Below are 68621 nucleotides of genomic sequence, written 5' to 3' on the forward strand. Positions count from 1 at the left end.
TCAGCTTCCGGAGGGACTGAAGCAGGGCTGCAGTCTCCCAGAGCCTCTGGAGTTGTAGATTGCTTCTTCTGTATGGTCAGCTTGCACAGCGTTGATGGATCAGGAATGCACTCCCAGTTTCGAGATGCCGGCCTCACTCTGCCATAGGGAATCCAAGGACCCACTTAGGCTACCTTTACTACAGTAAGGGTGGACAAAATGACAGTGAATGGGCCGTTCCAGAGGGGTTTTAGGGGTTGAACATTTCACTCCTTTATCCGTATTGCATCTCCTGATCTAAAGGGGCGAGCGTCTGTGGTCAGATTCCCTGACCCAGTGGTGTAAGGTGGTTAGCATAAAGCCCAGGGCCCTCATCTGTTGTCTTATGGTTAGATTGTCTATCTCATTTAGATCTCCCTCCCCTATGCCCTTGATGGTAGGGGGGCACCCGTGAGGGATTTTATAAAGGGAGAACCCCATCTGCTTCTTCAGCCCCCCACTTGCAGCTGCAGTCTGACTCCCTGAAGGTCCATATCTATTAACCCTTTCCCTATTTGTTTCTCCCCTGGAATAAGGAACCTAACTGCCATTAGGGAGCAGGGACGATGGCCGCTCTGGCTTCTTAAGCTGATGAGGGACGGTGCGGGGGTACAGTAGTTAGAGTCTGCCCAAGTGTCAGTCGAGCCGCCCATAGAGTGGTTCTACAGGAAAGCTCACAAGCATGAGGTGGCATAAACATTGGCAGCCACAAGGAGAAAAACACAAAGTAAAGATTATACTGACCAACAAGATGGCATTTTTTTTTTTTTATGTTTATTTTTGAGAGAGAGAGAGACAAAGCGTGAATGGTGGAGGAGCAGAGAGACGGGAAGACACAGAATCCGAAGCAGGCTCCAGGCTCTGAGCTGTCAGCACAGAGCCCGACGCGGGGCTTGAACTCACAAACTGCGAGATCATGACCTGACCTGAAGTCAGACGCTCAACCGACTGAGCCACCCAGGCGCCCCTAACAAGATGGCATTTTAAGATTGTATCTACGGTTTCCAAACCTGTCAAATAATCTAGGAGAGACCCTGACTTTGTAAACAACATACGTCAGGGAATCTCTCATAACCCAGGTGATGGAGAAGCAGGAGTAGTAAGTAATCAATGATGGCTCTATTTCCAAGAGTTTGGCCCTAGCATAATTTAAAAGAAAAAAAAAAAAGCATCTAATGCTTGTGAGGTGTTATTTACAGTTTTGCTGAGTATAAGCAAACAGCCTGTTTTACTTTGAGATGTAAAACTTTTTCAAGAGCCAAAAGTTCTACTAGAGAAAGAGTCAAGGCAACTGTTTACCATTATTAATTCATAAATGTTTAGATAAGCCTGGGTATTATTTTATAAAGCAGGAATTTTATTATTTTTTCTGCCTCTTCTGTTTTGTAGGGGAAGGCCTTTACCCAATTAGTAAAAGTATTAACCTATACCAACAGATGTTGGACTTTTTTTTTTTTTTTTTTTTTTTTTTTTGATCTTGGCATATGAGAGAAACCTAACTGTCAGTCTTTCCTGGATAGTCTCCAGTTCCTTGACCGTCTGGGAGAGCAAGTTTGTGGTTGAGAGGATTGTTTCTAAGACATACTTCACTGACTGATACTACCTGCAGAACTGGCCTTGACAATTTTTTTTCAGTAAAGATCCTTTGGTCCACTTGATAAGTTTTGTCCCTCCCTAAACGAAAGGCCTGATGCTGTATTTTAATGATCATTTAGCTCTGTGAGCTTGGTAATAGTAATTGCCCTGCTCTGTTTGTCACCATTTTAAGGGCTTGGAGACAGTATTTAGGAGTCAAACCCCAGTTTGTTTGTTTATTTATTTATTTATTTATTTATTTAGGGGAGAGTAAGTGGGATTGAATCTCCTTTAAGACAAAAATCATATGACTTCACTCATGAGGACTTTAAGAGACAAAACAGATGAACATAAGGGAAGGGAAATAAAACCAATATAAAAACAGGGAGGGGGACAAAACAGAAGAGACTCATAAACGTGGAGAACAAACTGAGAGTTAGTGGAGGGGTTGTGGGAGGGGGGATGGGCTAAATGGGTAAGGGGCACTAAGGAATCTACTCCTGAAATCATTATTGTACTGTCTGCTAACTAATTTGGATGTAAATTTTAAAAAAATAAAAAATAAAATTGAAAAAAAATGATATAGCAGCAAACTATTTTCCTGAACCCTGGTATCTATAGCCTACAATACCCAGTAATTTTCAAAAACTCACATAATTGTTTATCTGTCCTGAAGTTAGTAGCACCATAGTCTCTAATTCACTTATAATGTCCCTTTCTAGCAAGAGAATAAGGCTCTCTGGCATTACCAGGAAAGGAGAAAAAAATAGGTTTCCCCATATACACCTCGGGGGCTGAGAGAAAAATTTAGTTAGAAGTTTTCCAAAGATGCCTCCAATCGTCATGCTGTGTTTGGATAGTTGGCCTGGGGTGGAAAGGAGGACAGAAAAGGTAGCTCCGTGTCAGGAAGGAAATCAACCAGTTTTCCTTCCATATTTAGTCACCCAAGGTTCTGGGTTTCTGATGGTTGTTTTGGGGGAGCCACCGTGAGACCCCCAGGCCCAGGTTAGTCTCTTCCAGGGAGAGTGGTTATCTGAGCCTTCACGCATAGAAACCCTTGAGGGCATTCAGGTCTCCAGTGATTGGCTCCACATAAGGGGCGTGGCTTATGGGGTTTTCATTTTGGTTGTCCACTCTGAAGATGTTCTCATTTTAGTGCTCTCAATGACCATATAAGTGGCCATATAAACTTGGGAAGTCCGGTCTGACATGGTACATGAGGCCACAACTAAGGCCGCTGATTTTTTTTTTTTTTAAGCCTCCTTTTCTGTTTTGTTTATAATATACACAATTGGCAGCTCATAAGAGCTCCTCCAGGATCCCTTCAAGGCCAACAGCCAATTTTTGCATTTTCTTTGAATATCTAGGGCTGATTGAAAGACAAATTTGTCCTTTAAAATCATCTCAGCTTTAGGGGTAGTAGGGGAGATAGCCGTATATTTAATGAGAGCCTCCCTCAACCTCTCCAGGAAGGCCATTGGGCTTTTATCGTGTGTTTGTAAAACGAAGGCTAATTTAGCATCAATTAAGGGCTAAATCTTAGATTTCCTTAATTTTCTTTTTTTCAAAACATCTGTCTCATTAACAGTCTGATTGAACAAAAGCATTATATCTTTCCAGGTCAACTCAAAAAACATATGCAATATTCTGAAAAGCCCATTTATATACTTATCCGATTAGAAGATTTACCTAGATCTCCTTTTATCTGTCTTAAACCTTGTAATGTAAAGTTTTTTGTTCTAGCATCCTAGCTTCTTGTAAGGGAAACATGCCTGTTACATTAGAGAGAGGGCCGGGATAAGGTGGTTAGCAGGGAGCAGAATTGTGTTTTAGATAGATAGATAGATGATAGATAGATAGATAGATAGATAGATAGATATGATATAGATATAGATGATATAGATGATATATATGTAGATAGATATAGATATAGATATAGATATAGATATAGATATAGATAGATATAGGCCTGAGGAGGAGGAGGTCAATTGAGGTGGCAGACTTCCCTTCCTCCTTCTCTAGGTCTGTTTTGGACACAGGTAAGGGGCCCTTAATTGTTTCCCCTCCTGATTGCTGGACTTTAGAAAGGGTTGCCATTAAATTAGGCTCCACCTTATATTGCTTAGATGTATCTCAATTTTTTCTTAAGGCCGAAAAACAATGAGCATAGGGGAATTCTCCCCATTTCCCTTCACGTTTGCAAAACACATCCAATTTCCAATTGTAGGATAGTGTTGTCATTGATAATTTCCTCTGGAGGCCAGTTTCCCTCTTCCAATTTGTTTTGGGGCCAAGCCTTTGTACAAAAGAAAATGAATCATAATGCATTCCAAAGGAGTAATGGCCTTGGTTGGGGAAATACCCATCTATAGGAAAAAGGAAGAAAGTTGTCCCTTATCTCAATTTCCTATAGTCCGCCAGGAGAAACCTCATCTCCTGGCCCCTCATTTTGGCTGGCTATGAGACTGGCAGTCAAAAGCCTTGTCAGTCTCGCGAGGTGCTGGGAGTAGTCATTCTCACCCAGGCTTGACCCTACCTCCAAGAGCTGGCCTGGTCTTTCCTGTTGTTGTTGTTGTTTTCTTACTCTTCTGTTTCCCCCCTGCAGGATCTTGGGGGTACGGACTGTGACCAAGCAGGACATTTCTGGTTGTTGTAGGATTCACTAATTTTATTTTGGCCCAACAGTAACTTACATATTGATCATTGGCTATTGAGGGAGGGGTTAAAGGGCCAAGTCAAGGTCTATTCCCCTGCCTTTTTCAACAATGCCCACAGGAATATGTTTCAGCCATGTGGATATCCATTTCTGGCATACAATCGGCTAAGTTTAGTAAAATGGCTCCCATGTACCTTAGTAAAAGCCCTTCATCTATCATCCCTCCCTCATATGGTAGAGGCATCCATTCCTCTGCTAAACAGGAACAACACAAATGTGGAGGATTTGGAGGCCAGCACCAAGGGTATTGACATCATTTTCCCAGCTTTGGATCAAAGGAGGAGGAATTTTAATTTTCACCCAGTGTGCTTTTAAAATCCAATTATTTTAACCTTAGTCCATCCTGACCACATATAAAATTTCTTTTTAAAGATTTTCCTTCACGAAACTTCTACAACTTTTCTTTGCATTTAGATTTTGCCCCAAGCCATTTCCCTCCAAAAACCAGTCTCATTTATGACAAAACTACTTTCTTTTACCTCCAAAAAAATATTTTTTTCATTTCTTATATCTTTCTCTCATATCTCCTAATTTTCTACATACAGAGTTGCTTTTTTAAAATTTTTATCAGTTTTAGCTATAGTTAGCAGAATTTTAACTCTTAGAAACCTTAGTCTCCAGTGAAAACTAAGTAGTAACCAATTGTAAACTCTATGTTACATCAGAATTTTTTTTGATGGCAAACTTATGAATCCATTAAGCACAAAGCATGTTTTTCCTTAGTTTTTTGCCACAAGTCAGAAGCAAAAACCTACATCTAGCAATTAGTTCTTTAGCCTCTTATCTCATTAGATATCCAATGAATTCAATCTCAATTTATCATGCAAGCAAAACTTTAACATTTCAGTATTAAAGTCTTTTACCAAAGACTTTGAAAGGTAATTTAACAATTACCCATGAAAACTTTGAGACAGACAAAATTAGCCATTACTTTAAAGTCATCCTTTTGTTGCAGTGCCTGGGCGGCTCAGTCAGTTCATCCTCCAACTTCGGATCAGGTCATGATCTCACAGTCAGTGAGTTCGAGCCCCCCCCCGCCCCCCACTCCCGTCAGGCTCTGTGCTGGCAGCTCAGAGCCTGGAGCCCGCTTCAGATTCTGTGTCTCCCTCTCTCTCTGCCCCTCCCCTGCTCATGCTCTGTCTCTCTCTGTCTCAAAAATAAATAAAAACATTAAAAAAAAATTTAGAGTCATCCTTTTGTTAACCAATTGGAACAGAGATAACATGAGCTTATTTGACCTTCGGCCAATCTAGGTAGAATAAATGTTTAATGTTGGTACACATTGTCTCTCTCAGACCAACTGAAATGAACTTAAAGACTGAATACGTTTTACTTGGGTCCACATTAGACAATTTGTTCCCCATGGTTATTTTTTACCTGGAACCTTGGCAGGGGACATCTGAGGTGGGCGGTCTTCACGCCTCAACATCTGGGGTGGGAGGAGCTGATGGTGCCTGAGGCATTGAGGAGTCAGTTACTGAAGGCTGCGCCCCAGGTGGTGCAGAAAAGGGGGGGGGGGTGAGGAAGGCGGAAGAGGAGAGGCGTCAGCAGAAGGCCTAGCTTTAAATCTTGTCAACTCAGAGGAGCAGACTCCAGGTTTCTTTTGTTTCGTCTTCCACAAGCGGAATCAGGCAGTCCGTGTGGGTCCAGAGAAGACAGGGAACCTTCCCCAAAACAAAGAGTTTCGGCAGCTGCTCGGGAATATTCCTTAAAGTCGCTGTTCTGAGGTAGCAGAAGCTGTCATTATCATAGTCGTGGATTCAGGAGATGAACGAGGCATGAGTCCCCATACACAGTCACACGGCGACTCCAACCTGCCGCCCAGTGCCCAGCGCCCAACGCCTTAGAGTTGCAGCTCTGTTCCTTGTCCCTTGTGGAACTCCTAGTGCACCTCCAGGAGGTGATCGGGCTCCCCTTCGGCCTCTTCCAAGCAGGTCTGTCAAAATGAACCCGGGTTCTTACCCATCTGACGGGCACTCCTTAAGCTGGTTCCCGGGCCTCCTGTTCCCAGGTTCCGCTGGAGCACACAGAGTCCTCGCCCCAGCATGCCGGGAGGGCTAGTCTCCTGGGGATCAAGCGGTCCTCTGGTGTCAGCCCAGACTGCCTCTCCGTGCGCCCCAAGGTTTGCATCCCTGGTGGCAAAGGAGGTGATAACACACCGTCTCCGAATCCTGGACAAGAGTCCCCAGGTAATGTAGCAGGATTCTTGCAGCAGTGTCTCGACACCCAGGCTGTTCTTTCCAGGAAGCAACTTTACGCTTGCTGGCACCTCTCAGTTAGGTTTGTACCCAAAGAACTGAGCCCCGAACGCCACGTGGATAGTTTTTTATATATTTTATACTCCTTTGTCTTCCATTTAAAAAATATTTTCCTGGGGCACTTGGGTGGCTCAGTCGGTTAAGTGTCTGACACTTGATTTCTGCTTAGGTCATTTCTCAGTCGGTTAAGTGTCTGACACTTGATATCTCGTGGTTCATGAGATGGGGCCCTGGATTGGGCTCTGCACTGACAGCGTGGAGCCTTCTTGGGATTTTTCTGTCTCCCTCTCTCTCGGTCCCTTCTCCACTCTCTCTTTCAAAAATAAATAAATAGGGGTGCCTGGGTGGCTCAGTCGGTTAAACGTCCGACTTCGGCTCAGGTCATGATCTCACGGTCCGTGAGTTCGAGCCCCGCGTCGGGCTCTGTGCTGACAGTTCAGAGCCTGGAGCCCGTTTCAGATTCTGTGTCTCCCTCTCTCTCTGACCGTCCCCTGTTCATGCTCTGTCTCTCTCTGTCTCAAAAATAAATAAACGTTAAAAAAACAAAAACAAAAATAAATAAATAAACATTAATTTTTTTTTTTCCCCAGACTGACTTATTTCAGCCAGAGAAAGACAGATGTCATACGTTTTCACTCATCTGTAGAACTAGAGAAACTTAACAGGAGACCATGGGGGGGAGGGAAGGGGAAAAGTAATTTCAAACAGATGCTGAGGCAAACCCCAAGAGACTCTCAAATACAGAGAACACACTGAGGGTTGATGGGGGGACAGTGGAGGGAAAATGGTGATAGGCATTGAGGAGGGCACTTGCTGGGATGAGCACCGGGTGTTGTATGTAAGCGATGAATCAGGGGAATCTACCCCCAAAAACCAAGACCATACTGTATACAATGTATGTTAGCTAACTTGACAGTGAATTATATTAAAAAAATTTTCCCAGTCTAGCTCTTACATTTAGATGTTTGACCCATTTTGAGTTAATTTTGGATATAGTGTGATCTTTATTTATTTTTAACATCCTGATTTCTCATGAGGTGACAGTTATAAGGTACATTTTCCCATTATTTCTTTTCTGTCATATTCAGTTAATCTTGCATTTCTGTGATTTATGCCTTATGAATTTTATTGATTAAATATTATGTTTATGCATTTATGACAGTTAGGCACATTCTGAACTGAATCTTTCATTACTATAGAGTGAATCTTTTTGTGACTTTTAACACTTTAAACAAATTAAAGTTTGACATTAATTTCATAACTCTGTCTGAAATCTGTTAGTATTTGCTTGGCAATTCTCTTTGCAGTATTTTCCTGTTTATTTTCTCTGCTTTATGCATATTTCTTATAGCAAAAAGATGCATTCTTGTCTTTTCTGGCTTCTTTGTGTGTGTGTGTGTGTGTGTGTGTGTGTGTGTGTGTGTATGTGTGTGAATATCTGTGATTCTCTTTTAACCAGGTGAGAACAGTTAATAGTTATTTATTGTTGAAATAGTAAATCAGAATCCTCCAGAAAAATAGGACTGATATAGATATATAGGTAGATATATAGATATACTATATGGAGATTTGTTGTAGGAATTGACTTACATGATTATGAAGCCCAAGAAGTCCCACAAATTGCTTTCTGCAAGCTCAAAAAAGTAAGAAAACTAGTGGTGTAATTCAGTCCAAGTCTGAAGGTTTGAGGACCAGGAAAGCAGAGAGTGTGAGGCCCAGATCAAATTCAAAGGTCTGAGTATCAGGAGTGTAGTTGTCTGAGCACAGAAATGGATTATCCCAATTTGAGCATAGAGTAAATTTGCCCTTCCTCTGTCTCTTGTGCTATTCCGACCCTTAATGAATTGGGTATTACCCACCTGAATTAGTGAGGACCTTCTTTACTCAGCCTACCAATTCAAATGTTAATGTCTTCTGGAAACTCAGACATGTCTAGAAATAACGTTTTACCACCTATCTGGTCATCCCTTAGCCCAGTCAAGTTGACACATAAAATTAACTCACATCAGGTATTCATTCTTTCACCATATATTATAGCCTTTAAAAATTTCCTCTTTGGGGGCACCTGGGTGGCTCAGTCAGTTAAACATCCAACTTTGGCTCAGGTCATGAGTTTGAGTCCCACATTGGGCTCTGTGCTGACAGCTCAGAGCATGGAGCCTTTTCAGATTTTGTGTCTCCTTCTCTTTCTGCCCCTCCCCTGCTCACACTCGGTTTCTCTCTCTTTCAAGAATAAATAAACATTAAAAAAAATCCTCTTTTTTTTAAGTTTTTTTTTAAATTTTGATTATACTTTTGATTTCTCTATTCATGTATTTACCTTCTGATAGTATGGATTGGTCTACTTTCATTGTAATTTAATTCAATTTCTATCTTCTGAACTTTATCAAAATTAACATTATATTTTACTTAACACAGTTGATTGCACAGTTTTCACTGATATTAACTTAAAACTTTGAAAAATGGAAATGCTAAAATACTAATATTTCCTATTACTTTCATTCCTTCCTCAACTTTCCATTTTGTTAGCATTTTCTTTCTGATTAAAACTTATTTGGTTAGTGTACGTATGACTTCAAATCATATACTTAAATCTATTTGTCAGTTTATCCATCTTTTGTCCTCTTCTCTTGAAAATGTTAGTTTCCTTCCCAGCATCAATCTGCCTTCTCCATTCCCTCGTACCTTCTGCCTTCCCAACAGGCCTGTGTTTTGTACGAATATATACCCTTGTCCCACACAACAATATGCCACAGAGGTTGCTGTGTTTGGACTCAGGTATTGAATGTTCTTAGCCCACACATGTCAATTAACAATACCTTTTCTTCCAATGGTGTTAGCCTAATAGCAAGCAGGTGAGTTATGCCACCCCAATCTTATTGAAAGAAAGGATTTATATATTGTGCTTATGGGGGAGGTTTGCTCTGACTCTCTCCTGTCAAACGCGAGGGGTGGGAGGGAGGCATGTGACTTGGGTAACTCCTCACAGCTCACTTACAAGTATAAGCATGAGCAGACTTAGAAGGAAACCAATGCTAGTGATTATAAAAGAGAGTGCCAAAAACTCCTAGGTCTTTAGTGACGTTTTTAAGGTGCTGATGTACCTGTTTGGGGGCTTCATGTAACTTTGGAATTCTGGACATGTGAAACAATATCCTCATTTTAAAAGTCAGTTGAGGCGAGACTTAGGGAACATCATTACAGGCATATTAGAATACAACTACATTGATTCACGTTCTTCTTCACCTTTACCTCTCATTTTTTCTTACATTTTAATTTTTACATTATCAAGACTTTCAACTGCAAATTGATCACTGCCTGTCTCCTTTGGCACTTGATTAGCCATAGACTGTCTGGAACATGGATTTGACACTTCCTCCCTGACTTCCAACTGAGATAATCCTTTACATTTGGCTGACAGGATGCCTTCCTTGAGTAGTGCTTTTTGTTTTGTTTTCTTTTCATTTGTTTGTTTGTTTTCTGAGTATGAAGACATGCGCATAGATGCTATAATCCTAAGAATTCATGCCACTTTTATATTTGAATAACATATTTGTTGGAAAATTTGTCCTTTTTTTGGTATTATATTGTCCTTGCCTCGTGTTGTCTGGGATACCCTTGGGCTTCAAGTGGTTCCTCCAACACGGTGATGCCTCTGCAAAGACTCCACTTAATTTGAATTCTCATTCTCTCTCCTCCGTCCCGGTGGGAACTTTCTAAAAGAAGGTCATTTCGCTGCCTTTGTTAAGAGCTGATGTAAAAAAGGGATGCTCATAAGGAACCCTCAGCACGCCTTTCTTTCTGCCTCCTGTTTGCCTCAGTTATTTGCTCATTTGTTTACTGTGTCCCTATATTTCTATCTCACGGTGGAGATAATGAGCTCTGGGTGTTAATGGTCCTTCTGTTTTTTATCGCTTGCTTTCCTCCAAGCAGGGAATTCCCAACATGTCTAAGACTAGCATTTTTTTAATTTAGTTTAACTTTATTTTATTTTATTCTGTTTACAGTGAGGCTACTTTTTCCATTGAAATTTCATTGTGTTCTCCTGGGACTGCTATTTGTATGATTCTTCAATAAAGCAATTACTGGTCAATTTTTCAGAATCCAATTATAATTTTTAGTGTTCGTGTGAAGACAAATACAGTGTTGGCTGGAGCTGTATAAAGCTGAAGCTTCCCAAGCCGCATAAAATTTCAGAAAACTATCTTATCCATTTACTTATTGATCAGTTACCTTTTATTCTTGATTTCTTTGTGTTTCTTTCTTCATCATGTCAGTTGATAGGTGTAGGCAAAGAGTGTTATTGAGGCCTGGTTCTACTTTGCCATCTCAAATAACATCGAGATTCTGTAAAAAGACCAAAATGCTTTGTTGAAATGACTATTTCTAATCATGTTGTGTAGAAAGGTAAGCACAATGTATGCAAACGTGCTAAAGGGTGTGCAATGGATTCTAGTAGAAATGTTTTGCTCATTTTCTCTAAGAAATTTGTGAGAATACTTAGCTGAAATGCCTTAGGAAATAGTAATTCCTCTTAGCTTGTCTGTATTTTATTTCTTTTTATGTTGTTCTAGAGAGGAAAAATCTCAAACACATCATGTGTCTTTGTTTCCTCATGCTGGCTTTTTAGGATATCTACTACTTTTTTTTTTTTTTTTTTTTCATCATTAATGTCACAGCAAGTCTGAAATAGAAACAAAATAGCCAAGCACCACATGTAAAGTATCTACACTGTTTAGATAATCACAGCCATAATAATTAAATTTTTAGCACTTAATATTTGTCAGGTACTGTGCTTGGTGATTTCCCAATAGTAAGTGTTTTAATCTTCACAAAAACTATCATTCACCGATATTGATGTTTCTACCTACCACACAGACCGTGGATCAACAGTTCATGACCTTGTCTAAAGTAAACAAAGATAGTTGAATGGGAGAGTCATGATTTGACTTTGGGGCCATATGATTTGACCACAAACAAAAACCAAAAGACCTAAGGAGTACTATCGGAGACAGTATGAAAAAAAAATAGCAATTGTCAAATAATTAAAATCCCTTTTCCCATTGGTGTTTCATAGGTCTGAATAATATGTTTGCCTCAGCTAGACAGCAGGTTATAAAATCTAAAACCTTCTCTGAGAAACTTGGAGTTTCATGGGCCTTTAGGAAGATGGATGGCATATGGATGAGTGAGGCTACCAGGACTTTTCTCCCTATCTTTAAGACCAAGTGCAAGTTTTTCTTGGGAGCAGTCTAGGGGAAGGAACAAGCTTCCCATTCCACTAATGGGATTTTGTGTGGGTATACGAGCAGAAAGAAACCAGATTGTGCAATGGAGTTCTGCAAAACCGTGGAGATTGTATGAAAAAAAAAAAAAAATGAATACATTCCAAAGGCTCATAAACATGCTACCGGAGGAATGAAGCATCTGTGCTTGGGTGACGCTAATGGGTTATGCAGCTCAGCCTTCTCCTTCACGATGCCTTCTATCCCCACCACATTTAATATTTGCATTAATCATTCTTTTAGGTTCATTGAATTTCTAAATATATTATATACATATTTTTCTGTAAATCAGGCAAATAAAAGAATACTAATTTGTAAGTGATGTGATGGAAATAAACCTCACATTATTCATCCACAGACCAATTACCTGGACAAATTCACGTAAATGAATACATTCAGCCAAGTGTTCTGCAACTATTAGTAAAACTACCTAAATTTTGCCTCTGTGAATGCCTCACATTTCCGCTCAAAATACAGAAATGATCAAATCATTTTAAACGAGTCTGCCTCCCTCTATTATGTTGGCGGGCACATGCTGGCTGCCTACATTATATGCTTCTGGGAAAACTTTTGTTTCTGTACTGAGATGTTACATTAACAGTGTTTCGAGCTTTTATAAATTTGATGTTTTAACATCTGCCTTACGTGTGTACGCTGGATATTTCTTGTTCCAGACACCTCGATAGTATAACTGAGCCGCTTTGCCTTGCCCTCTTGCCTCTCTCCTCACCCCGTTTCCTCAGAGGGAATCCTCCAAGAGGTGTGCTTTTCAGGTACAAACCAATCAGTCTGGAACCCATAGAGCAACCACTTCCTTTACTGGGCTTTCCCTGGGCCACTATCCACCTCTCCTAGTTACCCCAGGGCCAGGTACCAGACAACTAGGGATAGCCACTATGTCCCAGAGCCTGCTGCAATTATTCAGGCTAGCCAATCCTAAATCTGTGTAACCTGCAGTGTCCATTCCTTCCAAGGAAATTACAAAAAAAAACTCTTGTCTAAGATCCATCCCACTCTCCCTCCCTCCTGATGGACCTCAGAGCTTCTTCATGTCTCCCCATCCCATCCAAACCATGGCATTGGGTGCTTCTTCTTCTTGGGAGCCATGAATAACAAAATATCTTTTCAATGGGAATGTTTCTTGACCTGTTGTCCTTACCACACCACAAATTTACTATTAGTACGCTATATATGTTTTTTATTGAACTGTACTTGGCACATAATGTTACATTCATCTCAGATGTACAACATAATAATTCTATAAGTCTATACATTATGCTATGCTCACCACATGTGTGGCTACCATCTGCCATCATACAATGCTATTACAGTGCCATTGACTGTATTCCTTATGCTAACATTTTTTCAACCCCGAGACTTATTCTATAACTGGGATCCTGTATCTCTCACTCCACTTCACCCATTTTGTCCATCACTCTACCCTCTCCCCCCTGGCAACCATCAGTTTTTTTCCCGGTATTTATGGGTCTGTTTCTGCTTTCTGTTTGGTTGGTTGGTTGGCTTATTCATTTGTTTGTTTTTTAGATTCTACATATAAGTGAAATCATATGGTATTTGTCTTTTTTTGATTTATTTCACTTAGCATAATACCTTCTAGGTCCATCCATGTTGTCACAAATGGCAAGTTCCCATCTTTTTTTATGGCTGAGTAATATTTTATCGTATACATATATTACCACTTCTTTATCCATTCTTCTATCAGTCAACACTTGGGCTGCTTCCATATCTTGGCTGTTGTTAAAATTGCTGCTGTAAACATAGTGGTGCATATATGTTTTCATATTCGTGTTTTTGTTTTCTTTGGGTAAATATGCATTAGTGAAATTATTGGATCATGTGGTTCTTCTATTTTTAATTTTTGAGGAACTTCTGTACTCTTTTCCAGTGGCTGCATCAATTTACATTTCCACCAATATTGCATGAGGTTTCCTTTTTCTCTAGATTCTCACCAATCCTTGTTAGTTGATTCTAGCCATTCTTAAAGGTGTAAGGTGATATCTCATTGCTGTTTTGATTTGTGTTTCCCTGATGATGAGTGATGTTGAGCATCTTTTCATGTGTTTGTTTGGACACCTATGTCTTCTTTGCAAAAAGTGTCTATTTAGGTACTCTCCCCATTTTTTAATTAGATTATTTGTGGGTTTTTGGTGTGGAGTTGTGTAAGTTCTTTATATATTTTGGATACTATCCCTTATCATTTGCAAGTATCTTCTACCATTTAATAGGTTGCCTTTTTGTTTTGTTGACAGTTTCTTTTGCTGTGGAGAGGATTTTTATCTCGATGAAGTCTTAATAGTTCATTTTTAAAATTTATTTATTTAAATTCAAGCTAGTTAGCATACAGTGAAGTGTTGGCTTCAGGAGTAGAACCCAGTGATTCATTACTTACATATTTGCTTTTGTTTCCCTTGCCTGAGGATAGGTAGGAAAATGTTTCTGTGGCTGATGTCAAAGAAATTATTGCCTATGTTTTCTTCTAGGAGTTTTATCATTCCATGCTTCACATTTAGGTTTTTATTCACTCTGAGTTTATTTTTGTGTATGGAATATAAAAGTGATATGGATTCATTATTTTCCATCTAATAATACACTAGATTTCAAAGTAGCCATGTAGCAGATTTTTCCTCTAGATTTTCAGATATTTTTTGACTTATCTCTGCATTCTTTGCCCCGTCAGCATTTTCTTTGATGCACTGTGGTGAACTCCATTTTCAGGAAAACTTACATTTTTAATTAAATTTTCATTAGAGAATTCAAGATTTAAAAAAAATAGTGTTTATTTTTGAGAGAGAGAGAGAGAGAAAGAGAAGCACGAGTGGCGGAGGGGCAGAGAGAGAGAGGGAGACACAGAATCCAAAGCAGGCTCCAGGCTCTGAACTGTTAGCACAGCGCCCAATGTGGGGCTTAAACTCATGAGCTGTGAGATCATGACCTGAGCTGAAGTCGAATGCTTAACCAACTGAGCCACCCAGGTGCCCCTGGAGAATTCAAGATTTAGATGACGTTGTGAAGATAATACAGAGAGAGCTCTGTACCCATTGGCCAATTTTATCCAGTGGTAACATTTTGCAAAACTATAGTACAACATCACAAACAGCATTAGACATTGATGCAAGCCTCTGCTCTTTTGTTCTTTTTGTAAAAATACCCTATTTGATCATTGTCCTGGATAAAAGTAGATATCCCAACACTGGATGGCATAGCACCTCCTGTGAAAGCACTTCCTTTCTCATTTCCCCTCACCATCATTTTTGCAACAGATGAGAAATATTTGTGTTTAATATTTGTATGTTTTTTAAATGTTTGTTTATTTTTGACAGAGAGAAAGAGAGAGAGAGAGAAAGAGAGAGAGAGAGAGAGTGTGTGTGTGTGCATGTGCATGTAAACAAGTTGGGGCAGGGCAGAGAGAGAAGAGGAGAGAGAATATCAAGCAGGCTCCTTGCTGTCAGCGCAGAGCCTGATGTGGGGCTCAGTGTCACAAACTGCAAAATCATGACCTGAGCTGAAATCAAGAGTTGGACGCTTAAATGACTATGACATCCAGGCATTCCTTACATTTGTATGTTTAATGTCTTGACCAAAATGTATTTCTGTAATTATGGCTTACTCAACAGTTGTTACCATAACAGCATTGATTATCAGGATTAAATGGTCAATATGTACATTGGACTACCATGTGGAAAGATTACAATTTTCAAAACTGTATTTGGACATGATTTGAATTTATGAATTGACATTGATTAGGGACCAATTCCAGCCTTTAGACACTTGTTCCCACCATTTCAATTCTTGAATCTTCAGGGGTTTTCAGATCTTAATTGCATAACTCATTGAGTCTAGACTTGTTGCCATGAACACTTACTATTCCACGTTGCTTATAATTCCAAGAAAGGAAGAAGAAAACAGAATGGTTACTGAAAATAGAAGAAAACTGCATTTAGTGCTTTTATTCAACCTATATTGGGACTTCAATGCTAACAATAAATTTTCCTTTCTTGAGCACTTTATTTTCAGTATTGTACCCTTATGCTTTGCTGCTTCTTTTTCTTTTGGGCTATTCACTCACACTATAGTTGATGTATATGGTCTCACAGATTTACGATAATGGAAAGAATCTCCATTTTATTTTATTTTTTAAATTTTTATTTGAAAAGAATCTCCATTTTAAACTGTTCATTTGTCCTGATGTAAGATGTAGCAGCCTAAGTAAAAATGTCAATCTAAAAGCTGAAATTTTCTCATAAATCAGTTTTTGAATACTATTTATTGAAATGAGTTTTTCTTTGCTTTATATGAAACTAACACAGAACAATCAACACTAACAATACTTTACTTCCAAAAGCTGTGATTATTGCCTTTTTTCTGCACTGAAATGACAAACGGAAACTATGTAAATGTTCTGTTCTGTTTTGCTTTGTTTTCCCTTGTGGATTTCTCAGCATCTGTTTTCAAATGTATGAGCATGTAAATTGAATATATATGATTTTGATGACCTTAAAATAAATGTATGCAATTTGGTAGTCTGATGTACTTATAATTCTACTCAAAAGCTAGATCAAAGCTTTCTTTTTTAAAATACTACCTGTGAATAGAATTTGTTATTAGCGTTGTTTGATGTAAAAGCATCAGTATCTTTGGGAGAAACAAGTCAAGACAAGTAGCATACTTACGTTATTTATCTTTCGAAGTAAATAAGTATCTTAGAAGATATTCTCTTCTTAGAAAGCTTTACGATCAAAAAGAGCCAGATTTTAGGAAGTTACTTCCTCTGAGTCCAATCTATGCTCCCATTACAGATCCCTCGTGTTGTTATTTGTGCTTTAGCCTCTTTGGGTGATTGATAGAAACAACATCTATGGAACCTACACATTCAAAGCTACATCTACTTGTAACATCCCTTGTGGAAATTTCACCTTACCCAACGATATCCCCCTATAAACCTGACTAGTGTATGCTTAATTTAGCACCTCAAAGCAATTCAACTGAAATGTTTTCTTAGACATAGTAAGTTTGCACAAAGGTTTTATATTACATCTGTGCTGAAACTTTTAACAGTTCAGTTCTGTTTCATATACTCTCCTTATTCCAATAAAATTATCTTTCAATTAGGTGCTTAGAATATTGTGTTCTATTAAATTTACATTTAAATTAAAAATAAATAAATAAAGGAATGTGTACTAACTACTCAGACACTAGATTCCTATATGCAGTTCCTAGCTTTAAAAGTTAATGAGCTCCTATATATTGGTAGTTAGCTGAATTTTTTCCATGGTTACAATATTTTGTGTAGCATTGAAAATACCATTAAGCCACTTAGTGTTTTAAACGGAGTCATCCTGATGGATGCCTTTCAAAATATTAAAACAATTTTCCTGCTTTTCTAAAAGCCTGGTGGGGGGAGCACAATTGAATGGAGATGTTCGAGTGGTTTTAAAAGTCATTGAACATGTATCATTTTGGCAGATAGGACAGCTTGAACTGCTGCAAAATAAATCCCTGTTGCTTGTAGACAAGATGCTCCATAAGTAGGAGAGAATTCCTTTGTCCTAGATAAAAAGAAAGCTATATACACCATTGAAAGTATGTTTTCCCTTTAGTTCCTTTCAAAACAAGCTTAAATGGATTTAAATAGCCCAAAGTATTGAATACTTTTGGAGAAGACTGCAGAGATCATGCTGATCTAATTAGAAAAATTGCATGCTTTTTATATGCCATTTTCCTTTTTATTAGCCAATTGGAAATAATATATTATCAAAGGGAAACTCACTTTTCTTTTTTATGTAGTGCTCTTGCCCTATGTTCACTAGCTCGGATGCTGCAGTTCTATATTAAGCTTTTTGAATATGGGTGTGACCCTTAATTCTTTGCTCTAGTTCACTTCTTTGGATAAGGAAGAACGCATCCCACCCTACTATTTAGTAAATTACCACTCTGAGGAACTGAATGCCACCCTAGCGCATTAAACCTCAAAGACTTAATGCACTTTCATAGAACTAACCAAGAGTTATTTGCACACTGGAACCTGCAGGCAAGCTGGGAGAAAGAGAACTAATAAAGGTGTTCATAATGCACTTACACTGTAAAGTATCAGGATACTTTTATGCAACATTGAATGATAACACACTCAGAGTGTTTTCAGTGATTTTACCTGAAAAGAAAATTTCTACGCAGTTATCTAAACTGTTTTGACCCTTGTTTGGGGACACTGCTTAGCACTATTGATGAGCCAGCTGTGCCGAGAGCTCACTAGATCCAGAGGAGTCATGCTGACCAGACTCAACTGCTCCCCAGTGCCCACTGGCTTGGCTTTTTTCTGTCCCCAAACAAATCTGTTTTGAAATTTTCATATTGCCTGTACTCAAACCCCTCTTTGTTTCTTCCCAAATCGCACTTATCAGAAAATGAGCTCCTTACCTGCACTACTGAGTTTATAGGCATCAGTGATAACCCATTTCAAGTAAACCCTCCTTTTTTTTTTTCTTTCATAAAACTTTCTGTAGATCCTGACACAAGTTTTGTTACTTTTTTTTTTATCTCTTTAAAAATGTGTTGTTTCGGGGCGCCTGGGTGGCGCAGTCAGTTAAGCGGCCGACTTCAGCCAGGTCACGATCTCGCGGTCCGTGAGTTCGAGCCCCGCGTCGGGCTCTGGGCTGATGGCTCAGAGCCTGGAGCCTGTTTCTGATTCTGTGTCTTCCTCTCTCTCTGCCCCTCCCCCGTTCATGCTCTGTCTCTCTCTGTCCCAAAAATAAATAAACATTGAAAAAAAAAATTAAAAAAAAAATGTGTTGTTTCTTCTTTTGAATACTAATGCTTCCTCCTCTTGGTGATGACCCTCTTGGTCTTCACTAGAACCACCAAATATGCACTTTATGCAGATTTTGACTTCTTTTACATTATGTCTCTTACGGGCTTTTTCTCTAGTGCGTATAATATTCTCACCGAACCATTCCTAAAAAATGCTTCTTTATTCTGACTGTTCTCTTTATTGCACTGTCAGAGTTACTGCCTTCACGCTGTCGCCAGGAAACTGAAAAATAACTATAATCAATATAAAAGTTGACTATCAGATTTGGGGCGCATGTCTGAACAGTGATCAGCCTGATTCATAAATGTCATTCTTCTCGCTTAGATGGCATAAAGCTAAGGTAACTCCTCGTTGCTGAATTTTATTATCCAGACATTGTTGAACAGATAGATGAATGAGTAAATGAAAAATAAAGAAGACTTATTTTCATCAGATTTGGTCCTGTGTCATGGCTGTACCAAGGAGAAACTTGTAGCAAATGTTTGAAACCGGAGGAAGCTGTAGGGAGTTACTTTTGTTGGCCACATTTTGGTATGTAACTTCATCATAGTAATGTAGCAGAGAAATTGGGTGGATTTATTTCTCTATCATTGCAGAAATTTCTAGGTATCATTGTAGAGGTCCCCAACAGATCTTATCTTGGTATAAGGTGCCACCCACAGAAGTACTTGGGATCCTATAAGTAGGAGCCTAGATTTTGATCAACTTTGCCTCAAAAACTACTTTTAGACCAACTTTGCCTTAAACATAAAATCATACTCTGATACTCAGCCTTCTACTTCCGTTTATTTTAACCCTGTAGAGCTACAAGGGCCAAAAGAGGAACTTTAAGACTCACTCATTTTGGTCAATTGATTTCAAAAATGTCCCCAAATATTCACTTATTTCTCTATTTAGACCCTTTCAAATGAAACTGCAGATTCTCCCATCAAGAGATAGAACCTATTACCCCCTTCCTGTGAATTTGGCTGCTATGTTGATTTCTTTGCAACAAAATTTTGTAGAAATGACAACGTGCTGGCTCTGGAATAGTATCAAGAGTCCTTGCACTTTTTATGCTCTTTCTTTTAAAATGATGCCACTGTCCTGTGAACAATCCCAGCTGGCAGAGGCCATCCTCAACAAGCCTATAGACACTGTGGATTTGGTGGATGATTCTTTCCTTCAATGAATAATGAGGCTTAGTTTTATCATCTCCAAGATTACTTAATAATCTTAAAAGATTTCTCTGATGATTAAAAAAAAAATTTAATGTAAGCATGAGCCACCTAGTAGGCAGTCAACAATAATTTATGTTGTGTATACTATTTTCCCTTCTTCTCCAGATGTTTTATTGTTTTAGTCCATTTATTCATTTCTGTTAAACTCAGCAAAACATGTATCGAATGTCATTGCCTGGCTTTGGGCTGAGGTTCTGAGATTCCAAAGGTAGATAATACTTGAAACTCATCTTAAGAATCATATAAGCTTTCACGCAAACTCTTAATTAGGTCACTGTACTGGCTACTTCGCCAGGAGTCTCTCAGTTTCCTTTCATTGCCGACTCTCCAGTCTTACCTTCTATATTGCCATGAAACTGTTTTATCAGAAGATAAAACTGACCCAATCACTCCTCTTTCTTATAAAAATAAAATAAACACGATGCTATTGATCTCTGATTTGTATCATGTTACTAAGGATTACTCTATACATTTCTTACAGCACACATGCTTTTTCAGTCTTTTAAACCATTCTCTATCTCCTCTAAACCTTGGGCTCCTCATCAGTAAAACAGACATAAAGTCTTCTTCATATATCAAATGATTAAATATGATAAAGAGTTGAAAGCCCTTAGAACATCATAGTAGCACTCAGGAAAAGGTAGCTATTTCTATTGTTTCTATTCTAATATATTCAATTTGTATCCTTACTTCTTCCACCACCATTGCTTTTGCAACTACTTTCCTCTGATTTTATCTCTATTATCTGTTAACAAAGCCTTCCTTTTGCAAAAGTGAACTCTCCATAATCTTGACAAGTAAGGCTCTTTAATTCTATCTTAAGAATCATTACAAGCTAGTTCCCCTGAAAAGGCTTTCCCATCCTCTTTCCACCTTGTGTTTTTTATTCATCTTTAAGAATCAGTTCCAATATTATTTCCTTAGTGAAATGTTACTTCATTCCTTGAGGCAGAACTAGATATTTTATTTTTTGTGACCCACAGTTGTCTCACTCTTATCTCTGAGATGTCACTTATCAGGCTATCTTGCAATTTGTTTATTTTCATATGTTGGTTTGTGTATATTTTAAGGACATGTACTTTTTATCTATAATTTTATTTCCTTAGGGTCACAATATTGGTTCAACAAATATTGGGATAATTAATATGCACACTTGAGGATTATTCTAAAAAGCATCGATATTCTTCAGCTAGTATTTTAATTTAAGCTTTTGTTTTCATTTCTTTCTAATTGTGCATAGCCTTTTTACATCTCACTTACTCCTAGGTCTCTTCTGTTTTAAGAGAGAACATAGTCATAAAATAATTTCAGAACTGTAAAATAGTTCTGCTTCCTAATAACTCAAACAACAAAAAGCACATCCTATCAGAAATGATTTCTATATATGTTGTAAGACTTTAAAGTGGCACATTCAATTTATTTCTTTAAAATGATTTTTTGTGGTTGTTAATGGGCAAGTATTCATGCATTACCCTAATTTTTAAAAGTTCCAGATTTTCAATATAAAGGACGAATAAATATGATTAGTATATGTGGTAAATTCTACTGAGATAAATATCTGGTTTGGCCTTGACTAAGCATTTTTTTAGTAGGAATTGACCATGATGGCTCTCATGTTCTGCTCAACTTGACTAAGTTTTAGATAGGCTTTTTTCCTGATTATAGGTCACTATCCTTTTTCTGAGAGCATGTACTTTAGAGAACTCACAATTATAAATTCTTTCTCTGGCACTTTGATATTTAAATCTTCCTCCAGCTTCTTGCCAAGATTACAACCCCGGAATGTCTTTCTCAAGATTCTGAGAGCCATCTTTTTGAGATACAACTAATCAAGAAAGATAGGGCTACTGTCTCCCAGCATCTTTGGGAGGGTAGAATATTAACTTCAGTATAAGCCAATTAGTAAACACACATAGTCTAAGCACATTGACCAACACGTTTTTACTAACTCACCCCATTGCTGAGAAACTCTCCTGACTTTTGTTTTAGTCGAGTTGAGTTTTGCTTCTGTCCCCGACTCAAACAGTTTTGACCACTATTACAATAGTCTTTAATTAAGTTGTCCTCGCTTGTTTAATCTGGTACAATTTTTCATTGATAGCTGTTGATGTACACTATAAAAAAAGTTGTAGATATCTATTTCACAGTGTGGATATATTAGTTTCCTTTTGTTGCTGTAACAAATTGCCATGAACTTACTGACTTAGAACAACATGAATTTATTCTCTTACAGTTCTGAAGGTCAGGAATCTGCAATCAGTTTTATTGGACCAAAGTCAAGGAGTCAGCAGAGAGGGATCTTTCTGGAGGATATGTGAAGAGTGTATCCTTTCGAATTCTCTTTCCCAGATTCTTTGTTTACATTTTGTGGTGTATGGCCCCTTCCTTCATCTTCAGAGCCAGTGGCATAGCACCTGCAAATCTCATTCTGCTTCCATCATTGAATTCTGTGCCTTCTCTGAGCTCTTTCCTGGACCACCCCCCCTGAAAATCCAGCATAATATCTCCATCTCAAGATCATTAACTCAATCACACAAATTTTTATAGTTTCCGATGCAGATTCGGATGCAGATATCTGGCAGGGGCCATTATTCAGCGTTATACACACTGGGTTGAAAAGTCCCTAAGTCTGCAAATAAACGCATATCTGGGAACTATTTCATTCCTAAGCTTACCAAAAGAATCAAATTTTAGTTACATGCTGTTTGGAAAGACTGAAGACCAATGGGCAACGTTAAGAATTCAAACTTCCTTTGCTTATATTGGCCCAACACTTGCATCTGTACCTACAAGACAAATGCACAGATGCAAATCTCATTCATGTTACTGAGGATTTTGCAATTTACAAAATAAGCTTCTATGCTGCTTACCATCTGGGCTTGTGAGGGTTTTAGGATAACATTACTTTCTTTTTACGTGATATTGTTTAAAAATATTGATAAGAATGGTGACAGAATTGCAGAATTACAGTAATTTTTTTCATTGTTTCCACCTTAATGCTTGCCGAGTAGGTGCTATGATAAAGGAGGTTGGACTCGACTAAAGCTCATCATTTAGATCACCAAATGTATAAATTCTTGCTTAATTTTATGTATGCCAAAGTGAAAAGAATTTTTCGAAATGCAAAGGGTCTTTACAAAGCTATCTTTCATCACGTGAGTGCACTATGTGAGTCTTACCCTAAAACACCGCAGGGACTCCCCCATGAAACTCAAAATAAAAGGCAAAACCCGAAAAATAACTTACAAGGGCTTACAATGACCAGTGCACTCACTAGCTCTTCCAAGGCCACCCAGTCTCCTCTTTCTTCCTCCCACATGCCAGGCAAATTCCTGCCTTGCGATATTTGTACTTATTCTCTCCACCAGAACACTTTTTTTGAGAGAGCCTCATGGCTCACTGATTCTGCCCATTAAGCCTTTGTCAAAAGTCACTGTATGCTAACTAATTTGGATGTAAATTAAAAAAAAAAAAGTCACTTTCTTAGTGAGGTCTTTCCAGACCCGATCACATAATTTAAAATTTCACCCTGCTCCCATATTACTTATTTGTTTGTTTGTTTGTTTGTTTATTGAGACATTTACTTACATATGTCTTTACTTTTTTATTTAAATGAAATGAAAGTTCATAATGTGAAATGCATAAACCTTAAATATTTCACGTAGAAATCTCGTTTCTCCTACGCGTCCTGCGCACCTTCTCTCTGCTCCCGCAGACAACCAACTGTTCTCCTTTCAATCACTGTAAATTAACATTTCCTGTGCTTGAAGTTCATTAAATGGGATCTACAGAATGTACTCTTTTGTGTATGGATTCTTTCATCCGATATTTTTGAAAGTAATCCGTGACATCTGATCTACTTTTCATTATCCATCCTCTTGTTGATGGAGTTATAGGTTGTTTCCAGTTTAGTGGAGTTATGTATTGTTTCTAGTTTGGGGCTTTTCAAAATAAAGCTACTCAAAAAAGTTTTGTGTATTCTTTTTTAGACACAGAGTTTTATTTCTGTTGTATGCACACCTGTATTAACCACAATTCTCCAGAGAAACAGAACCCACAAGATGTGTGTTCATACATTAAGAGAGATTCGTTTTAAGGAATTTTTTCACATGGTGGCAGAGGCTTGGCAAGTACAAAATCTGATGAGGTAGATCAGCAGATGGAGATTCAGGGAAGAGCTGTAGTTCAAGGTATAAACTGGTCAGCTGGCAGAATTTCTTTTTGCTTAAGAGAGGCCGGTCTTTGTTTTATTAAGGCCTTCACCTGATTGGATGAGGCCCATCCACATTATGAAGGACAATTGGCTTTACTCAAAGTCCATTGATTTAAATGTTAATCTCATCTAAAACCACCTTCACAGAAATACCCAGAAAAACATTTGACTAAATATCTGGGCCCCATGACCTAGCCAAAAGGACACATAAAATTATCCACTATGAGTAGTTTTTATTTTTTTCCTTCTAATATTTATAATTCCTATTTTAGTTTTTGTTACCTAGTTGCATTTGGATCATCAGCTTAATATTGAATGAGAAGTGAGATTAGGCATCCACACTCCATTTTCTATCTTAAAGAGAAAAGTCAATCTCTTACCATTATATATTACATTGGCAGTATGTTTTTCTAAATATCCTTTATCATATGGCAGATATAGTTTTAATTTTATTTTAAAAGAAATAATCAGTGGGCACTAAATTTTGCCAAACCTTTTCCCCCACCTATTGAGATGATTATATATTTTTGTTCTTTATTCTATTAATGTAATGAATTGCACTGATTGGTTCTAAATATTAAAACAACTCTCAACTCCTGAGATAAACCGCAGTTTGGGACATGATATGCTATTTTTTTATGTATATATATATACATATATATATATTTCTGGACTTAATTTGTTGATGCTTTGGGCATTTATGTTAATTAAAGACAATGCTTTACAATTTTTTTTTTAATTTAATGAATTTGAGTTAGATAGTGTTTTCCCCTTCTTTATTTTTTGAGGCATGAAACTTTTGTGATACTGTGTACCCTTCAGAATCTTCCACTTTTGGTTAAGGAATTGAGTCAATGTAGGAAAATTGGATTTTCTCCCTAGGAATATGAAATCAGGTGTCAGAGAATAAAGAATATTGTCAAGCTCCTCAGTAGGTGTTGTGAAGATGAAGAATCTGGGTTTGAACCATTGGGAAACCCACCAATCAGAAAGATAGAATTTCCTGGGTTCTGTGCTGACAACTCAGAGCCTGGATCCTGCTTTGGATTCTGTGTCTCCTTCTCTCTCTCTGTCCCTCCCCCGCTCATGCTCTGTCTCTCTCTCTCTGTCTCTCAAAAATAAATGAACATTAATTTTTTTTTTTTTAGAAAGGTAGCTATAATTAGAGAAAATGACCTTGAAGTAGAGACGAAGCATGAGGCCATGAGTGAGAGAGATAGATACTTTCTACTTTCAAGGTACAGTTTCTCTCGAAGGAACTGCACTTTCTCTTCACATTTCATAAAATTCCCCTAAAGTTTAAAATAAATTCTCTTTTATGGGAGACCAAGGGTGGAAGAACATTACCAAAATGAGCTCTGGTTGCCATTTATATATTTCTTGGTTATGTGTTTTTAAAAATTGGGTTTGGGGCACCTGGGTGGCTCAGCTGGTTAAGCTTCCGACCTTTGGTTTCAGCTCAGGTCATGATCTCGCAGTTAATGGGTTCCAACGCTGTGTGCTCTGTGCTGACAGTGTGGAGCTTGCTTGGGATTCTCTCTCTGTCTCTCTCTCTCCCCCTTCCTCTCTGTCTCTCAAAATAAATAAATAAATAAAAAAATTTGGGTTTGATTTTGGAAAATACAATTTGAAAAGTGTGAACAATTCTCGGAGGACAGAAAGGAACTAGAGGTAGGGAGGTTGACAAGCATTCTGGCAGCTTGCAGTAATTTATTAATATTCCATTTCTTTAATCAAATAGCTGACTGATATGACATTACCAGGGAAAGCCTGGTTAAATTTTACTCCCGTCTCTATATTATGTGCAGAGTATGCTTTATTTATGACATATATAAATTCAATATGTAACCTTTGTGTTTCATAAGTATATTTTTGTCCCTAATGGAATCTTATAATGAAACGCTTTAAAAAGCTCTGAGACTTTTGGGTACTCAAACAACTTTAAGTTTAAATTAACTTAAGAATTGATTTCCACTTCAAGCAGTGTTTTAAGAAATGCAAAGTATAGATTGGACTACATCTTCAAGAAAGAATCTTCAAATTGATAAGTCTAAATTTTACCCTTGAACACTGTTTCAGCTTAACACTGTTTAGACATGAAAAGCCCCATGACACCTAATTTAGTGGCAAATGCATACATAGATCCCCAAGGAAATTTCTTCTCAGCTAATAGCCAACGTGTGAAAACTGCCTTTTACTCAGGTGGCTGTTTTCCACCCTCATCCTCTGGAACGGGCAGGACATATATATATATATATATATATATATATATATATATATATTCTCTTTTATATATACCCAGGAGAGAATCCTGAGAGAATAAAAAAGAAAGAAAGAATGAAAGAAAGAAAGAAAGAAAGAGAAAAGAAAAGAAAAAGAAAGGAAAAGAAAAGAAAAGAAAAGAAGAGAAAAGAAAAAAAGAAAAGAGAAAAGAAAAGAAAAGAGAAAAGGTACCTGAATTTAGAGCATTTTTATCTTCAAATCATGTTAGGTCTGCTTTTTGTTCACTTGTGATTTCATAAATAATGACATCTCTGGTTAGCATTGATTTAGTAGAAACCTTATTCTTTATAATTCTGTACATTTTGTCTAGATAATTTTGTATTCTCCCACAGCATGGATAGCCTTTGTCATCATAAGGACAATTGGACTGTTTATTTTTGGTTTAAAAATCATATACGTATTTATGTATACATATGTATATATATGCGCAAATGTATATGTGTATGTGTATATTCTTCTGAACTCTCTTTGGAAACTAGTAGGTTTTATATTAATGTTTAAAAAAAATATACATGTTGGTGTAAAACTGTAGAAAATGATTGTCAACTTTCTTTCTGGGATTTACTTATTTGAAAAAATGAATTGATAAAATGATTGCCAATGGCTGGTCCCTAAATGAATAATTTTTCAGTCCACTTTTGCTATTGAATTTATTTTATTTTTAAATGATTGTAAGTTAAACTTCAGTTAGCTAATATGCAGTGCAACATTGGTCTCAGAAGTAAAATTTAGTGGGGCCCCTGGGTGGCCCAGTCGGTTGAGCCTCCGACTTCGGCTCAGGTCATGATCCCGTGGTTCCTGAGTTGGAGCCCAGCGTTGGATTCTGTGCTGACAGCTCAGAGCCTGGAGCCTGCTTCAGATTCTGTGTCTCCCTCTCTCTCTGCCCCTCCCTTGCTCATGCGCTGTCTCTGTCTCTCAATAATAAACATCAAAAAAATTAAAAAGAAGTAAACTTTAGTGATTTATCACTTACATACAACACCCAGGGCTCATCATAACAGGTGCCCTCTTTAATACCCATCACCCATCTATTGAATTTAGATGTACATTGGAAATTATTTTTTAAAAAATCTTTTGCATTTTCTTTAAAATTCTTTCTGCTTCATATTTGAGCTTTGTCCATGAAAGAGGGGCTGGTTACTGAGAGCTTGGATGGGAGGGCAATGGGGTTTGGGGACTTCAATTTTTCTCATTTAGTCTGAAGCAAGAAGTCCACTCCCTTATTCGATTTTCAGAATAAGGATGGGAAATGGAGAGTTGCATGTACTTTATTTGAAGCTTCAGACACCAGAGTGTTTGACACCTATGAAAGGAAAAGTTTCCAGTCTTGCCAATTTATCAGAAGGCCAGTTAGGCTGAAATTAGGGATGTTTCTGACTACGGGGTCTCTGGAAAGCCCAGACACAGATAAGATATAATTTTGTACAGGGAACTTTGGTAATAGGGAAATGTAGTAGAACATTACCATGGGGTTAGACCTGCGGAAAGCCCAGTCGCTGGCCCTTATTTGAACCTTGGTCAATTTCCTACCCAGAAGGCATGAACTCTCCTCACGTTTCTACTTCTTTTCTACCATGAAATGGTACTTACTCCTCTCAGGAGTAAGTAAACAAGGATATCGTATGCAGCAAGTTTTAATTCTTTCATCAGATAACTTTATCCTTAAAACAAGTTCCAGAGAAATCTAACATTTAAAAAGTGTGGCGTTTAGTTCTTCACAGACCACACAAATCTTCCATATCAGTATGTCCATATTTTGGAAAGCTTTTATTTTGAACTAATTTGAAACTTACAGAAATGTTGCAAACATTGGATAGAGAGTTTCTATTTACTCCTCACCCAGCATCCACTAATGTTAACACCTTACTAACAGGATATTGTCAAACCAGGAAATTAACATTCTTTACTCAAATTTTACTGGTTTCTCTACTAATGTCCATTTCCTGTTCTAGAAGACTATCTAGGATACTGTGTTACATTTACCTACTTTTTAATTAAGAAACTTTATTTTTTAATTTTTTTAAAAAAATTTACATCAAATTAGTTATCATATAGTGCAACAATGATTTCAGGAGTAGATTCCTTAGTGCCCCTTACCCATTTAGCCCATCCCCCCTCCCACAACCCTCCAGTAACCTCAGTTTGTTCTCCATATTTATAAGAAACTTTATTTTTAGAGCAATTTTAGGTCACAAAAAAATTATGTGGAAAATACAGTGTTTTAATATGCCCCCGTCCCCACACATGGATAACCTCCCCTATTATCAACATTTCTTATTAGAGTAGTACATTTGTTATAGTCCATGAACCTACACTGACACATCATTATCACCCAAAGTCCAGAGTTTACACTAAGGTTCACTCTTAGTGTTGTACATTCTATGGGTTTGACAAATGTAAGTGACATGTATTATCAAATAGTTTCACGGTCCTAAAAATTCTCTATGCTCTATTCATGCCTTCTTCCTCCTTAACCCCTGGAAACCATTAATCTTTTTGCTATCTCCATAGTTTTGCCTTTTCCAAAGGCAAAGGGCTGTTGGAATCCCACATTATGTCACTTTTCCAGATTGACCTTTCACACTTAATGAAATGCATTTAAGTTTCTTCTTTGTTTTTTCATAGTTTGATAGCTCATTTCTTTTTAGTGATAAATAACATTCCACTGTCTAGATACACCAGTTTATTAATCCATTCACTTACTGAAAGACATCTTGGTTACTTCCATGTTTGAGCAATTATGAATACAGCTACCATAAGCATCTATAAACATGAAACATCTACTATAAACATAAAAGATACATTTTATGTCCACACAAATTGAAAACATGTTTTCATGTTTGAAACATAAGGTTTCATGAATTGAACACTTATCAAAATATAAGTGTTGGGATATATATATATATATATATATATATATATACACACCAGGGTGTGTGTGTGTGTGTGTGTGTATATATATATATATATATATATATATATATATACCAATTCATGAGGGGTAAATACGAAGAGGTGTGACATCTGGATCAAATGATAAGCATATGTTCAGTTTTGTAAGAAACTGCCAAATTGTCTTCCAAAGTGTCAGTACCATTTTGCCTTCCAACCAGCAATGGATGAGAGTTCCTGTTGCTCCGCGTTCTTTCCAGCATTTGGTGGTGTCAGTGTTCTGGATATTGGTCATTATAATAGGTGTTAGGGTTGCATTTAGTTTTTATTTCTCTTCGTGTCCTCCAATTTTCAATAATTCCTCAAGCTTTTTTTTTTCTTTCATGATCTTGAAACTTTTGGAGAATTATCGGTTATTTTCTAGAATGTCCCTCCATTTGGGTTTGTCTGATATTTTCTTATGATCAAAATGAGATGAATTTATGCTGTTTTGACAATAATACTAAGTACTTTTTTTTCTTTGTCCATGTGTCTTACCAAGGGGTTTATGAGACTAATATGATAATCTTATGAGTTGGGATATTAAATTTGTCCAATTGGTTATGATGGTCTTTGCTGTTTCTGGACTATACATTACTAATCTTTGTAGTTAAGAAGTATATCTTAGGGGAAATACTTTAAAGCCATCCAAACCATTTTTCTCTTCAAACTCCCACCAAATATTAGCATCAATAGTTGGGTCTAAGAGTTAAAAAAAACAAAAAACAAAAAACAATATTATCAACACTTATCCTTCCTTATTGGAAAGGAGATGGAACATAGATTGGACTCAGGAATGATAGCTATATTTTCTCCTAAACAATTGTATGGATCAGCAGGAACTTTTATTTTTACCTTACTCTTTTCATTTTTTCCCCCTAGGGGACATGGGGGCATAGAAAGTATTGAGAAATGGGAATTCATTGTTGGACATTGGGCATCTTAATTTTAACTGACTGTTGGGCAGTCTAGTAGAGTTATTAAGCATGGAATTCTTATTAATCAAATTCTTAGGGAAAAGTTAGGGCTGCAGATAAATCCTGGGGTTGTCAGAATGCAGACGGTACTAACCATAGGACCAGATGACATCACTTAAGGAGGGAGTATTGGTAGTGAAAGAAAGGAAATGTGAATTAAGCACATGACAACCCATTATTTAGGAAGTAGGGAAAAGAGGAGACTGAAAAGGATGCTGAGAAGGAAATACAAAAGGAGTGGGATTAAAATGAAGGGTGCTTGATATACCATGGCTAAAGAAAGAAAGGATTTCAACAAGGAATGATTATTTTGTCAAATGCAGTAGAAATGGCCACCAAAATGACGATCGAGAACAAACCACTGGATTTAGCAAGATGGTATTCATATACCTAAGGTAATATACTGCAGAACCGATTCTAACCTACTTTTTCCTCTTTATGCTATCATCCTGATGGCCTGCTCCTTGCAAAGACAGCATATCATTATATTTCCAATTTCAACCTATTTTTTTCTCCCATTCTAAGGTTTTAGGTAGGCTCAGGGACATGCTTGTAAGAAATCGACACCCATTCCTCCTTGGATGACAGCTATTCTTTGTGGAAAGTACCATCTACTTGTGACCAATGTGTGTTTCCTGACACCTTGCAAGGCATAAATGTTTTCTTGAACATCTTCATGAACCAGGTTCAATTTTCCTGCATTGGACAGCCTTGTTTTCATAGATTTTATTTTGTGCTTGTTTTTTATTTCCTAGTTTCACTAACAATTCAGTTTCCTTTTCTGTTTATTCTTTTCCTTCTTTTTCTTTTTAAAGTAGGTTTCAAAGAAAGGACAGTAGCAGTCCATTTTTTATTCACTGTGTCTCTACCTACATGCAATAAAGTTATATAAAACAAAGCTCTGTATTGTTTTGTTCCCAATTACAATACAATTCAACAGTTCCCTGAAATGGAACCTGGAACTTAGAAGCAGACATTCAATAAATATTTATTAAATAAGTGAAAAAAAAATTTTACTGGAAGTTCAGTTAATTCAAAATCGCACTTCAAAACTCCACGATCCCTAGTTATTTTATTTTAATTTTTTTAAAGTTTATTTATTTTGAGAGAGAGTGTAAGTGGGGGAGGGGCAGAAAGAGAGAGAGAGAATCCCAAGCAGGCTCCACGTTTTCATCACCCAGCCCGACACGGAGCCCAGTCCCACAAACTATGAGATCATGACCTGAGCAGCAATCAAGAGTCAGACGCTTAACCCACTGAGCCACGCAGGCACCCCTCTACTTACTTCTTCTTCTTTTTTTTAATGTGATATTCTCTGAAAAGTATGGAGTTCATTATATTTTTTCTAATTTTTAATTTCTATTTGCTGTATAAAAGATTTTTGAGGGTGTTGTTGTTTCTGTTTTGATTTGTTACCATTCCTTCAAGTAGTTGTTTTTTTTTCAAATGTTTGGTGGTCATTGAAAACTATCTGCTAATCTTTACATTTTAGTTGCCTTAATTACCTTATTTTTTTTTTATTTTTTTTTTTTAGTACCCTATCTGGGGATTTTGGGATACAGAAAGATATGGTATCTGGATGGATTTTCTGTTTGCTTTTCTCCTGGAATGTGTGTGGCCTATAATTCTTATCTCTTCAGTTACAGGGCTAACATTCAATTATTTAATCTAAGGCAAATAGTTCTGCTTCCAGTTACTTAGCCCAAATGAAGAATATATTAGTAGTCAGCGCTCCTTACTGTTCTGACTTGTTGATTAATTAATCAGTTTGATGAATACCCTCAGGCTTCTTAATCTGGGCTTGGAGCTTCACTGAACTGTTCTTAATTTTCTCTCCTGTTCAAGTGGAATTTCTAGACTCATTTTATCTATCTTCCAGATTGTTAAAATGCATTTTCTTGTACATGTCAATATCAAATAGACATAATGTTTCACAGCTAGCACCAGAGGTTAGAAACAACAGAGGCTTAAATAAGGAAGAAGTTGGAAACTTCTTACCAAATCCAGGGGCTAGGAGTCCAAAATACACCTGGGGATCTCACAGTGTTTTCAGAGCCTCAGGTTCCTACCTTTGTGCCCACTATACTTAGCTTATCAAGGTACAGTGGTATCGTGGAGCTCCAGCCACTAGGCCTACATTGCAGATAGGAAGTGGGAACAGCGAAGGCAAAAAGAACACATGCAAGCTGTCTGTACCCCTCCTAAGGAACTTTCTCTGAGGTCTCACCTTATAAATCCCTTATGCTTCACTGACTACAGCGGGCTGTAAGAAGCTAGGGCATGGAATCATATAGTACAGTACTACTTAAAGTGTGATCCTTGGATGATGCTGGCCTACAAAATGTTGGCTTCTCTTCTATGAAGAGATTAATAGAGAAAGTGAGAGCGAGTAATGGGAACTCGATAGAAATTTGACAGTTGGACAACATGTGAATTGTATTTTATAAAATAAATGAGCCACATCAGATTAGGAAGAATAAGTAAAATGAAATAAAAATAAAATCATGGTCCTTCACCTGGAATAAAAGTGGATTCTTTGATCACTGAAGAAACAGAGAAGGGAGATTGGGAAGTCAACTAGACACCTCTACCACAGCGATAATCTCGATAAGGCTGCTGACAAAGGACAGAGAGTGGAGGCTCCAGAATTTCCACATGGTAGTTACCCTGGGACTTGACAACTTCTTTCCAACTTTTCCCAAGAAAGTATTTCCTGGGGAATGTCTAGATTTATGGCTTGGTAAGAGGTAAAGGAGAAAATATTAACTGATTATGCAGAATTGGATTAAATGACAGATCTTATAGCATGAAAGGGTAGGGGATAGGATGAAGGTATGTTTAGAAATACATTCAAAAAATAAGGGAGAGCGGTTGTGTAGAGTAGAAATGCAAGATCTGTTCTGACTGAATAAATGACATAAAAGCAATTTGTAATAGACACCCCTTTTTTTCAAATTTGAGAATATATTTTGAGATCTTTAGTTAGGAAAAAATCCCTTATTAATTTGCTGAATATGGGCAGATATATTTTTGAGTTAAAGAAAACAGATTTATAATAAATCAAAATAATAACATTATTTAATTTTAACTAGTTAGTATTTATTCCAACATACAATATGAACATTTAGTTTACATTTTTAAAAAAATTTTTAATGTTTATTTATTTTTGAAGGAGAGAGAGACAAAGTGTGATTGAGGGAGGGGCAGAAAGAGAGGGAGACACAGAATCCGAAGCAGGCTTCAGGCTCCGAGCTGTCAGCACAGAGCCCGATGTGGAGCTTGAACTCACAAACTGCGAGATCATGACCTGAGCCAAAGTTGGACGCTCAACCAACTGAGTCACCCAGGCACCCCCACATTTTTTTTTTTACTTGCACATGATTTCAAATAAATTATAATGTAATGTTTATCACTAAATCAACTCGAGAGTGCTATGGACTGAATTGTGTTCCCTCAAAATTTATATGTTGAAACCCCAACCCCTAACGTGATGATATTTGGACGTGGAGTCTTTGGGAGCTAATTAGTTATGAGGATGGAGCTCCCATCCTGTATTTATGAAAAACAAAAACAAAAACAAAAACAAAACAAACATGTGAGGACACAGCAAGAAGACAGCCATCTGTAAGCCAGGAACCTTGATTTTGGACTTCTTGATCTCAGTCTTCCCAACTATGAGAAATAAATTTCTGTTTTTTAAGCCACCTTCTCTGGTATTTTGTGATAGAAGCCTGAGTAGACTAATACATAAGGTTAATAGAGAAGTAACATTTCTTCATGAAGTCGAGATACTTAGGGAATTGACATTATATTCAAATGTATTTTGCTTAATATTTTAATTTTCTTCATGCCATTAATACATGTGCTTGGAGGAATAAACACTCCAACTAAAATGGCATTTATTTCAACAGATCAGATCTATGAAACAATATTTTATATTCACCTGCCCTAGGTACTCATAACACTATAGTGAATTTAGTCATGTCTTTCACTTGGTTATTGTCTTTTGGTTAATTTGTTAAGACAAGTCCATTGAATTATACAGATTTTATTCTTTTATTCTTTGGCTAATTTTGCATGCACCATAAATATATAAATATTTTATTAAATATATAACTCCAATATTGCAACATTTTAGAATATATGTTAAAAACCTTCAGGATTTATTTATTTTTCCAAACGGCACATAGGATTTTAGGATCAAGAGACAGAATTTAATCAAATTATAGGATTTCAACATCTAGTCACATTTTAATCATATTCTCATCAATCCTAATTCTAAATAAGAGGTGGAGAAAACACAATACTGTAACCTGTTCTTAAAAATTGAATAATCTTGGGGTGCCTGGGTGGCTCAGTCGGTTAAGCGTCCGACTTCAGCTCAGGTCATGATCTCATGGTTCCCGAGTTCAAGCCCTGCGTTGGGCTCTGTGCTGACAGCTCAGAGCCTGGAGCCTGTTTCCGATTCTGTCTCCCTCTCTCTCTCTGACCCTCCCCTGTTCATGCTCTGTCTCTCTCTGTCTCAAAAATAAATAAATGTTGAATTGAATAATCTAGGAGTATGTTTTCTATTTTATTGTGATATCTCAATTGGGTATTCCAATTTAGTCATACCCGTGATTCATTCAAAAGCATTTTCTCTTCTGAAACATACTCCCCTATCCTGAGTAAATTTGCTTGAATGATGTCATTTACATAGGTTTGGGCTTATATCCCATTTCTTGAAGTGGATTTCAGGATTCAAAAAGAAATTATGCTTGTACATTTTGAAGGTAAGAACCCTCTAGGAACAGTGTGCCCCATTCAATGTGACAATTAGTCCCTAATGTACTGGGACCTAAGTAAATGATATGTGCATATATAAACAGCATTAAAGGAAAGTGAAATTCAAACAGTCAGGTCCTAGTAAAGTGGACCTGCTATTACAGCAGATAACAGGAAATTTGTATGGAACCAGAGAAGACCCTGAATAGCCAAAGTAACATTGAAAATGAAAGGCAAAGCTGGAGGCCTCACAATTGTGGGCTTCAAGATATATTATAAGACTGTAATCATCAAGACAGTATGATACTGGTACAAAAACTGACACATAGACCAGTGGAACAGAATAGAGAACCCAAAAATGGACCGACAAATATATGGCCAACTAATCTTTGACCAGGCAGGAAAGAGTATTCAATGGAAGAAAGACAGTCCCTTCAACAAATGGTGTTGGGAAAACTGACAGCGACATGCAGAAGAATGAATGAATATGGACCACTTTCTTACACCACACACAAAAATAAATTCAAAATGGATGAAAGACCTACATGTGAGACAGGAAATCAACAAAATCCCACAGGAGAAAACAGGCAGCAACCTCTTTGACCTTGGCTGTAGCAACTTCTTACTAGACATGTCTACAGAGGCAGGGGGAATAAGAACAAAAATGAACTTTTGGGACATCATCAAGATAAAAAGCTTCTGCACAACAAAGGAAACAATTAACAAAACTAAAAGGCAACTGATGGAATGGGAGAAGATATTTGCTAATGATATATCAAGTAAAGAGTTAGTACTAATCTATAAGTACAAAATCTGTAAGTAACTTGTCAAACTTTACAGCCAAACTTTACAGCCAAAAAACAAATAATCCAGTGAAGAAATGGGCAGAAGACACGAATAGACACTTATCCAAAGAAGATATCCAGATAACTAACAGACACATGAAAAGATGTCCAACATCAGTCATCATCAGGGAAATATGAATCAAAGCCACAATGAGATGTCACCTCACACCTGTTAAAATGGCTGCAATGAACAACTCAGGAAACAACAGATGTTGGCAAAGATGCGGAGAAAGGAGAACCCTTTTGCACTGCTGGTGGGAATGCAAACTGGTGCAGCCACTCTAGAAAATAGTATGGAGGTTCCTCAAAAAAATGAAAAAGAACTACACTATGACTCAGCAATTGCACTACTAGGTATTTATCCAAAGGATACAAAAATGCTGACTTAAAAGGGTACATGCACCCCAATGTTTATAGCAATGCTATTGACAATGACCAAAGTATGGAGAGAACCCAAATGTCCATTGACTGATGAATGGATAAAGAAGGTGTCATATATATCTACAATGGAATATTACTCAGTCATTAAAAAAGAACGAAATCTTGCATTTGCAACAACATGGGTGGAACTGGAGGGTATTAAGCTAAGTGAACAAATCAGTCAAAGAAAGGCAAATATCATATGATTTCACTCATGTGTGGAATTTAAGAAACACAACAGATGAGCATAAGAATGGAAGGAAAAATAAGATAAAAACAGAGAGGGTAGCAAACCAGAAGAGCCTCTTAAATACAGAGAACAAACTGGGGGTTGCTGCAGGGGAGGAAGGTGGGGGGATGGGTTTAATGTGTGATGGGCATTAAGGAGGACACTTATTGAGATGAGCACTGGGTTTTATATGTAAGTGATGAATCACTGGGTTCTACTTTTGAAACCAATACTATACTGTATGTTGACTAACTTGAACTTAAATACATAAATTTTAAATAATAATAAAATATATAAATAGTATTGCAATTATCTGCTCTCAATGATACTGAGGGATAGTAGTGGGCAACAAAGTGGGTGACTTCTGACATTATAAAGCACAGTCTTTTGATATCTTGAATTCATTTTGTGATACTTAAAAGTGGACTTCAGAACAGATATTTTTATAATGAAGCATAAGAATGATCTTAAAAAAAGCAAAAGAAAATTGCACATAGAAACTTTCCGTGTTCATCCTCCACCTGATGCTTTTCAAGGGTTCTGAACTATCCATAGCCACCTGATATGCCACCTAATGTGAAAGGTCTGATTATTTGGTAGCAACACATTTTATTTATAAGAGCTTTATAATATATTTTAATATCTGATAAAGAAAAGCAGCCATATTCTCCTTTCTATTTTCCTCAAATTTAGTTGATATTTAGTTGGCATATTTATTCTTCCAGAAAAATGTGAAAATAAACTTTTCAGCTTCAACTAAAAGGTATTAGGAAGTGTTGGGTTTTTATGAAGCTCCATAAATATCAGCACTAATAGCGAAAACACATTAAGCTGATAAAGTGCCACCTTCATTATCAATAAAGGTTAGTTGGAAAGACATGTCTTAGATGTTATAAAATGTTTAGAGTTTCCTAAATCCGTGTCCCCAAATGAGACTTCGCCAGGTAGTCATTGACAGTGCCGGAAACTACAGGTGTTGTAAGGCACAGAAAATATTCTAGTTAGCTTATTGCAGACAACACATCAGACAGTTTACTCTCTAGGTGAAAACCAATTTCAAAGAAAGAGAAGGGGTATATGTGGGGTCAATTCATGTCTATTTCTTTAGTCTAAGCTTGGTCAACAGAAAATATACTCCTTTCATGGTTAAGGTAGGTGGTGCATTGATTTAGCAGACACATTAAACTAACGTTAAGCTTCTATACCGAAGGGCAAAGGAACAGGAACTGTGGCTTCCCTTCCAATAAGTAGAATAAAAAATAGATGTACGCAGTATTTATGCGTTAATTTGAGATTGCTTTAAACATTTCTATGCTGTTTTCTTGCCAAATAAAATTATCTCTCTTTATTTAAAGTTTATTTCTTTATTTTGAGAGAGAGAGAGAAAGTGCACAGCAGGGGAGGGGCAGAGAGAGAGAGAGAGAGAGAGAGAGAGAGAAAGAGGGAGAATCCCAAGCAGGCCCCACCCTATCAGCACAGACCCCAACACGGGGTTCGATCTCAGGAACCGTGAGATCATGACCTGACCAAAATCAAGAGTCAAAGCTTAACCAACTGAGCCACCCAGGAGCCTGGAAATTATATCTTTTAATTTAATAAAGTTCTACAACATTAAAAGTAAGCTAGAATATGTTTGTTAAAAGATGTGGGCCTGCAACCTATTTTGAAAATCACTTTTTGGCAAATATTGGTTATTTTATGATTAACAATTTTATGATTAACAATTTATGATTAACAATTGGTTATTTTATGATAAACAATTGTTTAGCTTTTTAAAATTCCTCTTGAATCATTTATAATTTATACTTTGCAAAATATTTCCATTCTCGTTTTATCTTGATGCTAACCTCTATTGGCATAGAGTTGTACATAGTATTTTCCATAATGTCTTTAATCTCTTCCATATCTAGATGCTATTTAGTTTATTCTCATTTTAATTCTCAGTGCTTAAACTTTGACACATGGTAGGAATATAATAAATAGGCATCGATTGCATTTGTTTTCAGAACTATATTCCAGAATCAGTTTAAGAGAATGACACGAATTTGATCTATATGCCTTGGCGTTGGCTGAGTTCTCATAAAGGAAACATAAGATTTCACACTGATTATTTATCCTACATTGTATACCTGTCAAGTACTATTGTTAAAGGCAAAAATAATTTTAGCAACAAGGATATTATATGAGAAAATCGAGTTTAATAATAAAATATTTATGACACCAGTACAATTGTGGCAATACAAATAATTTATTTTGCTGTCTGCTTAATGTATTAGGGAGAAGTATTGAAGATAGACCCTGGATACATGTGACACATTTTTCTCTCTATCTTCCATTAAGAATGTTAAAACAAAAGTTACCTTATATTTTATCCCAAATACACAAGTTGTTTTGTGGAATCATAAAGTCTGAACTTACTAGATAAGGGAATGTTTTTTTCACCTTTCCCCTCCTAAATTTTTTTTGTTTGTTTTGAATCTTTGTTTTACTTTGTTTTCCATTCCTTCTTATGAATCATAATTTGATATTTCATGGAGGTAGAAGATTGGGATGGAAAGGGATGCAGTTAAAGTATCAGAGGGATAAAAAGTAGAAAGGAAGGAAAGAAGAAAGGCTTAGCTTTAAAAAAATCTCAGATCACTCAAATTTAAGCACAGATTTTTCTCCCACAGAGACATGGATGTATGAAGGGCGGATCCCAAAGTACTATAGACTTGGGAGTGCGGATGACATCCATAATTAATTTTAACACAGTGCTAGTTATTAAACTACTGTATTTCAGCTCGAAATTCACTTCTATTCTCTGCCTTCTGAGGTTGGGGCTGAGCTCTCCATCACCATTTCTGCTTTACCTTCTCACTCTAGGTAAGGTTCTACTAATCAGGACCGTTGGGCTACAGGAGGGACATGGGATTTGCTTCTGTTTCCTGTGTTTTGTGTCATCCCGGTAGACGTCACACATGAGGAGCGCTTCTTTATTCAGGGAAGCAAGAATGGGTCCTTCTTCCAGCCAGATCCAGTCTACTGCTTTTGCAACATTCTCAAACCATCTTCATTGTTCCCCACTCCATGAAAGCCTGCACCAGCCAAGAAACACCTTCTCTCGGGACTTCCTAGTTTTAGCGCTATGGGTGTCCCCTTCATACATTTCAATAATTCCAACTTTAGTTAACTGCTTTATATGCAGTTAATAATTCTTTCCCTTAGATTCTCTCCTTGTGTCTGACAAGTGATTTCTATTTTCTTACTGGACCCTGACTGATAGAAACACTGGTCCAGTGGTCAAGAGAATTTGGTTATCATTTTATTTGCCTTAATTATTTATGAGCTATCCTGTTGTGGGGAGTATGTGAATTTCAGTATTGAATAAACTAGGGTTCCAACAATGCTCCACGACCACCTTACCCCTGATTGGGGATTGGGGATTTGTGGGATTTGGGATCCTTTTCCCTTTCTAAGCTTCAGTCTTAACTGAAATGAACACCTACCCCCAGGATTGTGGGAATTAAATGTAATAATGTTTTCAAATCATGTAGGACATGCTCATTAAGTGACACGGATGGTAATTATGCTGAAGATTATGATCCAGGCACAGGGATAAGTTTCAATGATTCAGAAGCAAAAGTTTTATACTTAATTGACCTGTCTTATTTTAAGACCTGAAATTCTAAACTCTGAATTCTAAAATCAAGTGATATGCCAAAGTTACAAAATTAGTGACAAATATTAGACTCCTGATTCTACCTAGAGACTTTCAACATGCTCATCCACCAGAACCTTCAAAGTAACACACCATTTCACTTAAGTTTATCATTCCATAGTGGAATCCTGAAAGATAACACTGTTAAGTTAAACACTGACTGACAATATCAAAGATTGTGATACTACATAGGAAAGTAAAGGTTGATAATGAAACTTATTTAAAAAATAAAATCATGTCATTTTAATAATAAGAAAAAAGAGCCAAGGGGAAATTAAATTTGTGTTTAGAAACAGTAGGATATGTTGTTTTGATCATGGACTTGGCTGGCATCAGACTGCCTGACCTCAAATCTAGATAATACTTTTGCTAGCTTTGTGAACTTGGACAATTTTTTTGACTTCACTGTGCCTCTGTTTCTTCCTTTATCAAACAAAGATAATTCCTAACACATAAGTGTAAATAAACTGTTACAAATAGAGCACTTAGAACATTGCTTTTCGTGTGGAACAAAAGTTTGCATTTTATCAAATTTTACGTTCACATAATAGGTTACTAGAAAAATGTCAACTTCCTTAAGAGACTCTTAAAAACTGAGAACAAACTAAGGGTTGATGGGGGGTGGGAGGGAGGGGAGGGTAGGTGATGGGTATTGAAGAGGGCATCTTTTGGGATGAGCACTGGGTATTGTATGGAAACCAATTTGACAATAAATTTCATATATTAAAAAAATAATTAAAAAAAGTCAACTTCTTTCCCCTTTTTAATGTTATAGAAAATGTGGCTTTAATTTACAAGGAACTTCAAGGAATTACTTGGACTATATGTAATTTTTAAAACACAAGACTGCTACTTGAAAGGCAATTGCCATTTTCCTACCATCTCCTGGAATTGCGCTAGAATAATTCTGAATTATATAGGATTGCAGTTACATGTCAAGTTTTCATCAATAACTAAATATTGTGTTGTAATTAAAACACATATTCAGGCTGTAGTAGAGGATGAAGAATTGGCTGTTCCAATAACTTGGCCAGGTGCAAACTATTTTCTCTCTCTCTCTCTCTTTTTCTTTTCTTTCTTTTTTTTTTTTTTTTTTGAAATTTCTTATGTGATACCCCTTGGCTAAGAAGTAATCATTCCTCATAAACAAGATATTGATCATAAATATGTTCCAATTGTGAGGAAACAATACAGATGAAAACTTAGTGAATGGTGAGCTACATCATACGGAAAGTGCATCCATTTGCTTTGGCCACCAAAAATGAATTTGAACTGAATACTGACTTCTCTTTGAAAAGATGGTTTATCTTAGCTTAATCACAAAAAGGAAGACAGTGATAAAAGAGGGGGGGAAAAAGAGCTGAGATGAGTTTTTCCAGAACACAGAAGTAGGTAAAGTTGATTGATAGCTAGTGTTATTCTCAGTGTAAGGCTCCATCAATATAATTAAATTAAAAGTGAAGAGTTGGTTTGGAATTTTCTCATCACTCTTCAAAATCACAAGGGAATCTGTTAACAAAGCTGTTTCCTTACACACAAGAAAGTTCAAGGGAATTGAAACAAATAAGGCCAGAATCATGAGACTATCTGGCTCTTTTGTCTTCATTATATTTCATCAACTCTCTCATATAGAGCTTGTGAGTAACAATAGAAAGGCCACATTTCATATGAATAAGAACTCTCAGTATCTTTGTCTGAGTTTGGATTTAACTAAATAAATTTGCATGTCAGTTAGGAATTAAACTTCCTGTATGCATGCAAATAACATTGATTGAACACCTACTATGTTCTAGGCTAGGTGTTATGGGTGGAGAATCAGGCAGGATCTTTAGGAAATTTATATATTTCAAAATTAGGTCAGTTGGAATTTCCTAGAAATACTGTGTTTCTGCCTTTGGGCACAATAAAACGATCTTTAGAAGGAAAGGGAAGAAAGCAAAATAGAAATAATAGGACAAACATGAATTTTCACTATCACTAATTGGTCAATCATGAGGTGGAAGTTTCAAAAAAGTAATGTCTTTTTAGGATAAGTTAAAATATCATATCACTGTATGGTAGGCAGTGAGGACACATCCACATTATCCGTTCAATTCGAGGAACAAATATGTAATGTGTATGATTGTGACTGTCATAAAGAAAACATTAGGAGACTTATGAGTAGTAAAAATGTGTACTCTAATATTCTTGGCCTGTGTGGAAGAGGTATTGAACTTCATTGGCTCTGGAAGGTGATAAGAAAGAATGGAGAAAAGTCATAGGTAGTAATCTATGTTAAGCTTAGATACCTTGTTCAGAATTGAGATCACATTTCAGCTTTTGAAAGTGATGGTAGCTCTCTGACAACTGTCCTCACCTAAAGAGAGTCTACTCATTCAAAGTTATGTCCCTTCCCCATGGATGGCCCAAATCCAATGGCTGGTACAGGATGGGGAGTTGAACTCTCCTATATTCCTTTACTCAAGGCAAGGCAACTTAAAAGGGCCAACTCCAGATCCCCACAAGGGATCAACTGAGTCCTTTTCTGACCAAAGTTAAACTCCCCCCTCCACCGATCCTACTTTTCCTTTCCTGGAGGTGTTGATTTAAGGGGCATTTTGCCATGAATGTGCTCACAAATCTGCATCTCAAAGTCTATTTCTGAACCCATCTTAACACTTAGAGCGATCTGGGATAGACATTAGGGAGAGACTTCTCAGAAGTTGAATTGCCTTATAATATTCTGGACTACTTCTGCGGGTTGTGTGTTTTTCATTTTTAGAGACAGTCAAGCAGAGACAAGGTGACCATGAGCTAGACTTGGTGAAAAGGGAATACTTGTTTCATGAGGAGTTGTAGTAAGTCATTTAAAAAAGTGTCTTGAGGGGCGCCTGGGTGGCTTAGTCGGTTGAGCGTCCGACTGCGGCTCAGGTGAGGATCTCGCAGTCCATGAGTTCGAGCCCCGCGTCGGGCTCTGTGCTGACAGCTCAGAACCTGGAGCCTGTTTCGGATTCTGTGTCTCCCTCTCTCTCTGACCCTCCCCCGTTCATGCTCTGTCTCTCTCTGTCTCAAAAATAAATAAATGTTAAAAAAATAAAATAAAATAATAAAATAAAATTAAATAAAATAAATAAAAAAAGTGTCTTGAACCCTGATTGCATATATGATTCTAAAATAACAGAGCCACCCTCTATGAAAATCAGTGTCCATGGTGTTTCTTATACTTAAGCCCAGGTTACATAATAGGGAAGATAATTCTTTACCTATCTTGGGTTCCCACTTGACTCCTGAAATAATGTGTAATTTAAAGCCTGGCCCAAGTTTCTCTAAACTCATAGCACAATGCAATGCAAAGAAGATTATTTGAAAATGTAAGGAAAAAAAAACAAACAAACTAAACAATAAGGAAACAAACTGATAAATAAATGGGCCAAAGATCTTAGCTGACACGTCACCAAAGAAGACATACAGGTAGAAATTAAGCATAAGAAAAGATGTTCCACAGTCAATCTCATCAGAGAATCGCAAATGAAAACAGCAATGAGATACCATTACACACCTATCTGAATGGTCAAAATTCAAAACGCTGACAACACCAAGTGATCACAGGGATATGGAGCAGCAGGAACTCCCATATCACTGGTGAGAATGCAAAATGTTACAAACCCAATGGAAGACAGTTTGGCAGTTTCTTTAAAAACTGAGCAAACCCTTATCATACAATCCAGCGATTGTGATATTTACCCAAAGAAGTTGAAAACATGCTTACACAAAAACATGCAGTTTTATTTATAACTACCCAAACTTGGAAAAAAAAAAACAAGATGTCCTTCAGTAGGCGAATTAATAAGAAAACTATGATACATCAAGACAATGGGCTATTAGTGCTAAAAAAGAAATGAGCTATTGAACCATGAAAAAACATGGAGAAATCTTAAATGCATATTGCTAACTGAAAGAAGTCAATTAAAAAGGGCTATATACCGTATGATTCCAACTATATGACATTATGAAAAGGCAAAAGTGTGGAGACAGTAAAAAGATCAGTGATTGCCAGCAATTGGGGGAGGGATGGATAGGCTAAACACAGAGAATTTTAAGGGCAACAAAATACTCTGCTGCAACTATAATGGTGGATACATGTCATTACACATTTGTTCAAATGTGTAGAAGTACAACACCAAGAGTGAACCCTAATGTAAATTATGGACTTTGTATGATAATGATATGTCAGTATAGATTCATCAATTGTAACAAATCTACCAATACGGCTGGTTATATTGATAATGGGAGAGGCTATTTATGTGTGTGAACACAGGGTATATGGGAAATCTCTGTATCTTCTGCTCAATATTGTTGTGAATTTAAAACCAGAACTACCCTATGACCCAGCAATTACACTACTAGGTATTTACCAAAAGGACACAACAATACAGATTTGAAGGGGCACATGCCCCCCCACAATGTTTATAGCAGCATTATCAACAATATCTAAACTATGGAAAGAGCCCAAATGTCTATCACCTGATGAATGGATAAAGAAGATGTGGTGTATATACATATACATATATATACACAATGGGGTATTACTCAGCCATCAAAAAGAATGAAATCTTGCCATTTCCAATGACATGGATGAAGCTAGAGTGTATTATGCTAAGTGAAATAAATCAGTCAGAGAAAGACAAATACTATATGATTTCACTCATATGTGGAATTAAGAAACAAAACAAATGAGCAAAGGGAAAAAAGAGAGAGAAGAAGTAAGCCATATGAGGCTCTTAATTACAGAGAACAAACTGAGGGTTGGTGGAGGAAGGTGGGTGGGGAATGGGCTAGATGGGTGATAGGTATTAAGGAGGGCACTTATGATGAGCACTGGGTGTTATATGTAAGTGATGAATCACTAAATTCTACACCTGAAATCAATTTTACTGTATATGTTAACTAGAATTTAGATAAAAACTTGAAAAAAACTGCTCTAAAAATAAAGTTTATTAAAAATATAAAAGGGACAAACATTTGGTTATCTTAATCTTTTGAATTATATCCCAGGTTGCAAATAATCAAAAACCTTAGGAGATCCATAAGACCTCTTGTGTTGACTCTAAACCAGATTTACTGCTTCAAACTCACCTCTAGTGAGGAATTCCCTAGAGGACATTTTACTTTCTTTTGCTGCCCAGTATCTCACCCCCTTTTCGGGTATAGCAATCCTCAACTTATGAAGCGGAGACTGATTTCCATTTTTGAAGATAAAAATGCCAGATATTTGCTTTCTCAACTTTTCTTGTAGTGAGAGTATGATCATTTGGCACAGGCACTGCCAGTCAGATTCATCAACCCCAAACTTTGATCCAGACTTTAATCCAAAACCAAAATGCTTATGGAAAATAGCCCCATGAAAAAAAACAGTGTCCCTAGCTCTACCCAAACCCCTTTTGCTGTCTCCTAACCTGTAAGTAAAAACTGATCCAATGTCCAAGTATATCTCAGGAAGCCACTTACAAACAAATCTAGATAGAATAAATCTTTCTTACTCTCAATTATGAGATTTTGCTAATTTAAAATGTAGGGAAAAAAAGAAGCAAAGTTAAAAAATTGCATTTATCAGATATTTTGGATTTAATGTGTTAGCTCAGATATCGACAAGTGTTTTTTTCTCTGTTGGTTTTTCTAAAATATGAACAATTGGGGCGCCTGGGTGGCGCAGTCGGTTAAGCGTCCGACTTCAGCCAGGTCACGATCTCGTGGTCCGTGAGTTCGAGCCCCGCGTCGGGCTCTGGGCTGATGGCTCAGAGCCTGGAGCCTGCTTCCAATTCTGTGTCTCCCTCTCTCTCTGCCCCTCCCCCGTTCATGCTCTGTCTCTCTCTGTCTCAAAAATGAATAAAACATTAAAAAAAAATAAAATAAAATAAAATATGAACAAAATGATGCCCATGAAAAATAAATTTGAAATTTAAAAATCATAATATGGTATCAAAAGCCAATCCTTTATTGATCATATTAATTAGCTAGAAGTTCAATTAAAACTTCTTATCAAGGTAGGAATTTAGGTACCAGATGCATACCATAAAATCAGAAGTAAATTTTCAGAGATTCTGAAGACTATTGTCTTAGAATTCTAAAGTTTATCTGAGTGCTAAATATTTCTCACCCAAAGCAAAATGGAGGTTGTAATATGTTGTATCTGCTAATGATGTGGAGACATCGTCTTCAGAGGCCTCTTTGGATTTCAACATATCACTTTAGTGGCTATTACTTATTATCAGTAACCTGAGTGCCTGAGTGGAGCCTAACAAAAGAAGGCTCTACACGTGGTCTCATCTGTAATACAAGTTTCTCTGCTGCTTATCTTTCAGGATACAACTGGTTCAATGGGAGTCACAATATTTGTGGCAGATCTGGGTGCTGTATGGAGTCTGGTTGCAAAATCACAGCAGTGGCCTCTAAGAAAGTGGAATTATGTCGTAGTCATACTCTTTGCTCAACTGTTTTTGTTTTTGTTGTTGTTATTGCTATTGTCTCTATTAGAGACTGAAGGCTCGATAATGGGACACATTCAATAGACAACACGGACATTTTCTATTTGCCCACATATCTCTAAAGTTGAGCATTACCAAACACCTCCATCAAGTACCAAGGATCCTTGGGAGACGAAGCCCCCATACATCCTGAAGTCACAGGTGAGGCTTAAGAACAGGTGGGTTACACTTCTAATGTATTTCCTTCTGACCCCCATTGGAAGCCCCAAGAGTTCCCTCTAACTAATTGTCAGCAGAGGAAAATGTTGAAATCTCATTTACATACAGCTCTACACAACATTTTGGCACCAGCCCAGGGAGAGAGGAGGGTAACATTCAAGCCCCACATCTTTCTCCTTCCTTAATTGTAATCATGCTTGTAACTTCTTTTTAAAAGTTGTCTTTGTCCACCCACCAGAATGCACAGTAAGTATATGAGGGCAGGGATTTTATCTGTGGTATCGACAGTCTAAAGCAAAGCCTTGTACAGAATAGGTATGAAATAAATAGCCGGCGAGTGAATGAACAAATGATGCATACTTGAATTAAAGGAAAATATATCAAAAAGGATGAGAGGGAGATGAATGATGGGGTGAGTTCGAAAATAAATGATGAGAAAAAATATAGTAGGAAAAAAATAGTAATGTATAAAAAACACTCTTGAAAGTACCAGATGTTATGGGGGCTGATGCTATGAACTCTATATTCTCTATTCCAGCATCTGTCTGCTCTTGAAATAGCTTCTAGTCTAGCACTGAGTGGATAGGAAAAGCAGTTGCACTGGTTTCTGCAAGAAATGAATTGTTTGCATATCTAATTCTTATAATAAAAAAGATATAATGGATTTATGCAAAAATAGATATAGTTGGCTATGAAATGACATGTTATCTTGTAATTACTCCATCCTGTGGACGGGCTGCATATAAGAAATGTAATTGCAATGAGATACAGAGAATGATATTACTTCTTTCTTGTTCAGCATTGCCTTTGAAGATATGTATGAATTGCTAACAACTGACTGACTCCGGGCTTGAACAATGAAAACCAGAGAATGAACAACACACCCAAGCAAGTCATGTTGATCAGGTACAGCTATTCCATTTTCTCTTGATTACTCTACTGTGTAATTAATGGATAGGGTTCCTAAAGCATGGAGTCTAAAAATGGAAAATATGTTACATGCCTCCTAGGTTTACACGGTCTCTCTCTTTTCAGAAAAATCAAGATAAAACCAAATAAAATGCCCCATGTAAATTTCTTAATTAAAGCAACAGAACTGACGTTTTTCAAAAAAAAAAATCTAATTTTCTTCCATAATAGACTAAGGTTTGGCATATGGCTAAAGCTTTCATATTTCTAAGATAGTCATTAAAAATGGGGCTATGGCTGCCATATTAATTACTGTATAATAGAAGAGACAAACCCAAGAATAGTGATGAAAACAATAATATCCAGACATTTCCTCCCCCCCCCCCCCCCATCCAGAGTGCTTCCTGTGACAGATACTGAAATCCAAGGCAGGTATTTCTTTCCAGCTACATGTACGTATCCACGTACATGTGATGTTTCAAAGCTGTGAAAAATTTTATCTGTCCCCCTACCCACTTCATGACCCTGATCTTGTTGATTAGTGCACAAGGCTGACCTTGCATTAGACTCTACCAGCTGGCGCAAGTCTTTGTCGAGTTCCTGCACTCAGTGCCATATTTGAAATATCAAACTTCCAAGTAATTATAGAGATAACTGGGGAAAAATTCACTGATATTTAAGACGACCACTAGACAAATATATTTATATATTCTCCAATTTCGAGAAAATAAAATAACATTTGTATTTCTCAGAAAAAAAAGAGTCTTTAAATTACCTCACCAGTTTATTTTTAGTTCTTAGACAAGCAAAAGACCCTGCACTTTTTACTCAAACAGGCCAACTGTATGAGAAGGACCTGACAGTGTCCTTTCTTTTCTTGGAGGCAATGTTTACAGTGCTATTTATGGAGATGAAATCATATACGCTATTTCTATTTGAAAATACGCTTGAATTGCAAGTACAGAGAAATGGAAGCTTTGTTCTGTGTTTCTCAAGGGTAACGTATCTATGTTTTCTTATTTTAGTTTCTGAAATCGAACTAGGTCTTTCAATCAGCATGCACATTTAAGGTGGTAGAAGTTGTTTTTAGGTAAACACTGTTATTAAATCGATAATGTCCTTTCAAATTAAGTGTGTTTTAGAATCAAGAAAACATGGTGTATAGATAGAGGCCAAAAATGCACTTCATATAATTGGATGATTAACCTGAAATGTCCTTTCATCCATACAAGTACTTTTAATTCTGCCTTGAAGATAAATTACTTATATAGAAGGCAAATAGGGGAGTCAGAAAATCTCTGGGAATGTTACTCTCTGTCTTACCAGTGGTTGAACCTGGTGGAAGAAAGGCTAGCACTTTAATGTTTGCACCACTTGCCCCAAATCAGACCTCATGTCCCCATTTCATCTGTATTAAATCCTGAATTTATTCTTGATCATTTTATGAATTGGTGTTTTCTCATGTTGTCTAAACTAATGACTTTGTAATATTAATCTTAAATATCTGTGATTTCAGAATCACCAATATATGTGATATCTCTTGTATCTGGACATAAGTTTCTCTGAAGAAATATCCTTGGCATATCTGTAAAATTTTAAAATCTGTAGTTGAGCTGAGTAGGAATGGTTCCTTCCAAGCTTAGGTATCTCACAATGCAATCTTTACCGGGCTCTCTAAGGCAAACCTAGTCCTTCTTGACCTTAGAGTGATGTAAGAATATGTTTAACTAAGATGTTAATAATAATTGTTAAAAGTAGATAAGTTTATTCCCTTACTAGGATCCCAAGCAAAAGATTAGAGAAATCTCTTTTTGGAACCTGAGCAATCCTTTAAAAAAATAGTGATAGTGAGGGTTTCTTAATGAAATCAACAAATCAGATCCTGTTAGAATGTTAATTTGTAAGTGTAAAAGGACCCTATTCAAACTGAAATGTGAATGAATAGCCAATGGTTACTGAGTTGAGAGACATGTCCAAAAATAAGTCAGAGACCAAAATGAAGAGAAAAAACATCAGTGAAAGGAAAAGACTTTAGAGGAAGAAAAGAAAATTTAAATACATCATCACTACTACCACCAGAAAGATAAAGATGGTGTTGAATCCAAGAAATTATAACACGAGTTTAGTAAAAATAAGGACCCTTCTGGTAACAATAAAGAAGCTCTTGAAAATTAAATACATGAGGGCAGAAAGTAAAACTGAATATTAAAGAGAAAGGTGAAGGTACACTCTTGAGATCAAAATATGATTAGGGACAGGAAACAGAAGAGAAAGATAATTTAAAAAATGAAAGACCTGTAGGGGAGACTCAGCTTCTAAATAATCTGCTAGAAAGAGTAATGAGATATAGATAGTATCCAACCATGAACTGAAGGAAATTACCCACAAAAGAACAATTTCCAAGTTGATAGGCTCCATTTCAATGTCCTGCAAAATGGATTAATATAGACTTACAACAAGGCATTGATTTATAAAATTGCAAAACCCTGGAGAAAGAACTACCTAAAATTTCTGAAAAAGGAAAGTGAAATGTTCATTAAAAAGAAAAGCACAGCATTCTCAACAGCAAGGGGTGTCTGGATGGCTCAGTGGGTTGAGACACTGGATCTTGATTTTGGTTCAGGTTATGATCTCATGGTTTGTGAGATTGAGCCCTACATCAGACTCTGAGCTGACAGCACAGCCTGCTTGGGATTCTCTTTCTCCCTCTCTCTTTGTCCCTCCTCTGCTCTCTTTTTTCTCTCTCTCTCAAAATAAATAAACATTAAAAAAAATTCTCAACATCAAAACTAGAAACCAGAAGTCAATTAAAATGCTTTCAAAATTTTAAGAGAAATTCATTTCTAATTAAAATGTTTTACCCAATTTTACAAAGTCAATTAAACAAGAGATACAATACAGATAATTTGCAGACATGTAAGACCTCAACAATTTTACCTCGTATACACCTTCCTCAGGAAGCAAATGAATATTCCTTATAAAAAGTTGCAATAACCCAGACAGGGAGACTCAAACATTTCAGGAACTAGACTCCAACACTACAAAGGGGTGAGTTCACGCGCGCGCACACACACACACACACACACACACACACACACACACACATACACACACATATATATATATATAATGGCACCCAGGGTATAATTGATCAGCCTGCCTCCGGAGAAACCTCGCCAGATTGAAGCAAGTCAGGAAACTCCATTGGAGATTTCGTCAGAAAACATGGAATTGATTGAAGAGGAAGAGCTTGACAATTTTAAAAGAAGTTTTATAACACTGAGAAGACGTTAGTGGAGAATTGATGCTAGTACATGGAAAATAAAGTATATGTATAAAAGAAGAAAATTACTATATCTAGGTAAAACAAAATGCAGATAAAAGGAAAAGTAATTACAGCGTAATACCTTACTACATGTTTTGGATGTGACTAGTGTTGACATAGCTATCTTAATATGCACATTGAATATTGATCTACTGAACTTAATATACAAGTATATTAGGTGGATGAAATGTGTTTGTGTATTTTTTGGAACAAGACAGCGAAGGAGAGCTAGATTCTCATCTTCTAAAATAGAAGGTCAAAAGATCAGACCTAACCAAAGAAGAGAGATATAGAAGAGACAAAGAAAGAAAGAACAAAAGAACGGAAGGAAGGAAGGAAGGAAGGAAGGAAGGAAGGAAGGAAAGAAAGAGAATATATGCATATAATTTAGGTAAATTTCAATAAAAAATAAAAGATTTTGCTTGAAAAAACTTAAAAATTGTTGCCTCTATGGAGCAGGAAATGGAGAAGGATTGCAAAATCCCTTTCCTTTTCTTCTTCTTTTTTTTTTCCTATTGCCAGCAAACTTTGTAAAACAATTAGATTCTATAAATATATGACAAGAAATATAAAACTAAATTAAATAGCAGTTAAATCTATAATAAAACTTTTATTAACATAATTTACTCTGTTGTTGCTGTTAAGATTCCTTTCCACTCGTCCTATTTCCATTTAGTGATCATGGTCTTATACCCTGCAATGTATTTGTACAGTTAGGATTAGTTTCACCTACATATGACAGATTAACCCCAAATAATCTCAACTTAAGAAAAGCATGGGCTTTTGTTTAAACTGAATTCAGCATTAAATACTATCCAATCAATATGATAGTGTGTAGCAGCTATCAGACAGGAGGAAAAGAGAACAAAGTGGTAAAGGGTTGGTGCCGGCTTACTCTTACGGGTGTTTCCTTGAAGTAACACATAAGCCTAAGCTGCATTGCTCCAAACCTATTTACATGGTCTCACCTGGTTGCTAGGAAACCCAGAAATAGATTCCTTTTGCTTATTACATACGATGTCGAATAAAACTGTGGTTCTTTTACTAAAGAAAGAGAATAGATCATGGGTTAGTGACAAGTAGTCTCTGCCACATATGATGTTTCTCTTTTGAATTATTAGAATCCTTTCTTCTACCAATTCAACACTTTACAAATCTTTTTTTTTTGCATAAAAATGATAAACCATAACTTTAAAATACTAGGTAGTGGCACTGATAATTTGCTCTTTGGAATCCTGGAGTTATACAATTAATCATCGGGAGTTTTATACATCACATTTTTTCTTGGCTCCCTAAAAAATGAGAGCAAAATGGCATTTACTTTTTATTGTTACGGTGCCTCCCAAACAGTTTGCAAATATGTAATGCTCACAGAATAACCCAGTAAAAGTTGCTCACAGTGTTCCTCTGTCTTGCTTACCACGTTGCTGATTAAATGAAATAATACTACAACAAATGACCATAGTAATATTATTTTATATGATAATATATGTACTCTATTTTCACCCTGAACAAATCCCATCTTTTGATAAAGGGACTATTAGTCAAAATATCCTTCACAGGGGCGCCTGGGTGGCTCAGTCGGTTAAGCAGCCGACTTCGGCTCAGGTTATGATCTCACGGTCTGTGAGTTCGAGCCCCGCCTGGGGCTCTGTGCTGACCGCTCAGAGCCTGGAGCCTGCTTTGGATTCTGTGTCTCCCTCTCTCTCTGACCCTCCCCCGTTCATGCTCTGTCTCTCTCTGTCTCAAAAATAAATAAACGTTAAAAAAAAAACCTTCACAAACAGTACTTAGAGATATATTATACTAATCCCTGATTTATTTTAATTTGTTTCTGCTACACATAACTTAATACAGGTCTCACAATTACTTTTCATCTTTTTAAGATAGCTGAATAAAGATTCGTTTCTGGGAGCTATGTTACATGGTCTGGTAACAACATTGATCGTTGTGACTGAAGAGATCGAAATTATCGAAAATTCATATGAAATGAAGTATGAGAGAAAATAACTACAATAATTTTTGTTTAAATTCTAGTAAAATATGTATAACATGTGTCTTTTAGCCATTTCTAAGGGCATAGTTCAGTCATGTCACGTGTATTCACTTTGTTATACAACCAGTCTCCAGAATTGTTTTATCTCACAAAACTGAAAATCTATGCCCATTAAACAATAACTCCTCATTTCCCCTTCCATTCAAACCTTGGCAGCCACCATTCCATTTTCTGTTTTTATTAACTACTCTAACTCTAGATATATAAGTGAAACCATATAGCATTTATGGTTTGTGATAGGCTTATTTCACTTAGCATAATGTCCTCAAGGTTAATCCACTGCTTTAAGTATTAGAATCAGGGCTGTTTTATTACACCCTTTTTTTTTTTCTTTTTTTCTTTTTGGCAGCATACTTTATCTGAGAAAATAATTCTACGTTTAAATTTTGCTCCTAATAGTAAATATTCTCAGAGATTAACTAGTTAAAATTATGAGATAGCTGGGGCTCCTGGGTGGCGCAGTCGGTTAAGCGTCCGACTTCAGCCAGGTCACGATCTCGCGGTCCGGGAGTTCGAGCCCTGCGTCAGGCTCTGGGCTGATGGCTCAGAGCCTGGAGCCTGTTTCCGATTCTGTGTCTCCCTCTCTCTCTGCCCCTCCCCCGTTCATGCTCTGTCTCTCTCTGTCCCAAAAATAAATAAACGTTGAAAAAAAAAAAATTATGAGATAGCTAAAATAGAGTGAAGTTTTCCCATTTCTGCCTTCCCCCCTAAATTACAGCATTTATTTTGTTTTCCTTTATTAAAAAACAGTTTTATTGAGACATGATTGATATATAAAGAATTAGACATATTTAACATATACAATTTGATGAGTTTGCATGTTAGCAAATAACCGTGATACCTTCAGGGCAGTGAAGGTAATAGACATAGCAAACACCTCCCAAAGTTTCTTTGTGTCCCTTTGCTTTTGTGGTGTGTGTGTGTGTGTGTGTGTGTGTGTGTGTGTGTGTGTTAAAACAATGTTAAATGTATCCTCTTAACAAATTCTGAGTGCACAATACTGTATTGTTAGCTATAGAGATCATGTTGTAAAACAGATCACTTGAAGTTATTAATCTAGCATAATCTTAGATTGTGTCCATATCTTAACAGTTGTGACAGATGTTGCAAGGAATACGGGAGCACAGATATGTCTTCAAGATTTTGATTTGAACTCTTCTGAATATATACTCAGAAGTTGGATTACTGGATCATATGGTAGTTCGATTTTTAATTCACGTTCAATCATGTTATTTATTTATTTTTTATATTGAGTTGTAAGAGTTCTTTACATATTTTGGAAACTAACTTCTTATCAGATACATAGTTTGCAAATATTTTCTTCCACTCCATATGTTGCCTTTTGGTTTTTGTATTGCTTCTTTTGCCATGCAAAAATCACTTTAATTTGATGTAGTCCCTCTTGTATACTTTTGCTTCTATTTATTATGCTTGGGTGTAATATCCAAGAAATCATTTTCAAGACTAAGTCAAGAAGCTATTTCCATATATTCACATGCAGAAAAAAAGACCTTCTAGGACTAATAAACAAATTAATAACATTTTGGATAGAAAATTAACAAAGATCAGTTGTATTTCTATATACTAACAATGGACCATATGAAAAGGAAATTTAGAAAACAATCCCAATTACAATAGCATCACAAAGAAAAAAAATACTTATTAAAAAATCTGACCAGGGAAGTTAAAGATTTAAACACTGAAAGCTGTAAAACATTGATGAACAAAATTGAAAAAGATCAAAATAAATGGAAATATGTTTCATGTTCATGGATTGAAAGACATATTGATAAGATATCAATATCACTTAATGTAATCTACAGATTCAGTGCTGTTTCCATGAAAAAAAATCTTAATGGCATTTTTTATAGAAATCATGAAAACAATCCTACAGCTCATATAGAACTAAAAAAGACCCAGAATAGCCAAAGTAATCTTGAGAAAGAACAAAGTTGGAAGCATCACACTCCCTGATTTCAATCTATAACACAAAGTGATAGCAATTGAAATAGCATCATATTAACATCAAGATATAGACCAATGAAAGTGAATAAAGAGCCTAGAAATAAACCCACACATGTACAGTCAACTAAAGCTTGATAAAAAACCAAGAATACACAATGGGAAATGATAGTTTCTTCAACAAACGTTGCTAAAAAATGGACATACATATGCAAAAAAAAAAAAATTAATTTGAACCCTTACCATACACAATGCACAACAATCAACTAAAGATTGATTTGTTTTGTTCAGTGATAGGAAGGCTTTTCTAAGAAGCTAATATCTAATGTAAGGCACTATCATTTCACTCATTGTCTGGTGGTTAGACAATGAAAGAAACTAGGATGAAAGCAATTCAAAACTCAAATATTAAAATAGTCCCTCTGGAACACTTTGAACCTCATCCTATGGTACCAGTATTTCCCTGATACCAAAACCAGATAAGGATACCACACACACACACACACACACACACACACACACACACACAATATCCCTGATGAATATAGATGCAAAAATTCTCAAGAATATATTCTCAAACTAAATTCATTAAAAGGACAATACACCATGACCAAATGGAATTTATTCCTGGAATGCAAGGATGGTTCAACATATGCAAACTAATATATGTAATCATCATATGAATAAAACGAAAGATAAGAAATCATAAAAAGAACTATAAAAAGGTAATTTCAATAGACAAAGAAAAAGCATTTGAGAAAATATAACATCATTTTGTTATAAAAACCCTTAACAGATCTGGTATACAAAGAATATACTTCAACGTAATAAACGTCATGTATGACAGACACACATCTAATATTATAGTTAATGGAAGAAAGTTGAAACAGTTTACTCTGAGATCTAGCATAAGAGAAAGTTGCCCAACCTCACCACTTCTACCCAACATAGTACTGGGAGTGCTAGCTAGAGCAATTAGGAAGAAAAATAAATAAAAGGCATTTAAACTGGGAAGGAAGAGTTAAAATTATCACTATTTTCTAAATAATTGTATAAATAGAAAATCCCAGAATCAATAAAAATCTGTTGGAATTAATCAATGATTTTAGTAAAGTGGCAGTTTAGAAAACCAACTTAGAGAAATCTGTGGCATTTCTTTAGACTAAGGATGAAGAATCAGTAAAAGAAATAAAACTATCCCAATCACAGTAGCATGAAAAAACAATAAAATACTTATGAGTAAATTTAGCAAGGGAGTGAAAGATCTGTACAATGAAATCTCTAAGACTTTACTGAGGGAAACTGAAGAAGACACAAACAAATGAAAAGACATCCTGTGATCATAGATCAGAAGAACAGATGTTAAAATGACTATACTACCCCAAACCATCTGCAGATTCAATGCAACCTCCATCAAATACCAAAGACATTCTTCACAGAAACAGAAGAAATAATCCTAAAATTTGTATGCAACCATAAAAGACCTCAAATAGCCAAAGAGATTTTGAAGGGGTTGGGGGAAATCTGCAGCTCTAATTCCTGATTTCAAACTATACTAAAATCCATACTAATGAAAATAGTGTGGTACTGGCTCAAAAATAGACATATAGACTAAATAGACAGAATATAGAGCCCAGAATTAAATCCCAGGATATGTGGTCTACTTATATTCTAAAAAGGAGTCAAGAACACACATTTGGGGAAACATAGTCTCTTCAACAAGTGGTAGAGAGACATATGAAAAGCAATGAAATTGAACCAGTATCTCATACTACTCACAAAAATTAACTCAAAACAAATCAAGAACTTAAATGTAAGACTGTAAATCTCACAGAAAAAAACACAGGAAAGAAATTCTTTGATAATTGGTTTTGGCAATGATACTTTGGACATTATGCCAAAAGTACACACAACAAAAGCAAATATTAACAATCGGGGCTACACCAAACTAAAAAACTTCTTCACAGCAAAAGAAACAATTAGAAAAATGAAATGACAGCCTACAGAGTGGGAGACAATTTTTTCAAACCATATATCCAATAAAAGGTTAATATCCAAAATACATAAAAAAAATCACACAATTTAACAACAAAACAAAACAAAAAGCTGATTAAAAATGGGCAGAACTAAATAGACATTTTTCCAAGATGGACATCAAAATGGCCAACAGGCACATGAAAAGATGTTCAGTATCACTAATCATCAAGAAGATACAAATAAAAACTATAAAAAAATATCATCTCACTCCTGTTAGAATGGCTATCCTCAAGAAGACAAGAGACAAGAAGTGCTGGTGAGGATGAAGTGAAAATATTCAGTTGGTAGGAATGTAAAATAGTCCAGCTACTATGGAAAACAATAAGTCCCACCCCAAAATTGAAAATAGATCTTTCATCTGATTCAGCAATTCTACTTCTGGGCATAATACCCAAAGGAAATCACAACAGGATTTTGATGAGATATATGCACACCCTTGTTTATTGCAGCATGATTTACAAAGTCAAGATATGGAAACAACCCAAATGCCTATCAACAGATGAACGGATAAAAAAAAAATGTGGTATATGTACACAATGCAATATTGTTTAGCCATGAGAAAGAAGGATATCCTGCCATTTGTGACGACATGGATGGATCTTGAGCACATTATGCTAAGTGAGATAAGTCAGACAGAGAAAGTCAAGTACCAAGAACCACATGATATAACTATTATGTGGAATCTAAAAAAGTCAAGCCTGCACACACACATGCACATGCACACACACACACACACACACACACGCACACACACAAAACCAGAGAGTAAAACAGTAGTTACCAGGGCATGGAGGATGGGGAGGATAAGATTGGTGGTGTTTAAGATACAAACTTGCAACAAATAGTAAATAAGCCATAGAGATGTAGTGCATAGTATAAAGAATAAAGACCATAATGCTGTACTATAAAGTTGTAATGTGATAAGTCTTGCTTCAATGTCAATCATATTATGGCATATAAGTGTATCAAAGTAGCACATTGTACACTTTAAATCTACAAAATGTGGCATGCCAACTTTATCAAATAAACTTTTTTTTTAAATAAAATAAAATAGTCTCTCTCAAGCTTTGAAATGGTTTTCACAATTTAATGTAAGGAAAGAAGGGTGCCTGGGTGGCTCTGTTGATTGCACCTCCTACTCTTAATTTCTGTTCAGGTCATGATCCCAGGGTCATGGGATTGAGTCCTGAATTGGGCTCCGTGCTGAGCGTGGAGTCTGCTTAAGATTTTCTCTCTCTCTCTCTCTCTCTCTCTCTCTCCCTCTGCCCCCACCCCTACTCGTGCGTGTTCTCTTTCTTTCTCTCTCTTTAAAATAGTAAATAAACAAATCTATAAAAATGTAAGGGGAAGATAATCTAGAGACTGTCTCTTTCCATTAACTCTCTCCCTGAACCATACATTCTGTAATTTGAGAATCTTTTTAGGAACAGCTAATTGCTCTCCAATAATTTGTGGGAATTCCAAGAAGGGGAGTTACTAATAGGGGAGCAGCTTAACTGTGGTATCACCTGGAGGCCCTATTTTCTGGTAAGGGAATTAAAAGATTGAGTACAGAGTTGACCTGGCACGTAGTGAAGGATGTCGGCAGCTTAGAGGGGTATTATGGTGGAGAAGCAAGCTCATGGGCTTTGAATTACAACATATTTGGGTGTGAAGCCCGATTCTGGAAATTTCTGGTTGAGTGCTTGGTGCTCTACCAATGCTACTTGAATGTGACAGGTGGACTTATGCTTACCTGTGTGTTGGCTGTCTTAGGTCTGTAATAAGAAAAGAAAGCGAGGAGTAGCCATTTAAAACTATTTATCAAGTTGTTATTTCTGTGAGATAATACTTGCAGTCAGTGGACTTGCCTCACTGAATGGGGCAAGTGTTCTTCAACTCGTCTGGGAAATCACATAAGATTGCAAGCTCCATTTTACTTGTGCAGAGTAGGACCAGGAGACAACGTGTGATATTTGAAAGTTAGTTCATCAAGAATAATTCAATAAAAATAAAAGGAAAATGTGTGGCTATTTATTTTAAAGATTCCTTAAATTTTCATCAGACATATTTTATAGTTTCCCATTTTGGGCAAATTAAGGAATTAAATTTTAATCCTGATTTGCAGACAGTAAAGGCTCACAAGAATATTTTTGCCAAGAAATGACACATCTTTTCCTTAAGGAGTGGTATTGCTACATGGTAATAATGGAAGCTACATCAAGAAATGAAGACGTTTTGGGGCGCCTGGGTGGCTCGGTCGGTTAAGTGGCCGACTTCAGCTCAGGTCATGATCTCGCGGTCCGTGAGTTCGAGCCCCACGTCGGGCTCTGTGCTGACAGCTCAGAGCCTGGAGCCTGTTTCAGATTCTGTGTCTCCCTCTCTCTGACCCTCCCCTGTTCATGCTTTGTCTCTCTCTGTCTCAAAAATAAATAAACGTTAAAAAAAAATAAAATAAAAATAAAAAGAAATGAAGAAGTTTTAAGCCTAATTTACACAGTCAGAAAACTCACTGGGCTTTTTTTGTCAAGAAATGACACACCGTTTCTTTCAGTGGTATATTAAATAGCGATAATGGAAGTTGCTTCACAGAAATGAGGACCGAGAAAAGGTCAAACAAGTTTCAGTCAGAATTATTATCTCTTATATATTAAATTTATTTTATAGCTATAATTTGTGATGAAGTGATAAAAAAAGTGTGCTATTTGTTGAGATGAATTAGCTTCTGAAGCAATTAAACCATCAAAATTTAAATGGCATTTACATATACAACATAAAGAAATACATCCAAAACCATAAGAACACTTTGAAATAAATAGTATTGCAATAAAAAAGCTGACAGTAGCAGATATTCAATATTTTACATATAAACATTACTGCTTTGAAGGCTTTAATGTCGTACTTTAGTTTCCTAAGAAGGAAAACACTATCTACAATTACTAAGAACCTTGTGAATGACTGTATCAGAGAGCTTATTCCGATATGTTGCTATGGCAGACCAGGTGACTCAAGTCCCACTTTCCAATGAAACTAACTTGACATATTCAAGAATTGCCTAATGATATAAAAGACCAAGGTATACAGAAAATATAGGTGGCAGAGTATTTTTCAGATTAATTGCTGACCAATGCAACTAACCCTGAGTTGTGTAAAACTGTGAAAGATAACATTGTTGACAAAGGTAGTTTGGAATTTCAATTTTACGTAGGAGTATGTTCTGCGGGATAGTCACCCAGAATAAGAAGCTTGTGCCAGAATGTAAATTAACTACTTTCTGCACAGAGAAAATGTTGCCAAAAAAAAAAAAAAAAAAGTCATCTGTCAACTATACAGTTGGCTTATGTGTGAATTTTTAAATATTTTTAAATTATATGATAATATGGATAATGATAAAAATAATTGGTATTGCATGTAGAAATATAATAGTTAATTGAAAAAAATATTGAGAATGCTTGACATATGAAACAAACTCTAAATGACTCTTCAAGAGAGTTGTGTCACAACTGTTTTCTTTCTCTTCAGGGGAGTTTTGTTTGTCACAACTGTTTTCTTTCTCTTCAAGAGAGTTTTCTTCAACTGTTTTGTCACAGTTTTTTAAGGAAATGAATTGGATGGCTACGTTTGCTTATAAATCTAGTATAATTGGTATGTTTAATTATTTATTACTTCCATATAATAAAGAAACTTAACATATTTTCCATGACAGGTAAAGTCAAGAACACAACCCAAAGTTAACAGTTGAGAACAGTGTTTATAAATTGATGTAACAGACTGTTATGCTAAGTGAAATAAGTCACACAGAGAAAGACAGATACCATATGTTTTCAATCCTATGTGGATCCTGAGAAACTTAACAAAAGACCATGGGGGAGGGGAAGAAAAAAAAAGATTAGAGGGGGAGGGAGCCAAAACATAGGAGACTCTTGATGACTGAGAACAAACTGAGGGTTAATGGGGTGTGGGAGGGAGGGGAGGGTAGGTGAGGGGTATTGAGGAGGGCACCTGTTGGGATGAGCACTGGGTGTTGTATGGAAACCAATTTGACAATAAATTTCATATTAAAAAAATAAATTGATGTAACATATTCCATAATTTAATAATAATTATAAATAAAGTGGATGATGATCTTGATGTTAGATATTTGCTAAAAGGTTGTTGACAAACACCTTAACCATTTGATATATCATTTTTATTTTCCACCAGGATGAAATACATGCATAGGAAATTCATGGATCCAGATTTCATTTCTTTCATTGGGAGATAATTGAAAATTAACTATGAAATCAATTTTATAAGATAAATTAGTGAAACTGGCTACTGATGAACATTGAAGATAAATCTTGAAAATACAACATCATGTGCATCATTTTGGTTGAAAATTAAAGATGAATATATTGAGTTTGCTGAAAGCTTTTTTAAATTTCTCCTATTTTTATTAATGTACTTCTGTGAGACAGGTTATTATGGGCATTTTTCAAGTAAAACAGATATATTTAAATATATATTAACCTATGCAAATAATGCTGTCATCAATTTCACTTAAATTAAGTAACTCAACATGCAGAAATTCAGATCCTTTATCAAATTAAAAACTTTACATATTAGTATACACGTTCTTACAAAATCTACATGGCCGTTGAATATGAAGACTTGCCCTTTTCTTTTAAGTTTTTTTATTTATTTTGAGAGAGAAAGCACAAGCACAAAGAGAGGAAGACAGAGAAATCCAAGCTGGCTCCACGCTGTCAGCGCAGAGCCAAACACGGGGTTGGCAGGAGATCATGACCTGAGTCGAGAGTCCGACACTTAACTGACTGAGCCACCCAGGCTCCCCACAAGGACTTGCCTTCAAGTTAAAACTTTTTGCTTACTTACGGTAGAGGAATAACAAAAATTAAGCGTACTAGTAAATATATTAATCACTTTCAATAAACAATATATGTAGTGTCTACAACTAATTTTCTTTTTCCCTATGTTTTACCTGTGCTGGTTACATTTATTAAACAACGACGACGGAATCTAGTAAGACGGTTAGATTTTATATTATGCAAGTTTTTATTTTTCATTCCAGGTTTATGGTGATTTTTATTACAGTTTATGAAAGTATTGGTATCTGATGGATTGAAAGTAAAAACAGCTGGCCTGTCACTGCCAGTAGTTTGAGGAAAAACTGGGCTTGATTTATAAACCTTTCTGAGTTCTCATTTTCTCATTTACATAGGGAATATAACAGTGCCTGTCTTTCAAGATGATAATTATGACTAACAGTAAGAGACAAAAAATAAGCTAAAATCTTCAGGCAGCTTTTTTTTTTTTTTTTTTCCTTGCACAGTCCAGTCCCCTCTGATGCAATCACCTATTTTCATAACAAATCTTCATAGCTGGGTCAGATAGACTCTGTCCCCAGTGGCTTCCCCTTGATGGTTGTTCCATATGCCACAAACGCCAGGGAATTTCTTTTTCATCATTTTTCTACACATAAATTTTTCATATTGAGTGATAGTAATAGTTACCATTTGGAACATTTTCTAGATGGTAAACACTGTGTGAAGGTTTGTAGGTATAAGCATTTAATTCTTACATTACTGCAATGAAACATACGTGTATTTTGAATTTTTTTTAACGTTTATTTATTTTTGAGACAGAGACAGAGCATGAACGGGCGAGGGTCAGAGAGAGAGGGAGACACAGAATCTGAAACAGGCTCCAGGCTCTGAGCTGTCAGCACAGAGCCCGACGCGGGGCTCGAACTCATGGACTGTGAGATCGTGACCTGAGCCGAAGTCGGCCGCTCAACCGACTGAGCCACCCAGGTGCCCCTCATATGTGTATTTTGTAGACAAAACCTGAGAGTCAGAGAAGTTAAGCAACTTGCCCCAAGTTGTACAACTAGAGGGAAAGTAAGGCAGAATTTGAATCTGCTTTGGTCTGAATCTAAGATTTTAATATTATTCCAATATATTCAATTTACTATATTTAACAATTGGGTTAGTGACCAGTACGCACTATTGTTAAAGAAATACCTATTAAATAAATGAATCACTCAATTAATATAGAAATGAATATGTATGATTTGAAGTACTGGGAATTTTGGCTTTGTTTAAGCATAAACATTTAAATCAAAAGTGACATTTTCCATGTTACTTCCCCCAAATTAGTTTTGTTTTCATTAGCAGTATGAACACAGAAAGTTATTTTTATCAACTTGAAATTAATACATAAAAAGACCGTTAATTGAGTAATTGTATTGTTTGCGTTCATTACTACATGCCAAAATACATGTAGTCTAAAAAATGAGATTTGTAATTTGTTTCTGGGTGAAAATAAAAGTTATTGCAATTATCACTTAGGATGCTTTTATCTTATAAATTGGAGAGAGTGAACATGGGACTTCTGGTCTCAATTCAGATGGCTTTTCTATGAATGTCTTAAGGGCATACACTTTATCTTTTTCATTGCTGTATCCTGTCTAGTGTCTAGTGTAAGGACAAATACAAATTACAAGTAAGAGATGTAATTTTCCTTGTTGAAAATAATGGAAGAGATGATTTGTCTTTCCCTTTTCTTAGATCATTAATTCTAGAAAACTTTAGGAACCTTCTCTTCTGTTCAAAATGGATATATTATAATACCTTTGAAAGGTGGACAGGACTTTTGTAAATTTTCTGACCATGAATATCTTTTTCAAGGACTAGGAATCATCTCTTTGAAATGCAATCATCACAGAGGCGCCTGGGTGGCTCAGTCAGTTGAGTGTCCCAACTCTTGATTTCAGCTCAGGTCGTGATCCCCCAGTTTATGGGTTCAAGCCCTGCGTCAGGCTCTGTGCTGATGGTGCATAACCCGCTTGGAATTCTCTCTCTCTTCCCCTCCCCTGCTCTCAAAATAAATAAATAAACATTAAAAAAATGAGAAACACAACCACTACAGAAGATATTGCCCCTACCTCCCTGTCTCCGTGGTTGGATAGAAGGTTCACTTTAGTACATACTTTCCTCCAAATTATAAAACTACCTCCTGTAATAAATACATGATAAATTTATTTTCCTCTGCATAAAACCAATGAGCTAACACAGATGGTCACCCTAATTACCAGGTAAAGTTAGAATGACCTATGGGTGGCAAATTGTGCTGTAAAGTCTTCTCACCTAAAACTTTTATCTTTTGCTCATTTATCTTGAGTATATGTTTACAATGGGTCGTATTTGCCAGACTCTACGAAAAGGTGATATTTCTTCCTGTCTTTGCAGTTTCTTAGTGGATTGTCTTTGATGAGCATGGCATTTAGGTTTAATGCTTATTCCATAATAAAAGTGTTTTCTTTCTCTACGAATTCTGTGGAGAGAATTTCTGGGTTGGGAGATTTTATTTTTAATTATATTTCCAAAACACTTGCCATACTCTTTGCAGAGAGAACACTGAATAATTATTTTTGAGTCAGAGAAAGAAACCCTAATGTGCATTCAGTTAATTTTGCTTTAATTGTTCATTTGGCACATGGGAAAAATAATAATTGCTTAATTGCAATTGTTTTTGCATTGACATTTTATTTGTTATTCAAGGCTAGACTGCTTATGGCTCCACTAACTCTGTGCTCCTAAGTCACAAGAACTGTCCTAGAACCTCACAATCAAAACAAATTCAAATATAAATACAGACAAAATACTTGTTTTTCTTCTCACAACCTATCTCTGAAAATATCTGTTCTAGGGCCGTTTTGTAATCTGACTTTTGAAACCATTTCTGTTTTCCTCAACTTCCAAGGCTTCACCTTCTTTTCTTTTTTTTTTTCTTTAATTTTTAAAAATGTTTTTATTTATTTTTGAGAGATACAGAGACAGAATGCAAGTGGGTTAGGGGCAGAGAGAGAGGGAGACACAGAATCTGAGCTGAATCTGACAGCTCAGAGCCGGACGCGGGGCTTGAACTCACAAATCATGAGATCATGACCTGAACCGAAGTTGGACACTCAACCTACTGAGCCACCCAGGCACCCCACCTTATTTTCTAATATATAGCCTCATACCTGGCACCTGATTCGGCTCCTATAATGTTGGCCTTTCTTTCCTTGACTAACAATCAGACTGTCTCTTTGGATTATGTCTGTTTTCTAATATGCTTACCCACCCACTGCAGTAAAGATCTACTTCGATCCTTAGATGTCAGTATTCTTGCGAAACTTCCCAACAAGAATCAGAAGAGCATTTTCAATAATAATTAGGATATATATTTAAAAATAAGGAAACAGAGACTTAAAATCTAGTTTTTCAGTTCTGGAGCAGAAAACCATAGCTAGAGAGCAAGAATTTTCACAAGCCCATTCATTTTTTTATTTGCTTTTCAGTGTTTAACTAAAAGGCATAATATGGTTTGCAAAGCAGACAAATATTTAGATCAAATATACACTCCCTTATAAATGAACATGGGCCAACTATCCCCTACATATGCAGGCTTGTTCATTTTCATTACAAAAGTCTGTCAAATCCTTAATAACAAAACTGAACAAATAAAACAAAGGCACCCCTAGGCAAAACTAGAAAATCAAAACATTAATTAAAGAGAGAACACAATGTAAGCGTTAATTTAAAATACCTTTTTGTGGCATTTTTCCCTTTTGCAAAGGATTTATCGTTAGCTTTGGAATATTTTGTTTCTTCTAATTGTAAAGAGAGGCAGCTCTCAGCTTATGAAATAGACAGGGACTACTATCAACACAGAATTTAGACTTCCTGGAGAGGGAGTTTTCTGAAAGATATAATTGTCCTAAAGACCTCCTAAGGGATTTTTTCTCAGTGAAGGTGCTTCACACATATACATATATATACAAATATATATGTACATATGTGATGTATATATATAGTCATCTACATATATATATATATTTATATAGTCTTCTATCATCATAGTTTTGTAAAGAAATGACACCTACATGAAACAAAAACGTAGTCTCAGAATGTAGCAGATCTAACTGATTTAATTGAATATAAAATTTAATTGATGTTCAGATTTTTTATCTTTTTATTATTTTTTTAGATTAATGAAAACTTCATTAGGGTCTGTATATCCACAGCATGTAACTATCACTTCTTTCCTAGACTATTCCAGTTCCTTTTCAGTGATTTTTCTTGCCTATTACTTTTTTTTTAAGTTTATTTACTTATTTTGAGAGAGAGCATGAGCAGGGGATAAGCAGAGAGAGACAGAGAGAGAGAGAGAGAGAGAGAGAGAGAGAGAGAGAATCCCAAGCAGGCTCTGCCTGCGTCAGTGCAGAGTCCAACCCAGGGATCGATCTCACAAGCCATGAGATCGTGACCTGAGCTGAAGTCAAGAGTTGTACACTTAACCGACTGAGCCACCCAGGTGCCCCAATCACTCTCTCTTTTTTTTTTAATGTTTATTTATTTTTGATATAGAGAGAGAGAGACAGACAGAGCATGAACAGGGGAGGGGCAGAGAGAGTGGGAGACACAGAATCCACAGCAGGCTTCTGGCTCTGAGACGTGGGGCTCGAACTCACAGACCATGAGATCATGACCTGAGCCGAAGTCAGATGCTCAACCGACTGAGCCACCCAGGTGCCCTGCTCCAATCACTCTTAATCACTATATCGTTAACCACTAAGACAAAGCCTTAAAAAATGAACAATAAACTGGATTATCTATTCCCAATCCAATTCAGCGAACTTTATGGACATAAAAGGGGTAGTGAGAAATGTAGCTAACAGATAAGAGCCATGACTGGAATTTGTCCAGAGTCAATAGAAAATCTCACAAGTTTTGGGATGTAACACACAGAAGGAGCTGGAACAACAACCAAGAAACACAAGAGAATATAGGAAGTAGGAAGACTATGATAACCTGTGTTATTTCTGACTTTCCAAAATCTAAACCCCTTCTGCTCCTTTTTGGGGATCCAGATTGTCTTTGGTCTCACGGCTCTCACAGCTATTTCTTGGGCACATGACATAACTTGGGCATATTCCAACAAGAACTTCTGCTCCTGGAAAAGTTACTGAGAGACAAAGAGACTATTATTATTCATTCTTCAGTAGAATAATTTTACAAGCTGTAACCACAGAATTACTTATGAAAAATATGTCTATACAAGTTCCTGAGAGCTAGGAAGGGAAACAAATACATACAAACACAACTGGAGTAATCAATGATGTTAGGGATAATTTTACTACAGTTTAAAGATTTATGTGACTTGAGCCCAAGGATGTGGATTCAATACTTACCCTCTTGAAAGACATGGGATTTCTTTCTTTTTTCTTCTTTCTCTCTTTCTTTCTTTCTTTCTTTCTTTCTTTCTTTCTTTCTTTCTTAATGATGCTTAGGATAGGATTTCGTGGTGCTCCTCCTTGTTGAAGGCAACTTCTAGACCAGTGCCCTAACTGAGGGGCTTTCTAACTATTAGGAAACCAGTGAAATAGATGGAAACATCAACTTGCTTAACATGAGAAGACAAGATTCTATTTTTTCCTTATTTTGTAAATGTATTTTAACCCCAAGGAATATAAAGTCATTGTTGGGCTGATCATATAAACCCAAATTATAGCATTCTTTATTGTTTTAAGGAATAATCTGTGTGTATTTGATATTTTAAATACTTTTCATGATTAAGAAAATGTATTATACCAAAGTCTCCAGGAAAACACATCTCTGATTTTAGCTGAAAATCAATAACTGAGTGATTTAGAATTGTAGTTTTATAACTTAAATTGTTCTAAATTTATAAACAAACAAAATCCTAAAGGAGAACACAGGCAGCAACCTCTTTGACCTCAGCTGCAGCAATTTCTTTCTAGATACATCTGGAGGCAAAGGAAACAAAAGCAAAAATAAACTATTGGGACTTCATCAAAATAAAAATCTTCTGCACAGTAAAAGAAACAATCAACAAAACTAAAAGGCAACTTATGAAATGGGAGACGATATTTGCAAAGGGCATATCTGATAAAAGGTTAGTATTCAGAATGTATAAAGAACTTCTAAAATTCAACATCCCAAAAGCAAATAATCCAATTAAAAATGGGCAGAAGATATGAATAGACATTTTTCCAAAGAAGACATACAGATGGCCAACAAACACATGAAAAGATGCTCAGCATCACTCATCATCAGGAAAATACAAATCAAAAGTACAATGAGATATAACCTAACACCTGTCAAATGTTTAAAATCAACAACACAAGAATTGGCATGTGATGACAGGGATGGAGAACCTTTGTTGGTGGCGATGCAAATTGGTGCAGCCACTCTGGAAAACAGTATGGCGTTTCCTCAGAAAATTAAAAATAGAACTACCCTACAATCCCGCAATCACACTAAACATTTATCCAAAGAATACAAAAATACTAATTCAAAGGGATACATGCACCCCCATATTTACAACAACATTATCTATTAAT

At 36.4% G+C, this 68621-nt stretch overlaps 1 long non-coding RNA gene across 2 annotated transcripts; it reads right to left on the minus strand.

The window, feature by feature from the left end:
• Nucleotides 1-15576: 15576 nt before the first annotated feature.
• On the minus strand, nucleotides 15577-52131 carry LOC123577495. 2 transcript variants are annotated; one of them, XR_006701878.1, is made up of 4 exons: nucleotides 52073-52131; nucleotides 51805-51871; nucleotides 24394-24465; nucleotides 15577-15787 (listed from the first exon to the last, which is right to left on the minus strand). It is a non-coding gene; the product is annotated as an uncharacterized LOC123577495 (long non-coding RNA). The 2 variants fall into 2 exon arrangements; XR_006701879.1 differs by lacking the exons at nucleotides 15577-15787; nucleotides 24394-24465 and adding an exon at nucleotides 21858-22012.
• Between the last annotated feature and the right edge of the window lie 16490 nt (nucleotides 52132-68621).

This window comes from Leopardus geoffroyi, chromosome D2 (assembly GCF_018350155.1).
Source record: "Leopardus geoffroyi isolate Oge1 chromosome D2, O.geoffroyi_Oge1_pat1.0, whole genome shotgun sequence".
Classification (NCBI taxonomy): Eukaryota; Metazoa; Chordata; class Mammalia; order Carnivora; family Felidae; genus Leopardus; species Leopardus geoffroyi.